At 60.4% G+C, this 68,572-nt stretch overlaps 2 protein-coding genes across 3 annotated transcripts; both read right to left on the bottom strand.

Moving 5' to 3' along the window:
- Positions 1–9,822: 9,822 nt before the first annotated feature.
- On the bottom strand, positions 9,823–28,642 carry SEMA7A (semaphorin 7A (John Milton Hagen blood group)). Its single transcript, XM_062204870.1, has 14 exons — positions 28,471–28,642; positions 17,397–17,548; positions 17,051–17,092; positions 16,797–16,889; positions 16,535–16,619; positions 16,336–16,446; positions 15,737–15,876; positions 14,438–14,622; positions 13,740–13,848; positions 13,455–13,653; positions 11,401–11,528; positions 11,106–11,260; positions 10,933–10,994; positions 9,823–10,747 (listed from the first exon to the last, which is right to left on the bottom strand). Exons 1-14 carry the CDS (start codon positions 28,640–28,642, stop codon positions 10,386–10,388), a joined length of 1,995 nt encoding a protein of 664 aa, XP_062060854.1. The 3' UTR covers positions 9,823–10,385.
- An 8,988-nt stretch (positions 28,643–37,630) lies between these two features.
- UBL7 (ubiquitin like 7) lies at positions 37,631–50,082 on the bottom strand. Of its 2 annotated transcripts, none has more exons than XM_062206475.1 (11): positions 50,036–50,082; positions 48,452–48,664; positions 46,660–46,779; positions 43,675–43,757; positions 42,293–42,377; positions 41,841–41,898; positions 41,161–41,294; positions 40,909–40,958; positions 40,540–40,707; positions 40,055–40,177; positions 37,631–38,643 (listed from the first exon to the last, which is right to left on the bottom strand). In XM_062206475.1, exons 1-11 carry the CDS (start codon positions 50,073–50,075, stop codon positions 38,506–38,508), a joined length of 1,212 nt encoding a protein of 403 aa, XP_062062459.1. In that variant the 5' UTR covers positions 50,076–50,082; the 3' UTR covers positions 37,631–38,505. The 2 variants fall into 2 exon arrangements, with proteins under 2 accessions (XP_062062459.1, XP_062062460.1); XM_062206476.1 differs by having other exon boundaries at positions 49,986–50,069.
- Between the last annotated feature and the right edge of the window lie 18,490 nt (positions 50,083–68,572).

The following is a 68,572-nucleotide window of genomic DNA, read 5'->3' as shown; positions in this document are numbered from 1 at the left end:
GAGCCACGGAGGACACAGCCCAGTGTCCTTCAGCTGATAGTGGACAGGCGGCACGTGGCACGGCCATGAGTGCTGGGCCTTGAAACACCTGCTATGGAGACAGGAAATAGGTTACTGGAGGACAGGGGAAGGGACAGCTAAGAGCTATCAGCCTTCTCTTGGGGTGATGGAATGTTCCAGAATTAGTAGTAGGGGTCACCCAGCATTGTGAATAGCCTGAAAACCATCGGGTTGCACACTTCAGAGTGGCTGGGGTGGGCGTTTGGCACAAGCAGCTAAGCCACCGCTTGGGACACCCACATCCCCTATCCAAGTGCCTGGGTTCAAGTCCTGGCTCCAGCACCCTCATGACGTGCATCCCGGGAGGCAGCCGCTGACGCCGCAAGTGCTTGGGTCCCTGTCACCCACATGGGAGGCCGGAACAGAGTTCCAGGCTCCTGGCTTCGGCCTGGACCAGCCCTGTCTGTTGTGGCCATTTGGAGAGTGAACCAATGGGAGCTCTCTGCACCTCTCTCTCTCAATAAGTTTACAATGTTTAAAATACATTTTAAAGAAAAAAAAAGTGGCAAAGTTTATGCTATGTGAATGCAGCTACTCACTAGATAAAAGAATAAAGAGAAGGTGTTGGGAAGACGAACCTGTCCGTCCGGCTGGCTGGCTGGTTGCCTTTCTTCCCCTGCTCAGGGAAGCTGCAGCCCCTTCCCTGTCCCCGTGCCCCCAGACCAGCCCGCGGGAGAGGAGGGCCGGCAGTGGGGGAGCCTCCCTCCCTGTCCCCGTGCCCCCAAACCAGCCCGCGGGAGAGGAGGGCCGGCAGTGGGGGAGCCTCCCTCCCTGTCCCCGTGCCCCCAAACCAGCCCGCGGGAGAGGAGGGCCGGCAGTGGGGGAGCCTCCCTCCCTGTCCCCGTGCCCCCAGACCAGCCTGCGGGAGAGGAGGGCCGGCAGTGGGGGAGCCTCCCTCCCTGTCCCCGTGCCCCCAGACCAGCCCGCGGGAGAGGAGGGCCGGCAGTGGGGGAGCCTCCCTCCCTGTCCCCGTGCCCCCAGACCAGCCCGCGGGAGAGGAGGGCCGGCAGTGGGGGAGCCTCCCTCCCTGTCCCCATCCCCCCAGACCAGCCCGCGGGAGAGGAGGGCCCGGCAGTGGGGGAGCCTCCCTCCCTGTCCCCGTGCCCCCAGACCAGCCCGCGGGAGAGGAGGGCCCGGCAGTGGGGGAGCCTCCCTCCCTGTCCCCGTGACAAGGGCACTCGAGCCTGGCAGCAGCTGCAGCTCTGGCACCGGCCTCGCCCTCTCCCCCAGTTTCCCCATGGCCGAGTGCAGGGAGACAGAGCTGAAGACCTGGCACCCCCAGGGCCCCTCTGGGTTTGCTCTGCAGCTGCGGGTGGAACAGCAGTGGGCAGTTCTTCCTTCAGTCTGACCACAGGATCCCAGCTGGAAAGAGCGGTGGGCACAGGCGTCCACCGAGTTGATGTGACTCAGCCTTACTCAGCTTCGAGCCCCCTCGGGGGTCCTCACCCCCGGATGCACACTTCCTCCCGTGGGGCAGGATGTGGGCTGCCCCAGCCCCCACAGCTGCTGCTCACTGAGACGCATCTGGTGGGAGCCAGTGCAAGCAGAAGGCTGAGCCCCATGCCAGCCGCCTCTGTCCCACGTGGGGCAAGTGGCAGGTGACCCCTCTCTCCCGCTGTGCTGAGCCGCCGTGAGTCCTGGGACAGGTGACCCCATCCCCTGTGGGGCCCAGGACTCAGGTTCCGGGGGGCTGTCCATGAGTAGCCCTGGTCAGCCGGGGCTGCCTCCACCCCAGACCTGGCCGAGGGACCCTCCCGTCTGCCCCGCTCTGCCATGTCCCTGCCCTGTGCGCACACAGCCCGCAAAGAGGAGGCCCTGGGTGAACACATTGGAGCAGAGGAGAAGGTGACGAAAACCCCAGAAGCTGGGTCAAAGGTCAGACACATGGCTTTTGGCTGTGGAATTTTGGTAAACCACTTCCCTTTCAGTTACAAAATGGACAGGGTCTCAGCACGCAGCTGATCACCACTTGGGACACCCACGTCCCATACAGACTGCCTGGGTCCCAGTCCCAGCTCTGCTTCCAGCCCCAGCACCCTGCTAACGCCCCCTGGGAGACAGTGGTGAGGGTTCACGTAGCTGGGTCCCCAGCGCCCACGCGGGAGACCCGGATGTCGTTCTCGGCTCCTGGCTCAGGGTCTGGCCCAGCCCCAGCCCTGGGAATTGAACCAGTGGATGGACAGTCTCTGTGTGCCTCTGCCTCTCTGCCTTTCAAACAGATAACTTTTAAAAAATGTTAACACTGTTAACCCCCTGGGGCTGGTGAGAGAACCGAGGTTATTCATGTGGAGTTTCCAGAACAGTCTCTGTGCGCTCACCACCACCTCCCTCCAGGAGCTCGTGGGAAGTGGGCTTCAAAGGTCAAAGTTCACTTTGGTGTCCATTTTTGGTGCTCATTTTCAGGGTTCACATACATGCCTTCACGGTATGCATTTTTGTGACCTGGAAGACCCCTCGTGCTGTCCTCAGAGGCGGGGTCAGTGTCCCTTTTTGACAAGGGGCATGTTTCAGGAAACCCCTGGGGTCCTGGGGTCAGCTCTGACCACCCTGGGGGGGCTGTGTCCCTGGGAGGGGGCTTTTCCTCCTGGCCCCAGCTCCGCCCACCCCCGCCCAGCCTCCTGCTTGCTCTGGGTGGTGCCGGTGGGGACTCTGAACACAACAGGGCCCTGTGCTCGGGCTGGCGGGGACACAGACGCCAGGGCAGGGCAGGTTCTGTCCTTGGTGACTCCAGCAGCTTCCTGCCCCCACCCCGAGAGCCCTTCCTGTGGGATCTTTCAACCCTGACACACCGGCAGTGCTGGACATTTCAGGAAAGCCACGACCCGCCCAGGAAAGCCCGGTACCTGCCCTCATCCGGTCCTCTGTCCCCAGGGAGGTCCAGCCCCCGCCTCTCCCTGGAGGCACACGCGCAGCCAGCCTCCTGCCCAGAGCCACGTCCCTGGGTGCCTCCCTGAGGCCCGGCCTCTCCTGTCCCCCGCCGGCTCTCAGGAGGGTCATGCAGACATGGCATGGGGGTCCCTAACCCCCACCTCCTCCTCTGCTCACCTCCAGGGAGCCCCCTCGCCCCCAGCCCTGGAGCTCCCATCGCTTCAGCGGCAAATCTTTTATGCAATAGATCTCAGTGAGTTCTTTCTTTTTTATTTGAAGAGCAGAGAGACAGAGAATCTTCCAACCACAGGTTCACTCCCCCAAATGCCTGTGACAGCTGGGGCTGGGCCAGGCCGAAGCCCAAAGCACAGAACTCCATCTGGATCTCCCACGCTGGGGGCAGGGACCCAGCCGCTGGGGTCGGCACGGCTGCTGCCGGAGTGCACGTTGGCAGGAAGTTGGAACCAGGAGCAGAGCCGGGACTCACACCCAGGCCTCCGACGGGCTGGGAGGTGTCCCCAGTGCAGTCTCAGCGGCCCCACCAAGCAGATGTCCTTGTTGGCGGTCCCCCACTGGAGACCTGGCCGTCACGGGGGATCCCAGCCCGGGGCCCGGCTGCCGCTGACGGGGAGGCAGGGAGCGTGTACATGGGTTTGCTCTGGGCCTGAGACAGCTTCGGCCCGGCCCCTTCTCAGAGCCCAGGGTCAGGCCCGAGGCAGGACGACTCAGCCACACACACACACACACACACACACACACACGAGCCTGGGGAGGGCGGGGCACGGCGGGCCCATGTTCCTGTGTGTGACATGGACACAGGCTTGTTTCACAGGAGTGAACAGGAGACCTGGAGCCAGAGAAGGAGTTAGGGGGAGCACAGAGGGACCTCCGGGGTGAGAGACTGAGGCTGAGGCCGAGTCCAAGAGGGAGGCCCCGGCCCGTCCGCCCCGGCGCTGGCTCCAGGCCAGAGGGCTCTCCTGGCATTTCCTTGGGCTCTGGCTGAGTTCGTCCCCTGGAGGGGAGCAGCCTCTCAGGACATGGGGTTCAGGCGGCATGGGGGCCAGGATGCCGACGGCTCCCACCCCTCCTCGCGCTCAGGGCCAGCCGGGGTCCCCCCCAGTTTTCTGCAAGCTGAGGAAGTGGGCCCTGCGGGTCCCTTGGGTGCCACACAGGGCGCAGGGGAGCTCCAGGTGGCTCTGGGCTCCTGCAGCTGCTCAGAGCAGGAGGGTGGGTGGCGGGAGGAAGAGGTGAGCAGTTCGGCAGGCCCCAGGGGCGGCTAACACCTCACAGGGGGCCCGGCGTGCACGGTGGGGAGGCCTCACATCTGCTGGGAACTGAGACGGGGGTGGAGACGAGCGAAACCTCAGGTCTGGAACTCCCCGGCACCTTCACCGTGGCCAAGCCAGGCCAGGCTCCGAGGGGCGAGGCAGCGCTCCTGGCCTCACCCCTGCCTCTGGCAAGGCTCCTGTTGGGGAGGGGGGAGGGGGCAAAGGGGGGCTTCGGTAGAGGATTCCCGGCACTGGCCATGGGCCCACCCAGTGAGCTCAGCCTTTCCCCGTGACGTCCCCCAAAGTCACCTCCCCAGAGAGGAAGGTGACTGACTTCCACTGCCCCCACTTCCTGCAGCTGGGACCCACTCAGCTCGGAGTGTGGAAGCGTCATGGGCTGCCACTAGCACCTGCTCGCTCACTCTTGCCGCCAGGAAAGCCCTCCGCACCCCAGGATGTGTGTGTCCAGCAGGAACTGCCCAACCCCGGCCGGCAGCGGGCTGTGCAGGGCTTTGTCCCTGCCCGGCCGCCGAGCCACCCGCTGGCCAGGAGCCCCAGGATTCCAGAGCAGGACAGGCCCTGGTCCCCAAGAGTCGCTCGTGGATGCTCCCCAAGGTGTGCGTGACAACAGCCCCTGCGGAGGCTGCCTGGTCCTCCCCTTGGGACCCACGCCTGGGCAGCAGCCAGTACCCCTGCCCCAGTGCCGGCCCTGCCACGCGGCCCCGTTCCACCAGGCCGTGGTCTCCTGCACCACTCGGCTCGACCAGGGCGGCTTCCTCCCCCACGGCTGTGTCTGGCCGTGTCCCCATGAGAGCAGCGGCTGGACAGAGCCTGGAGTTGCCAAGTCCAGGGGCTGGCTCGGCACCCAGTGTGTTAGGAAAGGCAGGGCACAGAGGCCCGACAGCCGGGAGCCGGAGTGAGGGTCCCAGGGGGAGGCTGGGTTCAAGGCCAGGGAGATGGGGTCAGTGGCTGGGGTGGATCAGGCAGCCATCTGCCCGGTGGAGGAGCTGGCTGGCGCAGGCCTGCTTGGCTGGGAGCTACTGTGGGGGAGGCTGGGAGTGCAGGCTATTTTTAGGTTCCTGTTGAATTTTTTAAAGAGATTTATTTATTTATTTATTTATTTATTTGAAAGGTAGAGTTACAGCGAGAGAGAAGGAGAGAGAGAGAGAGAGAGAGAGATCTTCCATCTGCTGGCTTACTCCCCAAGTGGCTGCAACAGCCAGGGCTGGGCCAGGCTGACACCAGGAGCCAGGAGCTTCTTCCGGGTCTCCCAGGTCAATTCAGGGGCCCAAGCACTTGGGCCATCCTCTGCTGCTTTCCCAGGCATATTAGCAGGGAGCTCGATCATAAGTGGAGCAGCCAGGACTCAAACCAGTGCCCATGTGGGTTTCTGGCACTCTAGGCCACAGCTTTAACCCCGTGAGCCACAGCACCGGCCCCTCCTGTTGGATTTGAGAGACAAGGATGCTGGGGGCTAGAAACCCTTGCTGGTTGGAGAAAGAGGAAGGCGGCCCCTGTCCCCTGCTCCAGAGCATCCTCTTAGGCCCCTAGGGACCAGAGCCCTGGGCCTAGAGTGGACTGGAGGCACCCTTGGCACCCAGATATGCAAACGCCTGTGCCACTCGGGTGCTGCTCCCATCCTGCCCAGGAGGAAGTGAGAGTCCCCTTCAGGGACCCTCAGGGACCGGCGCGCTCAAGTGAGTCCACCCGAGCTGCCCCTGCTGGATCTCAGGGGAGTCCCGAGAGAGTGACAGAGATTGTGAAGGGACTGTTAGCACGAGTTGACCATGGCACAGGCCAGGCAGCGCATCCTTGGGCTCCAGTCCCCGAGAACAGAGCTGACAGGGACTCATTCATCCAGCCCACGAGCCACATAGTGAGCACCCACAACGCTCCAGGCACGACTCCAGAGGCCAGAGAATCGGCTGTGAACCAAAAAGCCAAAATCCAGGGCCAGCTCTGGGAAGTTGCTGCGTGCGACACCGACATCCCGTATGGGCACTGGTTTGCGTCCCGGCTGCTCCACTTCCCATCCAGCTCCCTGCTAATGCGCCTGGGAAAGCAGAGAGGATGGCCCAAGTGCTTGGGCCCCTGCACCCACGTGGGAGACCCGGATGGAGTTCCTAGCCCCTGTTCCGTCTGGCCAGTGTTGGCCACTGCGACCGTTTGGGGAGTGACCTGGCAGGTGGAAGATCTCTCCCTCTCTCTCTGCCTTTCAAATAACTCTTAAAAAAAAAAAAAAAAAAAAAAAGTCCAACTCCTCAGGCCTCCCAGAGTGTGGAGCTGTCTGAGGGAAATGCAACACGTGTCACGCATGAACCTAAATGCTCCAGAAGCCACACGGAGTAAACGCTAAAGTAGGTGAAATCCATTTTTAGAATGCATTTTATTTATCCCGATATATCCCAAGCGTTATTTCAATGTGCAGTCAATATAACAACATGAGATAAAGCGCTTTATCCCCACACTACGCCTTTGAAATCCAGAGTGTCTTTTATCCCGCCTGCACGCCCCCATTCACAGGAGCAGCGCAGCGGAGCCCTGGGGAAAGTCAGTGCTAAAGGACGTTCCACATCTGAGCGGGGAGATGGAAATGCCACCATTGATTAGTGATGTCTGCTATGGGCACGGGCTGGGTCAGGTTGCAGGGCCCCCCCAACCCCGAGCACACGTTCACCTTCTGCCCGACCTGGAAAAACTGAGTTCCCCAAGGAGACCCGGGTGTGGGCTCTGTCCCCCGCGGGGAGCTGGCTCACGGCCACGGGTGGCCCTGAGAATACAGGTTTTGTTTTTGTTCCTGTCCCAAGGTCTCTTCCTCCCAGTTCCAACAGAACAGTGCTTCCTGAGCCTGTTTAGCCGTTGCAGCCCCACCCCGCCAGCCCACACAGACCTCCCGTCCGGCAGGCACCCTGGGTGGGGTCACCGGTGGGGTCACCCACCCTAGCCGAGCGCTGCCCATTGTTCTCCGGATCATTCTGAGAGTGAGCTCGGGCCGAGGTAGAAGCTGGGGTGCATGGGATGCGGCAGGGGTGCGCGGCCCCCATCGTCCTCACCTGCCCCACCCCTGCTGAGAGGCCGTCGTCGGCCCCCTCCCAAGACTCGGCTCCCTGGAGTGGTCCAGTCTCACCGCCAGCCTCTCTCACCTCATTCATGGAGAATGCATGAGCACCTACTACGTGCCACGAACACACAGCCATGCACCAAAAAAAGACAAGGACCCCTGCCTCTGTGCTGCCCGCAGGGTTCCAGCCAGGCCCCCTCCCCACCAGGGCACCCTCATCCGTTCTGTTCCCTGGTCTCTCTGAGCAGCCCCCCGGGGCTCCCACCGCCCACTTAGAGCCATCACACCACATCTCCCTGCAGCCCCGCGTCTCCCTCCCCTCCAGGCTGCCGGGTCTCAACGGCAGGGGCTGTGCCTTCCTTCCTGGGACCCCAGGACCTGCCCCCAGGCACACCTTCCAGGCGAACATCCCCTGGCTCCTGGCACCCAGGAGAGGGGACGACAGGTGCAAAGGGGCTCCAGCAAATGGAGCGGAGGCCTGACGGAAACCGGGGATGCTGGACCAGAACTGCCGGGTATGCGGTGGGCGTCCCCCAGGGGAGAGGGGACAGTCCTCGGTGTCCTTGAGATCTGTGAAGCAGGAGGGAGGCACAGAGGGCCTCAGGTCCCTGCTGGCTTCCCCAGGGAGGAGGCAGGGGCAGAGGACAGAAGGGCGGGCCTGGCTCTCGGGAGGCCAGCATAGGCGGTGCGTGTGTCAAGCTGGCTACCCCAGTGGCAGACTCCCGCGGCACCAGAGGGGCCCGGCCAAGGGGTCCTGCTCGCCTCCACCAGGCCGAGGCCGCTATGCTGCTCAGCAAACCGGCAGGAGCCTCTCCTGGCCACCCCTCCCTGGAACCTCATTTACATGGGATTTACATGGGCTCATTTCATGCCTGGATGCACACGGCTTGCCTCCCAGCCGGCCTCTGCAGGCCTCGGCCGAGACAAAGGCGTGTGTTCTGGCACTCAAGCGCCCGCCCACAGCCCCACGGAGGTCCAGGGAGGGCACAGAGCTCCCTGGAGGTCACCTCACACTGGCCCCGTCGGCACCCCCCCTTGCTTGCTGCCAGCTGGGGGTGGCTGGAGGGGGCGTGGCCTCAAAGCCCCTGGGCTGTCGCTGCTTTTGGCCTCGTGCTGGAATACGGAGACAGGACCAAGTCCAGTCGTGCACGCAATGGCCCCGCCAAAGTCCCGGCCCAGGCGAGGGTCAGTCCAGGAGCACACAAGGTGGGCAGCAGCCCAGGCCTCGGCCTCAGCCCAGGCTCTCCTGGGTCTCCCTGGCCCTGGGCACCTGCAGCCACCTTGGTCGCCTGGGAGAGCCGGGGTGGAGAGCACACAGGGCCTTGGGAAAGCCTTGGCCAGAACAGGCTGAAGTGGGGGAAGGAGTGTATGTGTGTGTGCGCGCGTGCGTGTGTGTCGGTGGGGGGGCGGGGCATGGACAATTGCAGCCCCCACGGGCCCCACTACAAGCTGGAGTCCGATGCAGGTGGGAACTGTCCCAGGGGTGCCCCACACATGTCTCCAGCAGTTCCTGCTCGGAAGTGCTCCCAGCCACCACGGGCAGGGAGAGGCCTGCAGGGACCACAGGGGTTCCCCCTGCACCCCGCCTCCATCCCCACACACAGCTCTCTCCCAGACCCCCACCCGCCGGTGGCCGGCGGGGAGTGAGCACCCAGCCTCGGCTCCCGCACACGATGTGCCCCTCTGTCATCCCACGGGACCCAGTCTGAACAGCGCTCCCTCCCAAAACAGCCCTGAAGGAAGGGGTGGCCTGGGGCTCTTTGGAGCAGGGCCAGGGAGGCAGAAAAGGCCACGCGGAAGCTCCTGGGGCTCCAGGACCAGGCTGGGCGGAGGGTGTGAACTCAGACCCCGATCCCGCCTCTCACCTCCCAGTGAGAACATCTGTAAAACAGGAGCCCCCACCCCCACCCCCACTGGGCAGCAAGCAGCAGGCACCGGTAAATAAATAGCTCGTTTATTAGTAATATGTTACATTATTATTAAAGTGCATTGAGAAGAGATGCAGGGGCCCCGGGCCCAGCCCCGAGCAGCCAGACCCGGCCGGAGAAGGGGCCCAGCTCTCGGGACAAAATCCACGGCCGGGGTTGGGGGCAGGGCCATCCCCACAGAATTTTTCACAGTTTAGCTTAAGTTATGACGAGTCCTGAGCTGAAGGTGGGAGGCTAGGAGCATGGAAGCACAGCCCCTGGGGAAGGGGGCCGAGGGGCAGGGAGGAGGCGCCCCCTGCCTCCCCGACCCCCAACGCCAAGGGGCTGAGTCCTGGAACCTCCCCCTGAGGACTTGGCTCCAACACCAACGGTGAACCCAGGGCTTCCTTCTCGCCTGTCTCCCGCACCCGACCCTGCCCACAACCACCCCCTCCCCTGGAGGGGGGGGCCTGGACAACGTCCCCTGGGACCGAGCTCCCAGGCCAGGGCCAGCTCCTGCCACCCTTCCCGAACTTACCCCGGTCTCCGGACCCTCATCCCACCCCACCCCCGCCCCCCTGGGAGCCTCGGACAGGGATCACCCTCTCCCCCCCCGTCCCCTCCCCGCCACCCCCCCACCCCGCCCCCAGCATGGGCTTTTGGTATTTTCATACGGATGCAGTCGGAAGTAGCTATACATGAAATAAGTCGAACATAAAAATAGAGCTTTTCCCGTCCTTCTGCCCGGAAAGCAAACATCCTCCATACACATGCAAGGCGGCCGTCCGGCGGGACCCAGGGCCGCGCGAGGGGGCCCGGTCTGCAGGATGCCGGCCGCCCAGGGGAAGCAGGCAGTGGAGAAAGGGAGGCCACAAGGCCCCGGACCTCAGCCCCGAGGCCCAGCTGCCCTCTCCTGACCCCTGCGGGTGGGCATCGCTGCCCTGAGTCAAGTCCAAGCAGGAGCTTCTGGAAACAGGTTCTCCCGAAGTCTAAGTCTTGGGACATCCCCGGTGCTGCGGCCTCACGGTCGGTCACTGCCCCTCCCGGGGCCCCGCAGCCGCCCGCGGCTGGGCTGGACGTCCCCCGGGGGCTCCTCCGACCCGGGGAGGCAGCAGCAGAGGAGGGGCTCCCGGGCCAGCCGGCTCTGAGGAGATTTTTGGAGAAGCCCTGGGGCGTCGGAAGCCTGGGGCATGGGCAGCCCCTGGGGGGGGTTGGGGGTCCCTAGTGGACCAGCAGGCCGAGCGCCAGCGTGGGCAGGACCCCCAGCCAGAGGGAGGCGGCCAGGGCGCAGGTGCGGCCCATCAGGTGCTCGGCCAGGGCGCGGTCCTCGGGCAGCAGCTCCCAGTGCTGGGCCTCGCGCAGGTAGGAGCCCTCCTGGGCCTCGCAGCGGTAGTGGCCGTACTGGCGGGCCGTGAGGTTCTCGATGAACAGGATGCAGCTGGGGCTCTGGTGGCCCGGCTCGCAGCTCTGCTCCACGCTCTCCTCGTGGCGCCACGAGTAGGTGGCATGGCGGGACTCCATGGGGCAGCTCAGGTAGTAGCGGGAGTTCCGGGCCAGGGACACCTTTTGCAGCGGGGCCTCATCTGGGGAGGGGGCGGAGGAGGGGCCAGGGCTCAGCGGGGAGCGTCTCCCAATGAACCCGTGGCATGTGGGGGGGGTAGCCCCCTGCTCTACTGTTCTCCCAGGTCTCCCTGCTCCCACCCCGCCGGGGGCCTCAGCACGAGGCCGTGTCCCCTCCCACCAGGGCACCTGGGGCTCCGGGCCATACCCGGCTTGGGGTTGGGACACTCCTTGTGCGGCTCAGCAGGGTTGATGGACTGCAGCACTGCCCTAGGGCGGGAAGGGGGAGACCGGCTCAGGACAGGGGGCTCAGCCCTGCGGCCCACCAACCCCTCCCCCGCTCCCCCGCTCCCCTGTCTCCTTCTCCCAGGGACAACGTACCGCTGGGAGCTGTAGATGGAGACGCAGCGGCCCTGGTCCCAGCCGCAGTAGGGGTCTCGGGACATGAGGCAGCCGTGGCAGCCCCCGCTGTAGGCCTCACACAGGTCCAGCGGCACCTGGCTCACCTCCCACTGGGAGGTCACGTACAGCTTCCGCTGCAAGAGGTGGGCAGGGGCCAGGTCAGGCCAGGGCCGCCGATTCCTAAGCCCCCGGGTGCTGGGGGGCCTGCCAGAGGCTGGACACACAGATCGCACGTGCAGGAGCCCCGGGACGGGGCTGGGCAGGGCAGGCTCACCCGGTCAGCGTCCAGCGACAGGGCCTGGATGGCGGCCGCTCGGCGGAAGGGCTGGATCTCCATGATGTTGAAGACGAGGCTGTGGGCCCCCTCCCCCGACTCCACCACCTTGTGGATGGTGCCCTTGTCTGTGGACAGGGCAGAGCGTCAGCTCAGGCTCAGACGACCCCAGGTGAGGGGTGAGAGGGGGGTGGCCTGGGCGGGGCGGGCGATGGGAAGCCCAAGGACAGCCAGGTCACGGTGGCCATCTCCAGGTTGCCCAGGGCTCCCCAGAGAGGGTCCTCCATCAAAGCCGAGCCTGGAGATCCAAGCCAGGAATCCCCCGCTCCCAGGCACCGCGTGCAGCCTGTGCGAGTATCACCCCATCACCTGGGGAGGTGGGCGCTCCCTCCCGTCTGGAGAGAGAGGTGGCGGCTCAGGAGGGCACAGTGCACCTGCTCCCAGCCAGGGGGCAGAGACCAAGGTGCGTCCAGGTCCAGCGAAGCCCGGCCCCTGGGCTCCTCCGCAGCTGCCCCACCCCCACCCCAGCCCCGCATTTCTCTAAATAGGTCTTTAACTCGGGAATAATTTCAGATTTCTAGAAAACTTGCAGAGACAGCACAGAGAGTTCCTGTCTGCCCCTCCCCCGCTTCCCCGGGGATGATCGTCTTACATAAACGGGGTGCGCTAGTCACTGGCGAGCCATCATTGGCCCCGGCCCTCCCGCCTCCCCCCCCCCCCCCCGCCCCAGCTGTCACTGCTCACCAAGCCGCAACCTCACCCTGCTCCCGCAAGGCCCTTCATTCGTTCCCCCAAATGCCCTTCACCGGTTCCCAGCCTCAGCACGCTTCTGTTCTGACACAACCCCAGATCTGAGAAGGACCCCAAGGTCACACAGGCTGGCGGGCTGCCTGGCCCCCTCTCCCTGTCCACACCGCCAGGGACTCACGGGTTCCCAACCCGCTCACGGCTGCCCCAGCTTCACCTCCCCGCTCCTCCCAACTCCCCTGGCCAGCACCTGCCTCCCAAAAGCAGGAGAGCCCCCGGCCAGCCCTGCCTTCACGCACACCCCGGCCGCCCTGCAGCCTTCTTCCAAAACGACCCCCCAACCCCGGAAAACTCAAAGGAACCAGACATGGCTTCTCCCAGGTACCAGAGCTTCCCGTGCCCAGCGGCGGCTCAGGAAGTTCTGTTTGCTCTCTGCCCCAGCAGTGCCACCGGTGACTCCCCAGCGGCCCTGGGGACAACCAAGCACCTGCCATCAGCTCTCAGTGTGCCTGCCTGGCGGGTGTGTGGGCAGGAAGTGTGTGCACAGACCCCAGCGCAGCTGTGCGGGGCCTCTCCCTGCCCCGGTCCCCACAGCCCTGCCACCCTCCTGTCGCCCTCAACTGCTCGGGCACGGTCAGAGCAAAGGCACGGCCCACGGGGGCAGCCAGGAGTGTGGAGGGGTAGAGACCCCAGCCCCGCCCCCTCTCCCAGACCACGGCCCTGGGGTTCCAGCCTCAGCACCAAGCAGGAATTCCTGCAGAAGCCACGTGTGTGTGTGCGTGTGTGCGTGTGTGTGTGTACAAGATCTGCACAGCCTTGAGGGCAGCCTGCTGCCCCGGCCACACTGGTCTCTGAGCCCACGCCCGGGACTCTGGCTACCACCCGGGACTGCAAGCTGCCACGAACCCAGCTGAGGCTGGCGGCTCCATGTCCCACTGTCCAGCCCCCCCAGCCCCCCCAGAGAGGTCCTGGTCTGGGGACAAGGAGAGGCTCGTCCAGGCTTCGCACCTCACTCACGTGTGAGTGCCCACCAGCCCCCCACACGCACAACCCCCAAGGCTGGCGGCCTCGTTCTGCCTCCCCTCCCCTCTCCACCTCTCTCCCCTCCACCTTCTTTCCTGCCCAAAACGGACCGGGTCAGCTCAGGCTGGATGCATTTCTGCAAATCCTGGCGCAGGCCTTTCTCCCCCCACCATAGGATGCCCCACCTCCTCCAGAAAGCCCTCCCTGCCTGACTCCTGCACAGCCACACGCACACTAACCGGCTCCTCCATCTGTGTGAGCCTCTCACGGCGGGCGGGGCTCACCTGTGGTCAGGTACAGCACGTGGAAGGTCTCCCCGTGGCTGGCCTGCATGCGGTGCACGACCACCTTCTGGTAGTGGTACTTGGAGTGGAAGAGCGGCGTCTTCAGAGGCCCCACGGGCTCCACCCTCTGCGCCACCTCGGGGTGACTGTCAGCCACCTGGAAGGTCTCCGTGGGGATCGGCTGCTGGCTGGGGAGGCACTGGGCACGCAGAGCGGCCGGGGTCAGTGGGCGGCTGGGAGGTGACGCTGAGGGGCAGGGCTGGGCGGGGCCGGGCGGGGGCTCACCTTGCCTGGCCGAGGGTTGGGGAGGTTCCCGTGGTAGCCCTTGAGCGACGAGGTGCGGAAGACCCTGTCGATGTCACCGAGGGAGTACACACAGACGGCCGAGTAGTTCCTGCAGGGACACAGGGCGCCTCAGTGGGGGCCCAGGACCCCCCACTCACCCAGGCCGGCCCCTCAGGGCCATGAGCCACCACGGTGGTCAGGGAGAAAGGAAGTGGGGGAGGGAGGGACGGACAGGGAGGACGGTCACGCTAATTTCTTTCCACTGCCACCCGCAACCACAGCGCGAGCTCAGAAGCCGACCACGTCACCCAACCCGAGGCAGGGGCTCCCAGCACAGACCCGGCTCTCCCACCCTCTCTGGGGGCCGCCTGGAAGCCACAGAGCGGGGTCTCGGCTACCCAGCCCTGCCTGCACACCCCATTTCTCTCTCCCACACCCGGCACTTTCCACTTTCGCCTGCCTTGTTTGCAATCAATGAGAGTGATTAAGAAGTGTGAATTATCAGGCGCCGGCAGGCGGGTGTGACAGCAGCCAGCACCCAGGGCCCAGCACCCTTCTGAGCACGCACAGGCAGCGGGACACGCAGATGCAGGGCACGCACATGCTCCCACACGTGACGGCACACACCACTCCAGGCCCCGCCCTCGCAACACCGTGACCCTGGAGCCCGCAGTTTTTGCTCGTTCAAGGTCACTCACCAGGGGTTGGAGAAAACCCCGTAGACCCTGGTGTCCCTCCACTGGCCACTGGGGTCGGGCAGCAGGAAGACGTCCTGCAGCCGGTTGAAGTTCTTGTTGGTGGCGGCGTCGCTGCACACCAGCATGGCCTTCAGGAAGGTGTTCCACTTGGAGACGGACAGCGAGCTCTCGCCGCCCTGGTCGCCCTGCAGCGCCGGGGACAGGACGCCTCAGTCCCTGCCCGCCACGCCGGCACCCACACGACCCGGGAGGAGGGCTGGCTGGGGGCAGGGTGAAGCCGAGGTGCCCCAGGACCTCAGTCAGGGTGCCGGGGAGGCTCCAGCCTACAGACCGGCTGGCCCAGGGCTCAGAGCTGAGGGCGCCGAGTTCCCACACAGCAGGCGGGCTCAGGCTCACACCTGTCCGCTCGCACACTCCCAGTACACGTCACACACTGCTCCCATATGTGCACACACGCTTCCTACACGTAAACCTGTCACACATGCGCCCATACTCCGTACATGTAAACACAGGTGCGCACGTGTACATGCATAAACACACTCCACCACTGTCCCCTGCACACTCACACACACACACTGCTCACACTCCAACACACACATACATGCACACACACTCTGGTCACACACATGTTCACACATGCAGTCACACTCTAGTCACACGCATGTTCACACACTCACTCAAGTCACACATGTTCACACATGCACAGTCACACACACTCTGGTCACACACATGTTCACACACTCTAGTCACACGCATGTTCACACACTCTAGTCACACACATGTTCACACATGCAGTCACACTCTAGTCACACGCATGTTCACACACTCTGGTCACACGCATGTTCACACACGCACACTCACACACACTCTGGTCACACACATGTTCACACACTCTAGTCACACACATGTTCACACATGCAGTCACACTCTAGTCACACGCATGTTCACACACTGGTCACACGCATGTTCACACATGCACAGTCACACACACTCTGGTCACACACATGTTCACACATGCACAGTCACACACACTCTGGTCACACACATGTTCACACACTCTAGTCACACACATGTTCACACATGCACAGTCACACACACTCTGGTCACACACATGTTCACACACTCTAGTCACACACATGTTCACACATGCACAGTCACACACACTCTGGTCACACACATGTTCACACACTCTAGTCACACACATGTTCACACATGCAGTCACACTCACACTCTAGTCACACGCATGTTCACACATGCACACTCACACACGCACTCGCGCACCATGCCCCGCCCGCTCACCCTGCACAGCTGGGCCACGCGGGACACATTGAGCGGGGCCTCGGGGTTCTTGTCGGGGTTGTCCTCCCGGAAGAAGTAGTAGATCTTGTCGTCGTAGGCCTGGTCCTGGTGCACGACGGTGGCTTTGATGAACTGCGGGTCTGCCAGGGACGCAGGCGGGCGGCTGTGAGGCTGGGGGGCCCTGCCCACGCCCACTCGGGCCGGCACAGGCCCAGGGCGTGAGACAAACCCCAAGCACCAGGCCCAACACCCCAGGGGCGCTCACTCTGCACCCCCACCCCTGCGGCGCCCTCCCTCTGCACCGCTGACGTCAGCGCCCCAGGAGCAATGACTTCATGCCTGGAGACCGGAAGGCCCCTGGGGCCCCCATGTCACTTCTGCCTAATTGGCAGAGCCATAATGAGGAGGCAGAGGAGGGCTGCCCCAACATGAGCTCACCTGGGGGGATACTCTGGCTCTCGGGGACCCCGTGCCAGGTCTGGGGCTCCCTGGGACCCAGGGAGCTGGCTCCGGCACCGGCTGTGCAGGCTGCCCCCGGAGGCCCCAGGGGCACACCAGGACCCCGGCTGCTGCCCCCGGTGGGTGTCCACCTGACTCACTCTGCATGACGGTGTCGCTGGTGTACAGCTCGCTCTCCCCCCTGATGCGGCGGAACCGCGGGATCTTCCCGTTGTACTCCTGCTTCCGGATCGTGGAGTACACCTCGTCCCCTGGGGGCGGGCGGGGGCGCGGGTGAGGCAAGGGGCGCCGCACCCCTCCCCGGGCCTCCCTCCCGGGGCCCGCGGGGGGCCCACCCACCTTCAAACAGAACCAGGGAGTTCTCATCGGGACTGAACGGGGCGTAGCCTCTCATCTCGCCCAGCGGCACCACTGAACTGTTCGCCTGCGGAGAGCGGGGGCGGGGGTCAGGGGGCTGGGCGACCCCACCCCTGCCGCCCACATCAGCGCCAGTTTCCCGCCAGGGGCCCCATCCTCTGGGGAATTCTGCAGCCTCGGGGTCCCCACGCGGAGGCTGCAGCGGGGCGGGGCCTGGGTCCGGCCGGGGGCGGGGCCTCCTCACCAGGTTCCAGCAGCTGGGGCGCCGCGCGTTGGTGCCGCACACCAGCAGCGCCTCTCCTCGCCGCTCCAGCAGCGTGACGTAGTTCTCGCAGTCCTGTGGGAGGACACAGACGCTGGGAGGGGCGGCCCTGGCAGGCCCAGCCCCCGACAGCTCAGGAGGAGTCCCCAGGGCAGCCTCCGCCCCCCCCACCCGGGGGGGGGCTTCCAGGGCCTGCTCCCCTTGCCCAGGGGCCCCGCGCCCCCTCCCCCACTCACCCTCTTGTCCAGACAGGACGTCCTTGAGGAGCTGATGTTCACCTGGGGGGGGGGGGGGAGGCATCAGACCACTCAGCTACGGGCAGGACGCCTCCAGGACAGGCCCCCGGCTGACACAGGCCGCGCAGCCCGGCTCTGGCACCTACACCTGCCAAGACTGGGTGGGCTTCCGGTTTTCTCCACACCTGTCTGAACTCACGGGGAGCCTTCCCTGGAGCCACCGTGGGGTAGGGAGGTGGGGGTCTCGTCTGGGAACTTCCTCCCTCTCTCCCCGAGGCCCTGGCCAGGGCCAGGGGGTCACAGGAGAGCCGGGAGGTGGGGAGAGAGGCCCGAGGCCAGCGCTCACCATGTGCACGGAGGCGTCCTTGCCCTCCCGGAAGTCGATGCGGTAGACTTTGCCGCGTCCGCCCACCCACACCGAGGGGCTGCCCGGCTCATGGAAGAGCACCGTGTGCGGCTCAGCCTGGCCGAAGTCCACTCTGTCCTGCCCCGTCCGGCCTGGGAAGGAGGCAAGGGGTAGAAGCACTGAGGCGGAGCCCAGGGAAGATGCATCCGGCCTCCGCCTGGCAGCTATGCTTGGTGCTCAGGGCCGCAGAGAGCCACGGGCAGGAGTAGGGGCCCTGCGGGGTCCAGGCTCAGCCCCTCCCTCCCCCATCCAGAAGGGCCTCAGTCCAAGTCCAGAGATGCAGGAAGCGGCCATGCAACCTGCACCGTTCTGCAGCCAGCAGGGCCTCCGAGCACCCACCTGGAGTCCAGGTTCCCAGAATGCACTCTGTTCAGACCCCAGTCCCCGCCCCCAGCCCACCTCCACCCCTGAGTTGGCGCTAGGTCACAGCCATGAAGGAATCTGAACACCACTCCCTCCCATTTCATGGGTGGGAAGACTGAGGCCGAGGGGACACAGCCCCGGGCACACGAAAGCAGGTCAGCGGCAGACTCCCAGCCCTGCCCGGGACCGGACATGGTGGCTGGGTTCAGCCACAGAGACACCAGCTCTCCTGGGGCTGTGAACGGCTCTGCCTCCCCCACAACACTGGGACGGGGCCGATACACAGGGCTCTCATCAGACTGGGACAACTGAGCCCTGAACACAAAGTCGCCGCCACCCCGGGGGGAGCAGATGTGTCATCTCTGGTGCCAACGCCAAGGTCGTCCAGTCGCAAGGCCAAATTACAGGGATGGGGCGGCTGTGGCCACGATCAGCCCAGCCCGGGCCTCGGCCCAGAACTCCTCTGACCAGCGAAGCCCGGGGCGGCCAGCGTGGCGGCATCACCCACGCAGGGAGGAGTGGCCGCTCCTCAGGTCAGCCCCAGGTGCCTCCCGCCACGGGGGCCGAGGGCAGCCACTGCACTGGACGGCCCGGACGGCCCCACCCCCACCCCGGTGGCAGTCACCCTGAAGGTGGGGCTGTTTCCTCTCCTCTGTCACAGCGCGACTCGCTGGGCACAGGAAGAGACTGAGACACCAGCCCGGGACGTGTCCAGCCCAAGGTCACACTGGCAGACAGGACAGATGGACCCGACCAGCCGGCGTCGGTTCTCCGACATCTGGGGAGATGTTTGCACAGTTGGCCACACAGAGGAGCGCTGGGTTCATGGCCCTGAGCTGGCCTGGCTTCCCAGGGTTGCGCTGCAAACAGGGCTGACCACAGGCAGCTCTGGGACGGTCAGCCTTCCCTGGAGCCCGAGGTGACCGCCCCGACTGCCTCAGATGAACAAGGCGCTGTGATCTGTGGGGCTGCTGGCCGGGGGCCCCTGGCAGGGCTGGCGGGGCTCAGGTGCCGCCCTGCTCCCGCCCCTGCTGCTGGGGTCAGCAGTGCAGCCCGCGGAAGGCTGACTCAGCGCCCGCGGCTCCGCTTTCACCCGCACAGCCTGTGCGGCATCCAGACCGCCTGCGGCCCCAGCTCCCCTCCCACTCCCCCCCGCAGCCCAGCAGCCAGGAGGCACCGTCTGCATCGGAAATGCTGGGCTGGGGCCCGAGACCCACGGCCCCTGGAAGCCCCTGGAGAGGAGCCCTGTGGCCGCCAGCAGCCGTCATGTCCACCCCCACACCTGCACCAAGACCTCGGTGGGGCTCAAAGGGCCAGCACACGACTGCTCAGGCAGAAGCAGGCAGGAGCCAGGGGTTCTTGTCGGGAGGCTGCAGGACCGTCAAAGGGAGGAGGAGAGCAGGCTTGCCCAGGGCAGCCGAGTCTGATGGGGGAGATGCAGCTCTGCCCTGGGGCGTCGAGACTGATGGCCGTCGAGTCTGACGAAGCAGACACGGCCTGGCCCTAGAGGGTGAGGTCTGAGGGGGAGACCTGGCCCTACCCGGCCAGCCCACAGCTGCTTCCTGCAGACCCCAGGGCCGCTCACAAAATCTGCCAAGGACACGCAGGGAAGGTGAGGGCTGCCCTGCCATGCCCCGGCCCCATGGCCAGGGTAGGGCAGGCAGGAAGTGCAGAAGGGCAGTCAGAGCCCAGGACCCTCACCTCCCTTGACCCCTGGCTCCACCCCCACCCCCCGCCGTGCCTGGTGATGTGCACGGGGTGAGGGGACGGCACCAGCTCGGCCCCAGGACAAGCCCTTGGCCCGGCCTCCATCCGAGCCCCAGCCCGGTTCCCGCTCTGCCGGGGGCCCTCAAAGGGCCCAATTGTGCCGGGAAGTGTCGGGGCCGCAGTGCCCAATGAATGCATGAAAAGACGCTTTGTGCGGGGCGGCAGGAGCGGGGGCTGGGGGCTCAGGGGCAGGAGGGCTGCCTGGAAGTGCAGGCAGCACCAAGCCGTCGTGGACCAACACGGAGCGAGCTGGGCCGGGAGAGGGCAGGGGCTGAGCCAGGGCCCTGCCCCAAGCCGAAGGGCTTGCCTCACGGCCCCGTGAATCCAGAGGCACGGGACAGGCAGATGACAGCCAGACCGGCCAGGGAGAGGACTCCTGCGCGAGGCGGGGAAGCTGCAGGCCAAAGAGGGCAGGGCAGGTGCGGAGGACGAGAGGCCGCGTGTCCTAACCAGAAAAACTGGGACGGCGGGCAGGGGCTCCCAGCACATGGGGGCGGGGGAGCGCAGCCCAAGGACACGCCGCCGACGCTTGCCCATCAGTGTCCCCTGCCGGCTGCGAGGAAGTGCCCCCTCCTCCCGGCTCCCCCTCCCATCCCGGGCATCTAAAAGGAGCACCGTCTGGCACTGCGCCCCCCCCCCCACTCCCGGGCCTGACGCATTAGTGGCTGACTAAGTGGTAGCTAAAAGCTCCCAGAATAACCAGGGGTTCGGGCAGGGGAGGGGGCTAGGGGCACACAGGGAGGACACAGCCCCAGAGGCAGGCCAGGCACAAGACAACCCCACCCCCGCCTCCACCCAACACCATGTGATTCCCAGACAGTCCTCGCTCTGCTGGACCGAGAAACAGCACCCTCAGGCTGCTCCATCCAAAGCTGACTCCACGGGTCCAGTCCCCACCTCCTTGTCCCGGCCAGTGTGAGGGTCATAGGACCGCAGGACTGTAGGGCAGCCTCGCTCTGACACAGCGCACGCCCCCAGCCCCCTGCCAGGGGGGCCCAGCGGCTCTGGTCCCCACGGGAAGAATCAGACCTGGTTCCTTTGGGAGTTCTACCCCCCAGCCCTGCTCCAGCCACCGAGTGCTGGTGGCAGGTGTGGACTTCTGCAGGGCGGGTGTCCCCACAGCAGGCCTGACCAGTGGGATGCCATTCCTCTCCTGACTCACTCAGGGAGCTGTCACCATCTGGTCCCCTCTGTCCCCATACCTGGGACGACTGAGACACAGGAGGGCAGCCTAAGAGGTGGCGCGCGTGTGTGTGTGTGTGGGGGGTGTTGTCAACAGAAGAGGAACAACAGGGGCGGGGCCCCCTGCTCGGGCCTGAACCACTGACCTCGAGGGCAGAGAGGCTGGGAACGGCTGGAATGAGGGTGGCCCAGCCTGAAACGCTTAGACAGGCAGCCCGGAGGGCCCCGGGCCAAGGTCAGCCTGGGGGCCCAGCCACATCCGGCAGGAGCCTTGGGCTCAGCCGTTCCCACCCTGCACCACCAGGCCCCCTAGCACCTCCCTAACCATGCATGCACCCACACGGGGTCCAGGAGTTCACGGCACCCATGGGACTTGGAGTCAGAGGGCAGGCGGGCTGAGCAGGCTCACAGACCACAGAGGCTGTGCCACTGGCCCAAGGGCGGACAGCAAGGGGGCTCAGGGTTTCTGACCCCACAGCTCAGCCCCATCTCCCCGGGGGACCCCATCCTGGGCTGCCCTCAGAGCCCCTGCTTGGAAAAGGCTGCTTTGTCCCCACCCCCCTGCGTCACCCCTCCTCTGCGCGCCCCGCTCTCCCAGCTGCCGAGTCACTAACCTGACACCTGGCGGGGATCACCCCCCCCCCGCCCTCCAGGTGGGGCCCGGGTCTCCCAGGGCCTCCAGCATCCAACGCCTGAGCCCGAAGTCACGATGGAACGGCAGCAGGTGCCTGGCACAGCGGGGCGGGCGGGGCCCAGGAGCAGGTGCCTCCCCCATGGGCTCCGTCTCTCCCGCTCTCCAGGGTGGCACCAAGCCGTGCAGAGGGTAGCACACGGCTGCTGCTGGGGCCCCCCTGGCAGCCACCACACAGGGCCAAATTCCAGACGGCCGCTGGGGCAGATGGCGGGGCTCACGGAGGAGTGAGTGCTCCATTTCCCCTTATCAGCTGTGGGAACGGCCAGCCAAGCTGGGAGCACCGTCCCGCCCACCAGGGTCAGCGGCCCCGGCTCCCAGACGCCCGGTGCAGCGGCTGCTGTGCCGTTCACTGGGGCTGAGCCTGCCTGGCTTCAGTTCCCTCCCCTGCAGACAAGGGGGGCGTGGGGCTGACACTCGTTAAGGCCCAGGTTTGAGGATCCACCACGATGCTTAGGACAGACCACACAATATTCAGAGTCAAGTTCATCTCAGGGAAAGAGTGAGACCGGTCTTTTGCGAACGGAGACAGCGGAAGCAGCGGCCTCCCCGACTCCGCACCTGAGGGTGTGACAAGGCCGACGCCCCCGCTGTGCACACAGGACAACAATGGCCCATCCGAGCCACCAAGGGCCAGGGCTCTGTGCTCTGTCCCATGGTGCGCCAAGCCTGGTCAGTGTCGTGGGCAGAAGGGACAGTGTGGGGAGCCAGCGTTGGGTGGGTGGGCCGGGCGGGGGGAGACTGAGCAGGACGTGGGGGCTCCGGGAGGGAAAGCTGGGCCCCACCCAGCTTCCAGCGCCTCTTCAGCCCAGGGGATTCCCAAAGTCCCAGTCAGACCAAGGCCAGCAGTTGGCAAAATTGAGGACCTGCCCCTGGCCCCGGAGCCAGGGCAGGTGTGCGGGAGGGAGAGAGCAGAGAACGGCCACACGGCCCCAGCGGAGGGGACGATGCTGCTGGGAGACAGAAGGTGGCCCGGACCAGCAGGCACACAGAGCAAGGGCGGCCGGCCAAGGGCGCGGCCTGGCAGGGAGATGGGCTGCCAGGGCCGCGTTCCATCAGAAAGCAGAGATACCGGGATGAAGACGAGGCGGGCCCCACCGCCAGCCTCCCTCCCACCACACCTTCTACATGGCCCCTGGACTCCGCCCTGAACTCTCATGAGCACGCGGGGGGAGGGGGTCTCTTCCCACCCCCATTTTCCAGATGGGAAGAGGGAGGCAGAGATCACGCAACTGGGAAGAGACGGGAGGGGGGCTGGCCCTCGGCGGCCTGGCGCCTGCGTCCCTGTCCATGCCAGGGCCCCTGGCGGCTTCTGTCAGCCCTCCCCACACAGACTCAGCCAGGATGCTTGGCCAGCGAAGTCCTGACCTCCACGCCCAACACCCTGAAGCCCAGGGCGGGCAGGAATGAGGGGGCACAGCTCATAGCCCCACCCAGCATAACTGGGAAGATAATTCTCCCGGGATATCTCTTCTGTGATTAGGAAAACAGGGTGCAGTCCGGGCTGACCGCCGTGAAGGGCGGGTGTGCCCGCCAGCCAGCCCTTGCTTGGTCCTGCCCAGCTGGGCTCCCACCCACCCAGCCCTGGGCAAAACACTTGCTCTGCTCCCTGGCTCCCTGGCTCCAGAACCCACCGTGGCTCCTAGGTGCCCACCCAGCCTTGAGGACCCAGCCTGAGCTGCTGGCCCCAGGAAGGACCTCAGTCCAGTCTGTTGCGTCCTGCCTGGCCTTGGGCATCTGCAGGTGGGGAAAGAGCCGGGCACTCCTGGCTCCACCATCACCCACTGCCAGGGCAGGCCGAGCCTGCAGGTCAGAGAAGTGGCCTGGGCCACGGTGGGGGACAGTGTTCCACGGCCAGCCAGGCCCCAAGACAGACAGACGGCAGGCTGGAGGGCTCTGAGAGCCACCTGGCCCTGCCCCAGGAAGGCATTGCCGGCTGCAGGACGCCTGCTACCCCATCCTGGACCTCAGCTACCCCTGCAGCTCCCGCCTAACCTCCCGAGGGGTCGTCCGCGTGTCACAGGCAGGGGCCCGCCCTCCGAACACCTAGGGCTGGGGCTGGCTGCCCTCCACCATGAGGGGTCCCTGGGCACTGGCACAGGACCCAAGGCCCTGTTGGGAGCAGGGGCGCAGGAGGCACGGCAGGATGAGTCTAATCCTGAGCCGCCGTGACGGTTAAACCCAGATTAGCCCCAGCCGTGACACGGATCAACCTGCCCCGGGGACCCGAGGCGCAGCAGCCCAAGCAGGGGTGGGGGCTGAAGAGAGGACGGCCAGGGCTGGTGTGGCTCCTGGCAGCAGGAAGGGTCCAGGCTCCAGCAAGCTGGCCAAGGACAGACAGACAGCCAGGAAGAGGCCGAGGGCTAGGGCCCCAGCAGGCTCGGGGCACTAGACTCCGCCCTGCTCCCGGCTCTGTCTGTCTGGCCAGGGGACCCAGGCCAGTCCCTGTCACCTCCCCCGCTCAGCATCCCCGTCTGTGCGGTGTGTGGTTGGCTCGCCTGACACTTCTGCTCTGACGTCCATCCTAAGCGTGGCACCGTCAGCCTGTGTGGGCTGGGGTCACCGCAGACGGTGGCTCGGAGGAACTGAGACGCAGGGGGGTGCGTGGGTGCGCGGGGAGTGACAGCCAGTCGGCCAGGCCAGCGGCGCCACGTGCCCAAGGCAGGGGAAAGGAGTTGGGGGGGTGGGGAGGGAGGTGGCAGGGCAGGGGCGGCCATCCAAAGCCCCTGGCACAGCCCTGCACAGGTCGGGAGGGAAGAGCCCTCGAGGCCCAGGTTGGCTAGGGAAGGGGGAAGGCCCTGCTCCCTCTGGGGCCACTGTCCACGCCCCCTGCCTGGCCCTCAGTTTTCTCTCTGGCCACACACCTGGTGGCCCCTGGCAACGCTCTTGTAAAGGCAGCGGGTCAGCGGCCTCTTCCCCTCCACCCTGGCCTGGAGGAGGCAGCCAGGCCCGGCTGAGAAAAAGGAAGCCGGGAGAAGCGGAAACCCGCCAGGCTCGGGGCCAGCAGAAGCCAGGTCAGTCTCTTGTGACACGCCAGCCGCCCCGCGCGGGTCGGATCGGGGGCGTGGGCTGGGGCAGGGAGGCAGGACGTCCCCGCGGCCCACCCCACGGCCACCCGGCCTGGCCCTCTTCAGAGAGGGGAGCCCAGCTCCCCTGCCTCCTCCAGGTGGCCAGGACCCGCCCTCTGCCCACAGAGTGACCGCCCCTCCCCCCTGCAAAAGAGATCAAGGTTGCTGGAAGGGGAAGCAGGCCGGGGAAGGGCAGTGCCCACGCCTTGTGGCCTGGCTGGTGGTGAGCAGCTCTTCCCCACAGGCAGGCATGGGTGCTCTGCAGAGGAAGCCTGGGGGGAGACAGAGCTGGGGGTCGCCTCGCCCCCACAATCAGGAATCCCTGGGGAGAGAGCTGGTCACCCCGGCAAGAGAGGCCTCCCCTGCAGCCCCCGAGAGGCAGCCCCGGGACAAGAGGTGGCCCGACTCAGACGTCCCCTTCTGCAAGAAACCCTCCCGGGGCCCCAGGCCGAGGCTGGCTGACCTAACACCTCCCTCGTGAGGCCTGCACCTGGCTCTCTCCTCTGTGGTCCCAGCTGCCAGGAGGGATGCTTTCTCCTGTCCACTCCCACAGCCCAGCTGACTCCTGTTCCTGCTGTCAGCTTGCCACTTCTTCCAGGAAGCCCTCTGAGCCAGCAGACTGGATCAGTCACCTCCCCCAGCCCCACAGCCACCTGCTACGGTACCCAGGTTTGTCTGCCCATCTCCCCACCTACACCAAAGAATCTCCTCCAAGGACATCGACCCTGACGTAGGCCCCAGCCAAGTCCATGGAGTGAATACGTCCACCCTGGAGGCCGCTCCCTTGGATGATCTCAACGATCGGCCCAGGAGAGAAAAGCAACAGGAAACTCGAGGCATCGCCCTCCCGTCCTCCCAGGCTTCACCTTCCCAAAGTCGGCAGGGGTTCAAGCAGCCTCTGCCAGCTCTCCCCACCCCAGAGCGGCAGCAATTCCAGGGCAGTGGGGCGCAGGGAAGAACGGGCCCCTCCTTCGACCCTTTTTGGGGAAACTGAGGCTCAGAGCTAGGCAAGGACTTGGCCCGAGCCACACGGCAAATTAGCCCAGAGCTGGGACTCTTCCCAACACACCAGGGCGGCGTCCACCCCACTGCCACCTGCTCCCTGGTATCCCCACGGTGCCGGACTAAGCCATCCGAGAGCGCGGGAGGAAGCTCCTGGTGACATCACTGCCGACCTAGGAAACCCCCTCCTCCCGGGAACTAACCTCCCCCCAAGATGTGCAGGGGGAGTTCACCATGCAGGCGATGACTACATCTAAGTTCCCAGGTGGGCAAGGATTTCCACTGGAACTGCCGCCCCGCGGGGAGCCCCAGCTGTGACCTCACCCCCTAGAGGTCCTAGAGGCGGTGACAGCAGCCCCTGCCCCAGCGAGCGGGCCCCATAATGGCTCCCCAGTGGCCACCAAGTCAACAATAACATCCTGTCTCTCACTGGGCCAGAGAGCAGTCCGCCAGCCGGGCAGGTGGAAGCGGCAGCCTGGGCCCTGCCCTATCTGTGCACAGGCGGGCTCACCTCTGACCTTGGGGGTCGTGACCTCCCTGGGCCTCGTGGGCTCCTCCAACCAAGCACACGGAACACGAGAGTTTCCAGTTGCCGTGGGCAATGCCAACCCCCGTGCTCACCTGCACCCCACTCCTCAGGCTGCTGCCCACAGGCAGTCCTGCTAGGACCACACCTTCACATTTGTGGCTTGTCCAGGCTCTCAGGGGACAACCCCCAGAGCCCTTCCCGCCCTGGTGAGCCCTGAGGGTCCTGGCAGGTACAGAGCTCAAGGACACCCTCCCCATCCTCGCCCCGGCCCGAGCTTTGCCAGAGACAGCCACTTCCTTGCAAGTGCAGGCTCTGGTCTCTCCGGGGCTCTGAAAAACAAGCAGCCTCCAGTGCCCCTCCCAGGCCCCACACCTGTCCAGGCTCCTGGCGGCTGCCATGCCCCGGTCACCCGCCTGTGGACAGGGTTCCAGGCTTACAGCAGGCCCCGGGGGGGCGGACCCCTCTCAGCCCACTCCAGGGTTGTCCCTACTCGAGCCCGTGCCGATCCGACTGCCATGTGTTAACCCCACAGGAGACAGGAGGCAGCTGTCAGCCGGGCGCACCGGTCACCAGCTGGTGGCCCTGGGGGGCAGGTGAATGGCAGGGCCTGTCTGGCCAGTGGGGTACCTGGCACTGGTGCAGGAGACCAGAGACTGTCCTTGGACAAGACTGGTGAGAGGCTGGTGGGCCCCAGCTAGCAGGGGTCAGCAGAGGGCAGGCCCGTGTGGTCCCAGCAGTGAAGGGTGGGGCAGGGAGTGGGGTGCGGTGCTAGGCTGGACACTCAGCAAAGTGGGTGAGAGGCCTGAGAGCAGCTTCAAAAAGCCTCAGGGTGGGACTGTGGATGTCCACTAAGTGCTAAGAGGTGCGTGTGCACTAAGTGTGTGGGGGAAGGGAGGGGGCCGGGATCAGCAAGGGGAGCTTCCAGAGCACTCGGCGGCATGGGTTCCCTACAGCGTGTCCACGAGCTGCAGTGTCCAAGTCGGCCAAGGGGATGCACACCAAGAGCGGGGTGCGGAAGAAGCCCGGGCAGGAGCTGGGGGCAGCTGAGGGCGTGCAGCTGGCCAGAGCTCCCACTGCCCAGCCCCACTCCCACCAGGACCACCTCTGGCTGCTGGCAGAGCTGGAGACCAGACACTTCACTTGCGGTGGGAGAACCGCCAGCCACGTCTCTCCTCCCTCCCCCAGGCCCGGGACTGGTCCAGTGCCAGGTCGGCGCGGCCCCTGCCCGCCCGGTGCGCTCCCGGGCTGCTCAGTGACCTTGGGCGAGTCCCGCTCCCTCCACCGCGCCGCGGCCGCTGCGGCAGTCCGGCCCCTGGTTTTGTGTGTGGGTTTTTCCCTCTGCTAAGAATACCTGCCCCAGATAACGATCCGACTCCGCAGTGGCTGCAAAGTACTGGAGGGCTCCCGGCGGGGGGCACCCGACCTATCCCCCCACGCCGGCTGCGCGAGCGCGCCCCACCTCCACCACGGGGGGCCGCAGAGACGCCAAATTTGGGGGCAGAGCCCGGTGGGCCTGGGGGTGGGGAGGGTTTGTGTGCAATGCGGGGGAAGGCTGCGAGCCTCACACCCCCGCCCAGCAGGCGCTCTGTCCCACCGCACAGGGGTCTAACCTGAGCCCCCCACCCCGGCCAGGCTCCCAAACCCACAGCGGCCGGAGCCTGCGCCCCCGCCCCAGTACCACTGCTTGGGGGTCCCGGCCGCCGCGCCCCGCCCTACGGGCACTGCCCCCACGCCGGCGCCCATCGCTGGTGACAACTGCCACGTGCGGGCACGGGGGGGTGCGGCCGGTCCTGGCACTGCGACGGCGGCGCCCGGGTGCCCCCGGCCCCCGCCGCGCCCCGCACCCGGCTCGCTGCAGGGCGCCCACCCCCTTGCCCGGCAGGCGCTCCGGGCCGGGGCGGGGGCGGGGGCAAGCGGTGGGGTCTTTGTTCCCGCAGCCGGAGCGCGGCGGCAGCGGCGGCGGCGGCGGCAAGAGGTCCGCGCCCCCCTCGCCCGCCCGCCAGCCCGAGCCCCGCGCGCGAGCAGAGCCCGCAGCCCGGGAGGTGGGCGCAGAGGTCGGGAGCCCGGCCGGGGAAGGGTCCCTCGCGGAGGCCCTCCCGCCCCGCCCCACCCCGCTCCCCCACGCCGGAGGGCCGAGAGCCGCTCGGGGCCGGGGAGAGGGGCCCGCACCCTGCCCCGCGCCGCGGCGCCGCCGGCGGACTTGGAGCGACTTAGCCGGGCCCGGCCCCGCGGCTCGCCGAGCGCCCCACGCTCCCCGGCGCGCCGGGCGCACCCCCGCGCCGGGACCCACGCCCCCCGGCGGCCGGCCCCGGGCCGCAGAGCCGCGCGCACGCACTCGCGCCGGTGCCGCACACTCCGCGCCCGCCCGCGCAGCGTCCGTCCCGCGCCCGCCGGCCGCGCGGCGCCGCCTACCTCTCCAGACGGCGGCGATGCGGGGTCCGCTCCTCGGGTGGCCTTGGGCGGAGGCGGCGGCCGCCCAGAGCAGCAGCAGCAGCCGCAGCGGGTGCCCGCCCGGGGCCGGCGGCGCCGCGGCGCGGGCTCGCGGAGCGCTGGGGGCGGCCCGTCCGGGCGGAGGAGGCGTCATCCCGCGGCCCCGGAGCGACAGCGGCGAGCAGCCGAGACTGAGCCGGCGCCCGGCCGCAGGCAGAAGCCAGCGCCAGGGGGCGGAGCCTCGCGGCTGACCCCACCCCGCCCCTCCCCCGCCCCGCGCCGCCCCCGGCTGCCCGCAGCCCAAGTGAGCCAGCGGCGGGCGGGCTGCTCCGCCGCCGCGGGGCCGGGCACCTGCGCCGGGCGGGCTCGGGGCTCCCCGCTGCCCAGGACGCTGGCCTGGACGCTGGCCTGGAAGTGGCAGGGCGGCTCCCTCGGGGCGCCCCGGGCCACCTCGCCGCGGCCGGCCCAGGGGTCTGCCGTGGTTCCCGGAGCGTGGGCTTGTCCGAGCGAGCGGACACGGGCGCGGGACGCTGTCCCTGCGCGGGAGGGGGGTGGCGAGGGGCGCGTGAGGGGCGCTCGCGCCCGCCGCAGCGCTGCCCGCGGAGCACCGGGGAGTATCGTGTTGGCCTGGCTCCCTCCCCTCCCTCTCCTTTCTCCTCCCTTCCCCAGCCAGCAGCCTTCTGGGCTGCCTCCCCCCAGCCAGCTGGTGCAGGCTCAGAAAATCCAAACTCATTTCCATGTGCGCGGAGGGGGATATAATTAGGAAGGCCCGGTCCCCAAGTGGGAAGAAGGGAGCCTCCGACGGCCTGCCCCGGACTCTGGCCTGGCCGGCGCCGCCGAGGGTCAGGTCTGCGTTAGAGAGCTCTCCAGGGCTCGGGGACCGCGGGGCCAGGCCCAGTCCGTCTCTGCACCTGCCTGCCCTTGGTCAAAGGGTCCCTTCCACCCCAGGCTAGGGAGAGCCCAGGCCCGCTCAGCAGGTGCAGTAAGCGGGTGCCCCCTGCAAATGTAGCCAGAGGTGGGGGACTGCGCTTGAAGTGGGGGGCGGGGAGTAGCAGAGGCCGGTGAGCAAGCGTTCGACCTTCAGGATTCACGGTCTAGAGTCTAGACTGGATTCACACACTGCCGACAACCAGCAAAGTCACAGGGCCGGCTGTCCTAGCCCCAGCCCCGGCTCTGGCCAGGGCATCTAGCTTTGGCTCTCTGCATTCCACTTCCTCCTTCCCCCCTGAGATTCCCACCCCACCCGGGGGGAGGCCCACAGCAGGTGCAGGAGGTGAGATCAAGATGTCCCCTCTCCCACCCCCAACCCCCTCAGTGCTGCACCCCAGCCTGTGGCCCACAAGGCCGTCAGCATGGCCTGGCCCGGGCCAGCACGAGATGGTCACTGGGTCTGGCCCGCAGCCTCACCTGCTGCACCGGGGTAGCCCCTCGCATCTGCCTCTCTGTGCCATGGAGGGCAAGTTAGGAAATCACCTCTAAACTCCAAGAAGCCAAATGCGTTCAAAGTAACGGCACTGGCCGGAGCACAGCTGCTCACGGCCCACAGCCCACGCACAGCTGTGCCGACCCCGCCTGTCAGAGTCGGATTCTGGAGTATTTCAGATACCCTATTTCTCTCTCTTTTCTTCTTGAAAGACGGGGAGACAGAAAGACAAATCTTCCACCCGCCAGGGAACCCCCCAAATGCTCACAGCAACCAGGGCAGGGTCAGGCCTGAGCCCGGCGCCCAGCTCAGTCTGGGTCTCCCTTGGGAGGTGGCAGGGGCCCAAGGACTTGAGCCATCATCTACTGCACCCCCGATTGTGCATTCGCGGGGAGCAGGGTCAGAGGCAGAGTAGCCAGGGCTCGAGCCCATACTCCAACATGGAAGTGTCCCCAGCAGGGACTTTGCCTGCGGGGCCCAAGGCACGCCCCCAGTCCTACGTTCTCAAGTGTAGGTAGCATGACCCCAGTCAGCTGCCGACACCACGCTCGCTGTGTGCTGCGCTGTGCGTGTCTCACAGCCTCGTCCTAGCTGGCTTCACCCTCACCATCCTCTAAGACAGTGCGGCTGTGCACAGAGAGGACCCGCGCTGGGCCCAGGACCACACAGCTGCTTAGAGGTAGGGCTGGGGCTCTCAGCAGGTGCCTGCGGGCCCCGCCCTCAGCCTCTCAGGGGTGAGGTGCCCTGGCGCTGCTCCCTCCTGTCTGGGTCCCGGCCAACCTCAGAAGGACCCAGACTGAGCCCGGGGTCCCCAGGTGCTGGGCAGGGCTGGCCTCAGTCTCTCAAGCAACAGGGCAACAGATGGAAACCAGGGTAGATGCCAAAGAACTATGAATCGGCCAACCTGGGCAGAGAGGGCCGGGGCCAGATGGCAGGCAGGGGATGCGAGAACTGGACCACAGAGGGGGAGGCCGTTGGACAGAGGGTCCACAGAGCGGGGCGGGCACCAGCGCCAGCACCGGGCACCGACTTTCCCGTGTGGACAGCCCAGGGAGGTCACATCGGGATGGCATCGGTGGCTGCACAGCAGGCCAAGGCTCAGTCCCCACCAACAGCCAACAAGGAGAAACAGGCCAGCGGAGGAAGCAACAGGTGCTGGATGCTGATAGAGCTGGGCGGCGGGGAGGGGACTGGGAGGAAGGATTGATCCTGGAGCCTCTGACCTTGAGGATAAAGCCTCCGAGAGGTCACCTCCTGGGCCCTGCAGGCCGCAGAGGCACAGCCAAATCCAGGAAGGGGCGCCTGGGATCCAGGGACTCTGGGACGGACGCACGTTCCGACCGCAGCCTCTCGCCGTTCGGGGCCAGTGCTGTCCAACCCTGGGCTCGCCGAGCCTCCTCCGCCCTCCTCCTCAGTCCCCAATTCATGGCCTTCCGAGGAGGGTCCAGGCCCCAGAACAACAGACTGGAGCGGGGTGTGGACACGGGGCAGAGATAATGCACGCAGACGTGCGGCCACGCTCCGCGGTCATGGACACGGTGACCCTAGAATGCCAGCTCCTGGGATCAGAAGCAGCTCCTGGAGGCCAGGCAGTTCCCCCAGCCCATCGCGCCTCCCGACAGCAGCAGCCATGGCCACTGCCCGCCACCGCTGTCCCTAGCCGAGAGAGCAGACAGGCCAGGGGAAGGGGCTGGGGGAGTGGGGCCTGGAGGACACTGCGCGGGCACCTGCCCAGTCCACGGGGCGGTCGCTGTCAGCGGCAATCCTTGGGGACCGTGGAGAAGCTGCATCTCGAGTCGCTGCTGAGATTCTGCTTGAGGATATTGGCAGATAATCCCAAAGTGAAAGAGACTGCATGTGGACAAATGCACGCAGGTGCAGGTCGCCGCCTGGGCCCTCCAGCACCCTACCCTGCGTGCCGCTTCTTGGAGACAGCCGGCGGGGAGTGCAGAGGGAATCTCCTTGGCTGAGCAGTCCCGGGCCTCACAGCTCACCTGGCCCTCCCTGCTCTGCCAGTGAGCACTTCCTGCCCCTGGGCCAGCTTGCAGTCCACGCCTCCCGGAGGACAGCCTGACCCACAGTGCCAAGGGCTTCTTGGGATTGCACTGCCCTTCCTGGCCCTGATGGCGAGGGCTTCCCAGCAGCACCACGTCCCCCGTCTCTCCTCTCTGTCCTTGTCACTCTGGCTGCATGTTCATTAGATGGCCTATAACAACCCATGAGATCTGAGTCCAGGCCGGCGCCGTGGCTTAACAGGCTAATTCTCCACCTTGCGGCGCCGGCACACCGGGTTCTAGTCCTGGTTGGGGTGCCGGATTCTATCCCGGTTGCCCCTCTTCCAGGCCAGCTCTCTGCTATGGCCTGGGAAGGCAGCGGAGGATGGCCCAAGTGCTTGGGCCCTGCACCCACAAAGGAGACCAGGAGAAGCACCTGGCTCCTGGCTTCGGATCAGCACGATGCGCCGGCCGCAGCAGCCATTGGAGGGTGAACCAACGGCAAAAAGGAAGACCTTTCTCTGTCTCTCTCACTATCCACTCTGCCTGCCAAAAAAAAAAAAAAAAAAAATGAGATCTGAGGCCAGCCAGCCAAGTTAAGTGGGGGACAAGAGTCGTAAAGATTGGGGGTGGGGTGGATTTCTCCCATTAAGGCGCTGTTTGGGACGCCTGCATTCCCATTGGAGAGCCTGGGTTCTGTGCCTGCCTCTGGCTCCTGACGCCAGCTTCCCACGCCTGCAGCCCCTCGGAGGCAGTGGTGGACACGCAAGTGATTGGGTTTCTGCCACCCAGCTGGGGCACCTGGCTCCTGGCTTCCGCCCAAATGCCAGGATGTCCCTCTGCCTCTCGAATTAAAACGAGAGGGGGAGAGGAATCCACAGAGGATTATTTCGTGCTGGGCAGGGTTGTCAGAGAAGAGGTAAGGGTGCTGGGCTCACCCCAAAAACAGGATGGGTACCTTCTAGAGACTATGGTAGCACTGGGCTTGTGGAAGCAGCGCCACCTGGTGCCCACTCTGGACCAGGCGCGTCCCAGCCGAGAGCAAAGGTTTAGGCCCCCAGACCTTCGCGAGACAAACTCCTCCCCGACGCCAAGCACGCCCAGATCCACGTCTGAGCCTCCATTCCCAGCGCCCACAGCCCGAGCCAGAGCATCTCGTGGAAGTCATGTGGAGCCCATCGAGACTCAAAATCTCTGGGCTGGACGCGGCAGGGAGGCCGGGGAGGATGCCCCTGCTTGGCCGCTTAGTTTCTGTGTTAATGAAGGGAGACAGAGGAGTTCGAGCATCACTTCCCCTCCTGACCCTGCTCCCCTCGGGGCCAGAGGTGGACACAGCTCCCGTCTTCTGCGTCTCTCCTTGCCTGCAGGTGGAGCCACGCAGCTCTGCAGGGGCCAAAGGGGGACAGGGTGGGAGGTGTCAGTCCAAGGTCACTTTTCCTTCGCAAATGAGTGATCCGGGAACAGCAGATCTTGGGAGCGCCACACCTCTGCCCTGATGCAGCGCCGCTCCTGCTTCCACACCCCCAGTGACAGTGAGCTCGCTCACTCCGGGGCTGCCTGGGTTAGCCGTGACACAGCTTCTCAGCCTGCTCCTCTTGGGGATTTCAACAGAGCTCTCAGCTTTTACACCCCAACCCAACCCCTGGGGTCAATAATCCCACTTCCAAAAAGGCCCCTCCTGGGCTGATTGCTAGTACCCGTCCAAGCCGAGCCCCACCCCCGGTTCCATGCAGTCCAGTGTGGGTCCCACCCTGTCAAAGAGGAGCTCTCAGAGGAGGACTGCCCCTCCCTGCCCCGGTAGACAGTGGCCTCACTTCTGCACCCTCATTTGGGTGGAGACGCCTGGCCGTCACCGTGGGCAGTGACGCTGCGCTGCAGACTTGAGGAAGATGGGGAGGTTGAGTCTGTGACCGGCAGAGGAAGAAGCAACCCCCCCCCCCCCAGCTGCCACGACCTCCCATCCTGTGTCTAGAACGTTCCCCAGGCCTGCGTGAGCGCCTGCCACCTGGGATGCACACGGTCCATGTCCACTGATATATATCAAGGAAGTTAAATCAAGAAGTCAGGTCGGGGCCGGCGCCGCGACTCACTAGGCTAATCCTCCGCCTTGCGGCGCCGGCACACCAGGTTCTAGTCCCAGTCGGGGCGCCGGTTCTGTCCCGGCTGCCCCTCTTCCAGGCCAGCTCTCTGCTGTGGCCCGGGAGTGCAGTGGAGGATGGCCCAAGTGCTTGGGTCCTGCACCCCATGGGAGACCAGGAGAAGCACCTGGCTCCAGACATCGGATCAGCACGGTGCGCCAGCCGCAGCGCGCCAACTGCGGCGGCCATTGGAGGGTGAACCAACGGCAAAGGAAGACCTTTCTCTCTGTCTCTCTCTCTCTGTCCACTCTGCCTGTCAAAAATAAAAAAAAAGAAGTCAGGTCGGGGCAGGTGCTTGGTTGCTGTTTGCAACGGCAGCGTCCCATATCCCAGTGCCCAGATGGGGTGCCGGCTGCTAAGGCACACACAGGTGTTTGAGTCCCCGCGACCCACGTGGCAGACCTTGGTTTTGGCCCAGCCCTGGCTGTTGTGGGCAGTCGGGGAGTGAAGCAGTGAGCGGATCTCTCCTGCCTTTCAGCCTCCCTCCCCCTGGTGGAGCCACCCTGAGCCAGTCCCACCCACGCCCGGGGAGGGCCAGCACCCCAGCACCCACGTCCTCATGAGAGGCACTCATCCGCCCGTGGGGGTGGCAGCATCTCCCGTCCAGGGCTGATGGGGGGACCGAGATGGCACAAGCGCGGGCCTCGCTCGGCACCTGGCACAGAGCGCGCGCTTGACAGATGAGCACCATGCACGGCTCTGCTGGGAGCCAGCTTTGCCACGGTAGACTGGGCCAGCGCTTGGGTCACTGCAGAACACGCTGCAGTCACTGGCGACGGCACGGCCTGCGGGACAAGGGGCTGGGCTGAGCCGAGGCCAGCGGGGCCGTGGGGCCCAGCCTCTCGGAGAGGCTGGGGAAGCAGACAGAGCGGGGCGGCAGAGGCAGCGAGAAGCCACGTCAGGGTAGGGCTCGGAGAACTTGGTCTGGGGCCCAGGCCAGATGGGGCTGAGGCAAGGCGCAGAACCGGGCCCATGTGCCCGGCAAGCTGTGCCAGCCCAGCCCGTGTCGGCCCAGCCAAATCTCGAGTTATATCAGGAGAAGGGATCTGTTCGGAAAATTCACCCATTGCTGTGAATTTGCATATTCTATTTTGGGGTCTCTTCCTTTTTTTGGTTTCCCTTAGCTTCCTAGAAAAGTTCTCGGGATGCGTCCCAGCTTCACCTCTGCTGAACTGCAAAGCCTCACCCTGAGCCCCGCGCTGCTCGCCACCACGGCCAGGGTCCTCTGCCCACCTGCTCCGTCCTCAACCCCAGAGCGGCTCCGCCAGGTCCCCTCGAGGTGACCGCGGCTCAAGGCCCCTCGGCCACACCAGGCCCTCCTTGGCCAGCTCCCTCCAGCTCAGCTCTGGTGAGCCCTGCCCCAGCCCATCCCAGCTGCAACCCATCGGTGCCTGCTGCCTGTAAGGCTGGCATTCCTCTGCCTCCACCTTTCCCCACACAGGCCCAGTCCGCACCTTAAACTTTTGCTGTCAGCCCTGGGGACATCCAGTGGCCTCCAGGACAGCCCCACCCCCTGCCCATGGCACCTGGGGGGCAGGGGGCTCCAGGCACTGAGAAGCACTGGTGCCTTCCAAAGCCCAACCCAGCTCCTGATTCCGGCTGTGCCACCTCCCCCTCAGCCTGCCTACTGCTCCCCCGCACAGAGCTGGTCTGTCCCTCGCACCTCGCATCCCCCCCACCCCGCCGCAGCTCTGGCTGAGGCAGGAGCCTCCTAGCTGGCCGCCCACCCCGTCTCACTTCCCCCAAGTCCAGCCTCCACGCAGCTGCTCGTATCTCACACGGCAGTCTGGGCCTCCCACCCCCCACATGCAGCCCTGCCGGAAGCCACTTGAGGGGCGCCCTCCCCATAAAACCCCAACCCAGCCTGACCCACGGGCCGCGGGCAGCTCTGAGTGACACAGACCTGGGTTTCTAGGCCAGCTTGTCCCTGTCCCGAACATGAGACCACAGAGAGACCATGCCACCCCCGATCCTGTGATGGCCTCCATGAGATGCTACAGAACACTCCTGTTTCCCAAAGACCTCAGTTCTAACCCCTAAAGCCCCCCTCCCAAGCCCCACCCCAATTTGTGCACAGCAGCGAGTGCACTATTAACTCTAAATCACAAATCTCTCTCCCTCCTCCAACTCTCCTCTCCCTTATGCACTGAGGGTAAGCCCGACCCCCAGCCCAGCTGTTCCCCACAGCACTCGCACCTTCCAGCCCGACTCCTCCCACCCCTCAGGCTTAGGAGCCCCAGGGAACGCCCCTTCCTGTGAGCCCCCGCAGGCCCTGGCCTGGCTGTCGCCATCGTGTTGGCCTGGCACACAGCGGAGGCTCCGTGTTTGTTGAAAGAGTGAGGGGGACAATGGTCAGGAAGGCGTCCCCGGCCGCGGAAAGCCCCAGACTCAGTGGGGCACCTGTCAGGCTCGGCACGGCTGTGCAGGAAGCAGGCCAGTCCCTGGAGGAAAGGGCTGACAAAGGAGGGAAAGGGAAGCCGTGGGGCTGCTCAGTTCTGGGAAGCAGCAGGACCGGCTCCAGGGGCAGGCGAGGAGGCAGGGAGGGAGCCGGGGCCCTGTGCTGGGGGGGGGGGGGGGATGAGCTGCTGTGGAATGGACACCAGCTCCCCACAGCTGGGATCACGGCAGGGCCCCGCTAGAACAACCCGGGCCCACAAGAACCACGCTGGTCAGTGAAAGGTGGAAGGTGGGGCTCCCTGGTCTCTGCTCCCAAGCACGAGGCAGCTGGGGCTCCAGGCAGACCACTGAGGCACACAGAGGCCTGGAGAGTTGAGTCCTTGCTGCCAGGCTAGTCCTAGGCTTCAGTGAGAACTGCAGAGGTGGGCATCTGGCCTCTCAGGACACTTGCATCCCTACTGGAATTCCTGGGTTCAAGGCAGAGTGACAGAGAGAGGGAGACGCCAAGAGATCCTCCATCCCAGATGGCAACCACTGGGCTGGGCCAGGCGAAGCCAGGAACCCAGAACTCCATCCACGTCCCCACTGGGTGGGTGGCAGGGGCCCAAGCACTTGGGCCGTCTTCCACCGCTTTCCCAGACGCACTAGCAGGGAGCTGGATCAGAAGCCGAGTACGTGGGACTCAAAACAGCACTGAGATGGGAAGCCAGCAGCGCAAGGCTCAGCTTAACCCTCTGCACCACAGTCCTAGCTTCCTGAGAACGCACGGCCTGGGAGACAGCAGTGGTGGCCCAAGTACTTGGGTCCCGGCCATTCACATGGGAGACCCGGATGGAGTGAGCTCTGGCTTTGGCCCGGCCCCACCCACACCTGACTACTGTGAGCATCTGAGGAGTAAACTAGTAGATGAGCTATCTCCTCCTCTCTGCCTTCCAAATTGTTTTGAAAACTCTTTTAATGTTAAAAAAAAAAAAAAAAGAAAGAAATGCAGAGACTTTATATTTCCTGGAGAAGATAAGGACTAGCATCCCGCCCAGGCCACGCCTGCGTCTCATACTGGAGATGTCTGGTCCCAGCTCCTCTGCCCCCGCCCAGCTTCCGGCAGGCCACGCCACCACGTGGGAGACCCGCAGTGAGTTCTGGGCTCCCGCTTTCCCAGCTGTTGCAGGCATTTGGGGAGTGAACCAGGGCATGGAAGATCCGTCTCTATTTTTCAAATACAGAGAAAATAAATTAAAACAAATAAACCCATCACTGATAAGCCGGGGGTGGTCCAGAGAAAAGAACCTGACATGCTGGGGTCCCCACCAGGCCAGGGCAGAGGGGCAAGCAGAACCCCCTCTGGAAGCAGCACCCATGGACGGGTGAGCAGGCTGTCCCCAGGAGGGGCGAACCCTCCCTCCCAGCGAGACGAGCAGAAGCTGAGCGGCCAGGACGGGTCAGGGCTCTCAGAACGTCAGCAGGCGTGAGACAGGGAGCCCTGCAACGTGTCAGCCCCCAGAGCCGCAGGGAGGGACCCGCCTCCTGCAGCAGCTCCGGGGCCAGGAGTCCGGCATCAGAGGGTGCTTGGCAGGACTAGGGGAGGCATGGGGAATCTTCTGGAAGCCTTTGAGAGGGCCGCCAACTCCCACCTGCTCCCCCTGAAAGTCTACCGGGCCCCTCTCTACACTGTGGACACTCGGGGCAGGAGCCTCTGGTCAAGCTGTGACTGGGCAGCAGCCCTGCTATGGCCTTGGCCACATTCTGAGGCTGCCACACCCAAAGCCCCAGGGAGTCCGGGCCACTCCTGGAAACCTCTCCCCAAGATGACTGTGTGTCACCCCGAATCTCACAACGGGTCTATAATCCTCCACCCGGGCCCAGAACCAGGCCCAGCCCTGCTCCCCAGTGCCACGGTACCAGGTCCCACACACACCGCTTGTCTCAATACGTGCCCCCAGCTCCGACCAGCCAAGAAGGCCACGCACTGGACGAGGCGGGAGAGCTGACCATCAGGTATATTGGGGAGGGGAGGGGCGACGGCGGCCACCCCTGCAGCTTGCTGGGGGCTCAGGAGGGGTGGCGTTCACGGGGCTCCCCCTGCGAAGATGAGCTCCAGGGCCGCCTGGATGTCGCCCCCGGTGGCCTGCAGGGCCCGCAGGCTCAGCTCGTCGTCCTGCATGCCCATGTCACGCAGCTGCTGCAGCTGGGGCTGCCACTGGCTCTGCGGAAAGACGGGGGGCAGGGCTGTTAGCGGGGCCCCGAGGGAGGGAGTCCGGTGTGACGCCACGGAGCTCGGGCAGCCACAGGCTGGGGCAGAGCTTCCCAGAGAGCTTTAACAGAAGGACCCAAAGACACAAATCACTCCATGTTCTCCTGCTCTACCTCTCTCTCTCACACATAAGAGATGGATAAAAATAACTCCTTAACAACCCTGGGTGTCCTGAAACCACCCCCGCTGAGCTGTGTGTAATCTTTCGCCTTAACGCCGCCGACTGCTCAAACGTCATCTACACGCACACCCCAGGATGGAGCCCCGCAGGGGACCGCCCGTCCCCACGCCGGCCCGTTCTCCTGCGGGCTCACCGCTCCTCCGTTCTCGGCCCCCCGTGCACAGGCGAGCTTGCCCTTGGCGCGATGCTGGCCTCCCCAGGTAGCTTCAGACTGCGTGGGGTTGTTTGCTTTGCCACGAAGAAGTCGTCCCCGTTACAAATTCACAACTCGTCCCTCTGCTATCTCACGGCCCCTAGGTTGTGAGTCCGCCCTGAAGGGCCTTCTCCCCCGTGAGGATCTGACGAAATGCACCCCCACTTCCTTCTAGTGCTCCATGGCTTCATTAATATCTCCTATCTCCTGACAGAGGCGTACACAACTTGGGGAAAATGAGGCGTTCACACGTGGGCAGAAGGCTTGGGTTAGAAATGCAAATCCCGAGCAGAAGCGGAGTGCGAGTGAGGAGAAACCACACACGTCAACTCGGAGTCACCTCACAGGCGGGCGGAGCCAGGGAGCTCCGGAAGCAGCAAGCACGCGAGCAGGCGCCCGGCAGTGCCCCCGTGTCCTGCGGTTCCCCCACTGCTCACGGGGCCACGCCAGGCAGTGACAACCACGGGGGCTGGAACCCTGCCTTCCCCACTTCATAGCTCTGTGACCCTGGACAAGGGCTAGGAGCGATGGTCAGCCCACAGGCTCGCCGTGAGGACAGAGAGCGCCGGCACCAGGACCATCAGGCCAACTGCTCCCTCGCACGCCCGGGGCCTGCTCATGGTCAGAGCCAGCGTGAGCTCCTGGGTCAGCACCCGAGGCCCTGCGCTCTCCGCCTGGTTCCACTGGCAGCTGTGCACCAGGTCTCTGCTCAAGGAGCCACCTGTGCCTGGAACCGAGCCCTCGCGGCCTCACACCTGCCCCTGGCGGCTGGGCTTCTCGCCTCGCCACTCCCGGATCCGCACCAAGGTGGCACCCTCTGGGACAGGGAGCAGGGCTGCTGGCCCCGGGCCCGGCTCCCTGAATGGACCAATAGCTGCCTAATAGGGCCCTGGTCCTCCGGGTCAGGCAGGCGGTCCAGCCGCGGGCACTGGGGGCGGGAGCAGAAGCCGCAGGGATGGGGGCCCCGCACAGGAAGTGGGCGGACTGACCTGTGGGCTGGGCTGCCCGGAGGCCTGCAGCGCGTGCTGCAGGGCCTGGCTGAAGAGGTCGCTGGTGATGGGCGTCCCGGGCTGCGCGCCGGAGGCCAGCGGGGACGTCCCTGAGGAGTGGCCCTGTGGACAGAGCAGGGGTCAGCACCGGTCTCCCCGCTGGGCCACAGCCCCCCAGAGGCACCCAAAAGCTTCCCATGTGGCCAGGAAAGTTCACGGTTTCTCTGCTCCAGAGACACAGACTCAGCCCCAGCCCAGCCCAGGACGCCAGTTCCAGCAGGGAAAGGCGGGGGCCGGAGTGGCATGGGCTCTACAGGGCGGGGAGGACGGTGCCACTCGCTCTCCCGAACGGGCAGTGAGCTGAGCTGCCCTGAGAGACCCCCAGACTCCAGCCCAGCCCCAGGGCCGACAGGGGCAGACCCACTCCACCTCTGGGGAGCTGCGCCCCTTGAGCCCTGCCGTGGCCACCCCGGCCCTCTTCATACCTGGGTGCCGGGAGTTGGCGTGTGGGAGCTGCTCTCCGGGGTGCTGGCCAGGGCCAGGGCAGTGGCCAGCTCGCTCTGGGTGATGGGCCGGGGGCCGGCCGCCCCACTGTAGCCCAGGGACGCTGGGCGGGAGCTGGACGCGCTACTGGAGGGCGTGGGCCGGGAGCTCTGGAGGTGGGAGAGACTCCGTCGGGGGGGCGGCTCCGCAAACTCCCAGGGAAGCCCCCCACCCCGCCGCACTCCAGAGTGTTCTGGGAGAGACTCCGCAAGCTCCTGGGCTCAGAAAGGGACTGCAGGACCCAACCTTGGCCCCAGGGAGGGCTCACTCTCGGGCCGTCTCCCCGGAGGGCAGGCAGCCAGGCCACTCACTGAGTGGAAGTCGTCCTCGTCGTCAGAGAGCGCGTCGAACAGGAAGCCACCTGGAGGAGGGCGAGCAGATTGCAGGAGGAACAGAACACAGGCGCCGCTCCAGACAGCGCCAGTCACTCCAAATCCATCAGCTCGCTCTCCCCTCGGAAAATTACAGCACAGATGCACTTCCTGACTCAAACCGAGAGCTCCCAAGGCACGCCCTCTGCCAGCGCTATACATAGCTGCCGAGAGCCGAGCGCTGGGGCTCACCTGGCACATCGCGGTACGAGCCGGAAGGCAGGTTCCGGGCAGAGGACTCAGCCCCGGGCATCGGGGTGCTGCCTGCCACCGAGTGCAGGACCAGGACGATGGCGTTGACCAGGGCCGGGTGAGCAGGCACCAACCTGGGACAAGGGCAGGAAAACACCAAGGGCGACTCAGGAGACAGGCTCGGCCCCACGGCGCTGCCCGCGCCTGCCCCTCGACTCCTCCGTCCTCGGCGTCTCCCGCCAGGGAGCTCTGCCCTCCTGCTCCCTGCCCCGGCCACGGCAGCAAGGCCTTCAGTTCCCAGGGGGAGGGGGCTCTGGGCTGCCCACTGCCCAAGAAGCCCTCGCTCTTCCTGGCCTCCTGACAGACAGCTGTCCCTCAGCCCCTCCCCCCACAGACAGAAAACCCCACAGATGCTCACGTCCCGGTGCTGGCACAGAACCCTCTCAGGCTCTCTGGGCACCTAACACAGCACCAGCGCTACACGTGCAGTCGTCACAGAACGACAAGGAAACCTGCGTAATGTTCCTTCTTTTTTTTTTTTTTAGCATTTTCAATGCACGGTTGGTCAAATCCACTGGTAGGGAGGACTGGCTGTGTCCAAGGTAGCCTTGGTGACAGCCTGGGGGAGGGCCCCACAAGCAGTGGGCTGACCACTGCAGGGCTGTGATGGGCGCACTTACGTGTCGAGCATGTTGGGGTCGGCGAAGACGGAGAAGAGGTCTTTGTCCTGGAGCACCCCTGAAACAGAACAGGGGTTCCCCAAAAACGGAACTCTGGCCAGATCCTGCAGGTCTCAGAGCATCCAGCAGGATGCCCGCCCGTCACCCTGCACGGAACAGCCCCTCACCCCGCACTCCAGCTGCCTTCCCCACATCCCAGGGCCTTCCCTTACCCATTTCGGCGTGCAGGATGCCGGCCCTGCCTGCTGAGATACGGATGCGTCCTCTACTCACCTCACCAGGCCGGCTGGGCCGCTGCCTCGCCGTGGGACTGAGCACACCAGAGAGCTGGGCGCACGGAGCAACCCTGATGCCGCCCTCCTCCCACAGACCAGTGCCTGCAGGGAGACTGGCTCCTCCGGGTTTCTCCTTCCCAACCACTCCCACGTCCCCCGATGCAGTCCCGCACCTACCGAGAGCAATGGGGTCACTGCTGAGGCCCGGGGTGGCCACGATGATCTGGTCCAGAGACTCCTTATTGCTGAGCATCTTGAAGACCTGCAGAGACAGGGGAGGGCTGAGCTCCCCCAGCAGCCCAGGGCCCTCCCCAGGCACCCACTCTGCTGCGGGACGGCCCTAAGTGCGTGCCATGTGCACCCCGCGGGAGCAGGGCCCCGGAGACACACACACCGCTCCAGCAAGGGAAGCAACAACAAAAATATAGAGAACGCAAGACCACGAGAAACCTTCCGTCTCCTGGGCTGCCCCCGTGTGCAGTTCTAACACTTAGGAAACACAAGCACGGCCCAGGAGCAAAACTTTCTCCAAGCGCCGGAAGTCCCTACCATCTCTGCACAATTCCTTTTCCACCTCCGCCCCGACTGGGACGTTCACGGCTGTACTCAGCAGCCCCCTCCCCGGGGAGGAATCCCACCCAGTAAGGGCGGCAGGCAGGCAGCTCAGGCAACGTCTGGGTGTGGCCTGGCAGAGGCGGGGTGTGCACCCTTCGGTTGTCATCACCCTCTCTCCATGACAGAGGTCTTAGCTCTATCATTAAAAGGAAGCCGCCAGCAGGCGCCGCGGCTCACTAGGCTAATCCTCCACCTTGCGGCGCCGGCACACTGGGTTCTAGTCCCGGTCGGGGCACCGGATTCTGTCCCAGTTGCCCCTCTTCCAGGCCAGCTCTCTGCTGTGGCCAGGGAGTGCAGTGGAGGATGGCCCAAGTGTTTGGGCCCTGCACCCCATGGGAGACCAGAAGAAGCACCTGGCTCCTGCCATCGGATCAGCGCGGTGCGCCGGCCGCAGCGCGCAGGCCGCGGCGGCCATTGGAGGGTGAACCAATGGCAAAAAGGAAGACCTTTCTCTCTGTCTCTCTCTCTCTCACTATCCACTCTGCCTGTCAAAAAAAAAAAAAAAAAAAAAGAAAGCCGCCGCCTGCGACTGACATCCCATATGGGTGCCGGTTCAAGTCCCCACTGCTCTACTTCTGATCCAGCTCCCTGCTAATGCGCTTGGGAAAGCAGCAGAGGATGGCCCATGTCCTTGGGCCCCTGCACCCACTTGGGAGACCTGGAGGATGCTCCTGGCTCCTGGCTTTGGTCTGAACCAGCCCTGCTGTTGTGGCCATTTGGGGAGTGAACCAGCAGATAAAAGATTTCTCTCTCTCTCCTCTCTCTGTAACTCTGCCTTTCAAATAAACAAATCTTTAATTAAAAAAAAAAAAAAAAGGACTCTACAGTGTGGCTGATACTGGCTCTCTGGAGGAAGACAGGGCCAAACCTCCCTAGGAGCTCCCAGCTGCTGTGCAACAGGCGTCCCACAGCCACCCCCACCGCTCGCCTGTGCTCACACTCACCGCCTCCCTGTAGGACGAGCTGCTGTGCAGGGCAGTGTGCAGCACCCGGAACTCCCTCATGGCAGCCACCTTGTCCACAGGCTCTGGGGACACGACACCGTCAGTGACCACGCCCGTGGCAGCCCCACCTCAGCCCATGCCCAGGTCAGCCTGGGCTGCAAGCTCCCTTCCCTCTCGCTCCCCAGGAAGGAGCGGCCATTCACAAAAAACGCTTTGTGCCACACATGTGAAGACGGCACTCTCTTCTGAGCACCTTCAAGTAGATAAACCAGCAGCTGGGAGAGAGCGCTCTGGCCAGCCCGCAGCAGGGACTCGAGGCTCAGCCGGGAGAGAGCGCTCTGGCCAGCCCGCGGCAGGGACTCGAGGCTCAGCCGGGAGAGCGCTCTGGCCAGCCCGCGGCAGGGACTCGAGGCTCAGCCGGGAGAGCGCTCTGGCCAGCCCGCGGCAGGGACTCGAGGCTTCTCAGATTCAAAGGGAGAATGTATGACACTACTTTGCCAGGCCAGCATGGTGACAGTCGGAGCGACCGTGTCACAGCACATCACAGACACCAAGCTCAGCACCTGCCCCCACTGGAGGGGGCAGGAGGGAAAACAGCGCTGAGGCAGGGTGTCAGGATCCGGCCACTGCTTTCTCTCAGGTGTTTTCTTTCAAGTTTCTCTAAATATTATTTTTCCCTCTTAAAGAAATATACAAGAAAACACGCTGTGCTCCCAGGCTGTTACCCAACTCTCAGCACACTCCCCACAGCGAGCGCGTCAATAGGCCCCAAATTCCTTTTCGAGCCCTGGACACGACGACCCCCACACAGGGCACTCCAGAAAGCTCATGGAAAATGGAATTAAAAGCTCAGTTTGCTTTGGTGCAGAGAACTTCTACCCGTGTGTGCGAGAAGGTCCGGCAGTTGTCTCGGGTCTGCTGGGTGCCCTCACTGTTCAGGGCATCAGCCCACTGCACAGGGGAAGACATTTGGGTGGCATGAGGGGAGCAGCGGGAAGCTCACCCTGGGCACTGCTCCAGGCCACTCCCTGTGACCTTACACATTCTGCACCACCCAGCTCCAGGGCAACACTCCCAGAGCGAGGGGAACAGCACCCCGAGGTGCAACCTGGCAGCACGCCCCTGGCTCGGTGCTGCCCACGAGGGTGCCTCCTTTGACAAATATGCACCTTAAGTGACCAAGGCACCTGCTGCACGTGAAGCTCACACCTGGCTCTGGGCAAGGCACAGGACTGCAGGTAAGAACCCGCCACCAGGGAGCCCCCGGCAGGAGAAAGGAGACCGGATGCAACAGACAAGCTCATGGTTACACACGCCAGTGGAGATCTCGTGCCAGCCGGGACACTGGGAACGTGGCGGCAGACAGCCATCACTGAGAGGCAGGGCCAGGACACACGGCTGCCTCCAGCAGAGGTGTTTCCTGGGGGAAGAAGGTGCCCCGAGCCTCAGCAGGAACACGCACAAAGCAGAATGTGGGTGCTGAAGGAGCAGCAAGCGGCTGCCTGGGACGGCAGCTCGGGGCGCGTGCACACCCGTGGGCCTAGAGCAGGCTGACGTGAGACCCTGAATTCAGGGCCCTGTCCCCCGCCCCACAGGACCGAGGACATCTGGGGCTGGCTCCCATCCACAGGAGAGCCAGAGACGTGCATCCTTGGAGCAGCGCCCACGGAGAAAGTCTGAATGGTGTCACAAATCAGTTTCTTTCGAGATCTCAAAGTCCATCTGTTTCAAACATAAATGTCCAGAAGGCCTCTTCCTATCCCGAGCTGGCAATGGGCTAAGAGGAGCAGGAAGAAGCAGGGCTCTGCAGGCCAGGAAAACCCAGGTCCCCGCCCCAGCTCTGCTTTCTGATTGGTGACCTTGAATAATACCCTTGCAGGCCTCTGCATCTAAGGAGCGCACATGCTGCCACCGCCCCTGCAGGGCCGCTGGGATGATGGAGTGTGGCATCAAAGGGAAAGCCTGGCTCATGGGAGCCACACATGTTTCTTCCCTTCTGTCGACTTCCTGCAGCCAGAGAGCACGCGGCCCGCCCGCATCCGAGCAAGCTGGGCCCACTTCTCCGGCCAGAGACACAGGCTTCGGGCTGTGGCTGGGGCTGGGAGGTCTGCAGAGGCAGGGTGTTGTGCTGGCAGAGTGGGGTGATTTCACGACTGGGCGTCTTTTAGAACTCTTATCTACAAGGAAGGAAAACGACAGGTGCATGTGGGGAAAGGCAGCGTGCCAGGAGAGGGGCTGTCTGGGCCAGGCGTTAGGCTTGGACCCTGCTTCTGGCCTGACCCACGGTGGCCGCAGGTGTCCCTGTGCGAGGCCGGCGGCCGGCGCAGGTGTCCAGGCCCACAGCACTGCAGGGCTGCCCCTCTTCCTCGCTGCCGTCAGGAGATGGTCTGTCCTTGCCATTCACAGAGGGAACGTCGGCCTAGGCTGACAGCTCGTCACAGCGATCACGAACATCACAACAGCGAGTCATCAAGTCAACCTCTCTCACACAAAGCGTCTTTACCCTGGGGGCGGGGCAGCTTGTACGCTGAACAGATTTCAACTGGGAATTCCAAGCGGCGCCTGCTGTGGGTGGATCAGGAGGCCTCGGAGCTCTGCACACGCTAAGAGCCACGTGCGCGCCGGGAAGGCAGGGGAGTCAGCTGACGGGGCCCGAAGTGGTGGACGTGTGTGAGGACTTGCAACCAGAAGGAAGAGCAGAGCCTTCCCGGGGCCCAGAACAACACTAAAGGAGGGACCCAGAGCCACTGTAACCCAGAGCCACTGTAACCCAGACCCACATTCCAACCCCCGAGAGGGCAGTGAGTGGAACTTACACACATCTCCTCGCCGCAGTGGCCAGCAAGGCCCAAACTGGACTCTGTTTACCAACGCGGTCTGATCCGTAAGTAACAAACCAAGCCCCCCTGCCGCTGCCTGGGGAGCGCGCCGGCCCCTCCCTCCCAGAAGGCCCGCCCGCCTGTGTGATGGCCGACCCCCACTCACCCGGTTTCTGATCAGGCTCAGGCCAGGACTTGCGCAGGACGTGGACGGTGGACCCGGGCTGGATGCCATAGAAGTCGAGGGTCTGGTCATCTTTCAGCTTCCGGCCACAGTAGATCAAATCTGAGAAGAACCGCCCCTTTACAGTTTGCTCCTCCAACAACGCACACAGTTTCTGGCCCCGGAGAACCTTACTTTGGTTGCAGAGAGCTGGGGAGTGATGTACACTTTAAAGGACACTCTTATTTAATAGATTTTTTTTTTTTTGACAGAGTGGACAGTGAGAGAGAGAGAAAGAGAGAAAGGTCTTCCTTTACCATTGATTCACCCTCCAATGGCCGCTGAGGCTGGCGCACTGCGGCTGCCTCACCGTGCTGATCCGAAGCCAGGAGCCGGGTGCTTCTCCCAGTCTCCCATGAGGGTGCAGGGCCCAAGCACTTGGGCCATCCTCTACTGCCCTCCCGGGCCATAGCAGAGAGCTGGACTGGAAGAGGAGCAACCGGGACAGAATCCGGCACCCCGACCGGGACTAGAACCCAGGGTGCTGGTGCCGCAGGCGGAGGATTAGCCTATTGAGCCGCAGTGCTGGCCAGTAGATTTTTTTTTAAAAGTATTTCTTTCGGGGCCGGCACCGTGGCTCACTTGGTTAATCCTCTGCCTGCGGCACCGGCATCCCATATGGGCGCCTCCCATATGGGCCCCGGGTTCTAGTCCCTGTTGCTCCTCTTCCAGTCCAGCTCTCTGCTGTGGCCCGGGAAGGCAGTGGAGGATGGTCCAAGTGTTTGGGCCTCTGCACCCGCACAGGAGACCAGGGGAGGCACCTGGCTCCTAGCTTCAAATCGGCACAGCTCTGGCCGTAGTGGCCATTTGGGGAGTGAACCAATGGAAGGAAGACCTTTCTCTCTGTCTCTCTCACTGTCTATAACTCTACCTGTCAAAAAGAAATTTTTCTTTCTTTGAAAGGCAGAGCAGGGGGAGGGAGGGAGGCAGAGACAGAGGTCTTCTCTCCACATGGCTGCAATGGCCGGGGATGGAGCAGGCTGAAGCTGGGAGCCCGGAACTCCATCTGGGTCTCCCACATGGGTGCTAAGGGCCCAAGTTCTTGAGCCATCATCTGCTGGCTTCCCAGGTGCATTAGCAAGGAGCTGGGTTGGAAGCAGCGCAACCAGGACTCAAACCGGCACCCATATGGCATGCCGGCATCATGAGCGGTGGTGTCACAACGCCGGCTTCAATAAATGGATTTTAACAATTGTTAGGACAAACTCATAAAATGGAGCTACACGGAAACCAGCCACAGAAAAGCTCTCCAGCTTAACCCTGCGGACACCACGAGATTCAAATGAACGGGACAATGCAAGAACAAAAAGGATTAAACGCAGGCCTGACTTCTGCCAGCTCTGACCCTCAGCCATCATCATGTGATAGCACGATGACACTTCCACTCCCCGCCCCCAGGCCCCCGTGACCGTCAGCACCGCCACCAACCCTTCCAATGGATCGTCCCAGATGCTACCCGCTGAGCAGCCCTCCCGGACCGACCCTCCCTCCCACGTGTCTGCCCTTTGAGGTCACAGTGAGGTCACAGGCGAGGAGCCTGGTGGTGAAGCGGTCAGTACAACATGGACTGAGATGGCAACCAGCCGCTCTGTTAGAAGATACGTGTGTCTGGTTAGCCAACATGCACGTCCCTGGCGTACTAACATCTCCAGACAACAAAGCCAAGCCCAGGACTCCAGAGGCGCCCTCCTCAAAGAGAGCCGAGCAGCGGCCCAACCACGACGCGGAGGCTCACCGATCAGCTCGGGGTCCGGGACAGACTCCTGGAGTTTGCTGGCAATCAGCTGCTTCAGGAAGGAGATACTGTAGCCCCCTAGTGAGTATTCCCCCAGTTCTGTCTCTGGCAACCGAAGAACAGACTTGGGGGCCAGGGGCTGGTCAGCCAGCTTCACTGCCAGGTGCCAGTCTGAGAGAGACATCCTCTCTCGTTCGCGCTCTCTCTTTCTCCCTGTGAAAGAGCAAAGCCTTAGTGGCCGGAGCTCAGGCCGCTCCCCACCACGCCCACCTGCCAAGGGGTTGACTAAGAGACAGGTGTCGTGAAGCCCGGGACGCAGCATCCGGGCCAGAACCAGAACCGGCGTTATCTCTGTGCTCGTCCTGTGTCGGGCAGCAGGGACCTGCAGGACCATCCAACCCCACAGGAATGTCCTGAGGCTCCAAGGAAATCACCCAGCCCCCTCTCCTACCCACTCACTTCCGGCTTCATAGCAAGTTCTCTGCCTGCTGCGTCTCCTTAGCAAACCTCCACGCCGCCACCCAACTCATCATCGTAAACTTGATTTATTTACATTTTATTTGCAAGGCACAGAAACAGACACCTTCCACGCTCCATTGCCCATCGGCCAGTGTTTGGGGGCCCAGAATTTAACCCACGTCTCCCAGGTGGACGGCCGGGGTCCAACTCCTTGAGCCATCACCACTGAAGTGCAGCAGGAAGCCGGAGGGAGCGTGGAGGAGCTGGGGTTTGAACCCAGGCACTGGAGGCGGCGCCCCGGGCGGGGACTTTAGCCGCTGCCCCCGGCCTGCCCCTCATCGCTTTGACACACAGGTGGGGTCCAGTCACTCCTCTGCTTACGCCTCCCCCAGAGGCTCCACACTCTCTGCGGCAAGTCTGACCTGCACAGCCTGGCTTGAAGGTTCCTCCCCATCAGCGCTCTGCCCGGCCCCGCCTCCCACGGCCCAGGGCACAGGTCCGCTTCCCCGTGTCCTCGTCCCCTTCTGGCCTCTTAGCAAACGTCTAGCAAGACCGACCCACATACAGTGCCCACGTCCCCCACCCCCTGGAGGCAAAGGGGGCTACAGCTTCCCAACAGCGCCCCCCACCCCCCGCCATGAAGACCCTCAGATCTGTCGCCTGTAAGGTCTCCCGCTCCTGGTGCACACGGCCGGCCAGAAAATAAATCGGGAAACTGTGAGGGTGGGAGACTCGGGTTAGGCCCTTATCACAGGCATCGCTACCGCCTCGAACGGGCCTCTGGCCGGAGAGAGGAAGGAAAAGGCCACGCGGCTGCACCCCCGAGGAACCTCCCACCCCAGGTTCAAGCCAGGAAAGACATGCGGGAGGGGCCTTCTCATATACACCAAGCGCACTGAAGCCGAGCCAGCAACACCAGCCCTGCAGCCGACGCCGGGATCGCGGCCCGTCCACGATCACGCACAGACGGGCGGGGGCAGCGGCGCTGTCCGACCGCGACGCCACCGCTCTCGCGCGGCCGGGTAACCAGTCGCCCCCCGTGCAGCCCGCGCGATCGGGGGCCCAGCGCCCTCACCCGTCCCGCGGAAGGAACCCGGCCGCAGGGCCGCCGCTGTAAACACTCACTCAGGCCCTCGCGCCGGAAACCGGAAGCGCCGCGCTGCATTGTGGGAGTTGCAGTCCTCGCCGCGGCCCCGCCCCGTAACGGATGGACCCGGCCCGGCGGGCGGGCGGGCTCGTGGCAGCGGCGCTTCCGGTTCCGGGGAGGCGCGGCTTCCGGGATGTTCGAAATGCGCGGCGGGAGCGCTTTTCCTCGCCTCTGTGTGGCCAGGGTCCCGCACCTTCCACCCCCGCGTGTCGCGGGACAGGCGTTTGTGCTTTTTCGGTTTTTTTCTTTTTTTTTCAAAGACAGTGCCCAGCCCGGCGGCTCCCGCGCGCCCCTGAGGAGCGTGTGGGGTCCGGCGGTGGAGACGCCCTCCGCTGGGCCCTCGGCGACCCCTCCTTCCCTTCGCTACGCCCGTCCCCGTGGGCTCTCCACCCTCGCGTGGAGTCGGCCTCTTTTGCGTCCGCCGCCAGCGGCTTGCCCATGGGGCGTCCCGGTGTGCGCCTGGGGTTGGTCCCGGAGGGGCGCCCGGGGCGCCCTCTGCCGCGGCCGGCTGAGGAGGGGGAGTCTCCGTGCTGAGGCTCCGGACCCGGCTCGGGGCGGCTTGGAGCCCCGAGGGGAGCCGCCGCAGAAGGGGTGTCCGGAGGTGGCGAGGGTGAGCCGCAGGGTGACCGCCCCCCTGCTGGGCTCCCCGGGGTCAGGCCTGCCCCTCATGGCTGTCCCCAGAGGCGCCCCTTGGCCCGGCCTCAGCCACGCCACGTCTACGGGAGTCGCCCCAACCATCCCGGTCTGCCCTGCTGACCGACCTGCCCGTCTGTCATTGAACGTCCATACTGTGCCCGCGACCCTGTCTCAAGGCGGAGCTGACCGCCCTGGGAGCCTGTGAATGTCTTGTTTAGATTATTCTTGGCTTCTCCATGGGGGGATGGGCTCTGTCCTGTCCTCCACTTGGCCTTCAGCAGCGGGCTAGGGCCTGGCACAGAGTGGGTGAGCAGTCAGTGTTGGATGGATTCTGCAGGCCACAGCTGTGCGCTGTAGCTGTCTTCCTCCCCAAGAGAGGAGAGGAGCAAGTGGATGAGGGAATAAACAGGTTCTTTGGGAACCCAGCTGTGGGTGGGCGCTGGGCTCCGACGTGAGGGTCGGCCGGGTCCTCGAGAAAATTCGAGCCTGGACACGAGACCGGGATGCAGCAGCGGGCGCTGGTGAGGAGAAAGCGCCCAGGCCCAGGCCTTCGGCCCGTCCACGGTGAGGGCTCAGAGCAAGCGCTGGGCCATCGGAACCGGCAAGAGAGCGTGCGGCCCACGCGGCACCTGTCACAGCGCCTGGGTGCTGACAATTTAAAAATAGCATCTTTTCTACCTTTGAAATTAGTACAAGGATTGCTGGGTCTGGCAAGGTAGCAGCGAAAGTCATCTGCACCTGCTGCTCCCCAGCCCAAGTGTGTGCAGAACAATAATAACCCTATGCAACCCAAGCGTGCACAGAGTGACACTTGTACTGAAGGCCACATGGCTGCAGTCCCAGGAGCAGTGGAAAAGCCCCCGTGCCGGAGATGGAGGAACTGAAACGAGCCGGTGAGCGTGAGCGCCGCTGGGTCCCTCCCTAGAAAGACTTGCGGTCTTGGCAGCCTGGCTGGGAGTTTTTGCTTTAACACCTGAGATGTTGAAACTGACAACTCTGCCTGAAGTTGAAAGTTGAAACCCTTAAAATACCTACACCCTAAGTGCTGGAAAAGTCACGGCCAGCCTGCGGGAGAAGGTAAGGAAAGTTCTCTGCCTGCTCCGGGGGGGGGGGGGGGCAGTGGGCGGGGAATTGCTGTGTGAGAGTCGGAAACCAAAACGTGCGCTTTGTGCAAGTGTGAGGTGGACTTTCCAAGGTTGTGCGGGAACACACAGAGCTGGTCCTGAGGCTCATGGCAGAGCGACATAAATTCTCTTTGGAGCAAGCCAAAGCTGTCTGACCGGAAATAAGAAAGCCAAACTGAGCATGTGTGTGTGTGTGAACAAACCATTAGCAAACATTCACGGAAAGTTTTATTGTGAAAGTCACGAATCGGGTGACTGTGTAGTAGTCAATTCTGTCCCGTTAGTGTGGGTTTTTTGTTTTTTTTTTTTAGGTTGATTGATTTGAAAGAGGGAGAGACAGATCTTCCATCCCCTGGTTTACTCCCCAGATGGCTGCAATGGGCGGAGCAGGGCCTAGAGCTTCTGGCTGGTCTCTTGCAGGGGTCTCAGCACTTGGGCCATCTTCTGCTGCTTCCCCAGGGGCATTAGCAGGCAGCTGGATCTGAAGTGGAGCAGCCGGGGTTTGCACTGGCACCAGTATGGGATGCTGGCAGTACAGGCCAACAGCTTAACCCTCTGTGCCACAGCGCCAGCCTCCCTAACAACCCATTAACCACTGACTCAAACACCTGCCCCACCATTAATACAGTTTCTCTGTCATTGTGCCAGTACCACACATCTTGATTCCTGTACCTAAAGATAGCTCAATCTAAAGCATACATTGACTTCTGGTAACATAGGTGCTCAAACTCTTCTGTTTCGATATAAGTATGGGTATTCTAGCACACACTGATGACAATTGTTAACTTACTTTATGCTTCTGAAAATATAGTCGAGAAGTTGGTGTGGTGTCAGCATTGTTAATCAGCTGCTTGCAATGCTAGCATCCTGTATGAGCGCCAGTTCGAGGCCCAGCTGCTCTGCTTCCAACCCATTCGCACCTGGGAAAGCAGCAGATGATGGCCATGTACTTGGGCCCTCGCCTACATGCGAGACCTGGCTAAAGCTCCTGGCTCCTGGCTTCCGCCTGGCCCAGCCCTGGCTGTCACAGCCATTGAGGAATGAACCAGCGAATGGAAGAGCTCTCTTTCTCTCTCTGTGTGTGTCTCTCTCTTTGTCTCTATCTCTCTGTCACTCTGCATTTAAAAAATAAACACGACTGATTTAAATAACACGTCTTCAACAAAACTTAGATAGTTCTACATGATTGTATAATAATGTTTCTCTTCGTTTGAATATTTTCTCATGTTCAAATTGTCTTTGAAAATATTTTTTGCTTTTTTTTAAACAATTTCAAGTTGACAACAGTGTTGCAAAAATAGTGTGAAATAGCTCCCTTCTACCCTTCACCCAAAGTCCCCAATTATTAGCATTTTACATTTACCTATCATTTTTTCTAAAAGATTTATTTATTTTATTTGAAAGTCAGAGTTACACAGAGAGAGAAGATGCAGAGAGAGGGAGAGAGAGAGAGAGAGAGGTCTTCCATCCGTTGGTTCACTCCCCAGATGGCCGCAATGGCTGGAGCTGCGCTGATCTGAAGCCAGGAGCCAGGAGCTTCTTCCGAGTCTCCCACGTAGGTGCAGGGGCCCAAGGACTTGGGCCATCTTCTACTGCCTTCCCAGGCCACAGCAGAGAGCTGGATCAGAAGAGGAGCAGCTGGGACTAGAACTGGCACTCATATGGGGTGCTGGCGCTTCAGGCCAGGGCTTAAACCCACTGCGCCACAGTGCTGGCCCCTTACCTATCATTCTTTCTCTGTCATTCTAGATACGGTTTATTCCTTTTTCCCATTTGAGGGCATTGGAGAGTCAGTTGCAGACATGATGTTCCATGAACCTGAAATATTCATGGATATTTCCTGAATGCAAGGGCACGTTCTGCTGCATAGACAACCCATCCGGATCGGGAACAGAATACCGTACCCCCAGCGAACACACTGATGCCTTAAATTGCACCAGCCGTCTCAAGTGGCGGCTGATCACCTGCCTGCTGGTTTCATAAGCTCTGTGGGAGGGCTGCACTGAAGTGCATCGTAGCCGTCATTTCTCCAAGAGCCTTGGCTCCTTTTAGAGAAGAATGGCATTTAGAATCCAAGTCTGCGGGCTCGGTGTGCTCATTGGGTGGGCGCGTCATTTCCCGCCATCTCAGTGGATAGACCTAGGAAGTAAATGATTGTTTACCCACACAGCCATTCGTCCACATCTCTATCCTATGTTACACATACCCACAAGGGTACTTACAAAAGTTCATGGAAAATGGAATTAAATGTATTTTGGTGCAAATTTGAAGCCCATTCATAGTTTTTTCATAATGCACGTTTTCTTTGGACTTTCTGAAGATCCTTCATATGTGTCTGTCTCATATCTACATTCCATATGAGTGCACACCAGTACCTCAGATTGCAACCCAGCACCACATAGCTTTTCCTAGCTTTCCGCTCTCTGTAACTTGACCTCCACATGTATTTTCCACAATATATTTATTTTGTGTATTTGCTTACTTTGAAGTTCCTGGCCCCCCGCAGCATGATTCTTGAGTCCCTTTGACATAACCCTAGCATTTTCCATGGTCTCCTTGCCATCTGGCACGGTCAGAGCTGCAGGCTCATCTTGTACATTTCCCACCTGCCCCTGCCCACGTAAGAATCCCTCTTTCCTTCATGAAGCCTCGGAGTTTTCAGTGGGAAATTGTATTTGGAGACCACAGCCTGGCCGGGGGGGTGCTGACTGCTACTGAGTTGGTCATTACTTCTAAGCCACTTCAGTGGGCAGAGCTAGGGAGAGGTCTAGATATTCAGAGCCATAGAGAGAGAAATGAAGATTGTTCTTACTGCTACTTAAACTCAAAACTGCAGGGTTTTTATTTTTTATTTAATCTTTGCTAGACTGCATCTGTATTTCTTTTCTTCTGCATTGAGAACCTCAGTTCTCAAGAACATGGGGGAGAATGGACCTTGAACAATCCCATAATTCCTCATTGACTGGATCCCAGCAGTCCCAGAATAACAACGGGAATGCGCTCATCACCAACGTCGTCCTCGAGAAGGTTCTGCATGTCCCCTCGCAGTCTGCGCTCTCCAGTGCTTGGTCCAATGTGACAGGTGTGCGACACGGGGGACTTCAGACTGTGCATGGGGAGGTGGAACGCAAAGATGCGTGAATTTTCCACAGACCTTTTGAGCTTCCTCCTGTACTCTCTGAGCCTATAACCATTGTACGCTCGACCTTCTTTTAACCCTGTTAATTCCACAAGAATTCTGCGTTATGCTCACTGCTAGGTTTTAGTACCAACCCCCCCCCCCCCCAGCGACTTTCTCAGGAAGGGCTGAGGTGTTCGCTGAGAACAACACCCCCGAACTCTTGCTTATATTAGCAGTTGTTGGCCTCTGACAAGAAAATCGGGTTGTTGTTGTTAATCCTTGGCTCACGTTTGCTTTACTGGAGGTATTTCATTTTCTTTTGATAACAATCTAATTTTCTTTTCCTTACTAGTTTTTTTAAGTCTAGTTACCCAAATAATTTTTTAAAATTTTTCTTTCCGATCCAATCATTTCACCAGAGTATGTCTTGGTTGGTCATTCTAGGTGAATAGTTTCGGTCACATGTCATGCTTTTTCCAAAGGTTCAAATTTTTTAAATTTTAGTAAAGTTTCTTAAATCATAGCTTTCTTTTCTTTTTTATTTATTTATTTGGCAGGCAGAGTTAGACAGTGAGAGAGAGATACAGAGAGAAAGTGTTGCCGTTGATTTCTCCACAATGTTACAGTGGGTTTGTTTCTGAGAAGAGCCCCGTGACTCGTTTATTACAGTTGATACAACAGCTTATATAGCCAAGACCAGCCAATCTGGTCAAGGGGCGGTCCATACCCCAACCAATCACAGCCTGTTGCCAGGCAGTTTCCAGAGCCATCCAATCACAGCCTGTTGCCAGGCGGTTTCCAGAGCCATCCAATCACAGCCTGTTGCCAGGCAGTTTCCAAAGCCAGGTGGGTTTCAAAGCCATTCCTGACTAACTGACGCTCGCTTGCCAGTGGCCACCTTCGCATGGCCTTCTCATTCCACTACATTTCCCCCTTTTCGTTTATTTTTGAGCAACGGGAGGCATGATTCTTGGCCATACCATTGTTGACCCCGTTTCCATGTGGTCTCCGTACGCAGCTGTGCCTGTCTTAGGTTGTCCCCCAGGGGATCTTACCCGTCGTTGACTAACCAGCGCTCAAATCGAGAGACCACAGGATTGCTTGCTCAGATAGGGGTAGGAATGAGGAATGACGGTTATCAGGAATGGCATGACCGCACACAGGCTGTGGGCCATTGGAGTGGCTGACCAGAGCTAGTGGGGTACACAACGGTAACAGATATGGCTTTGGGCAGTTTCTCAGGGTAGGATGATAGGGCAGGAGTGTCTGCTAACAAGGCGGAGTCTCGGTCTTGTTCAGCTGGTTCTGGTTGGCTGTCAGTTGCAGGCTTGATGTTTCTGGCTGGTACCCAAATGGGCTGTTCCGCATTCTCTGGAAAGACACAAGCATATCCTCGACCTTTGGTTAGCAGGGGGTGTGGTCCTTTCCATTCTCCTGTCAGGGGGTCTTTCCATCTAACCATAGGGGCTGGGGTCTGGGATGGAAAGGATCCCCAGTGTTTATAAGCTGGGCTGATCCCTTGGGAATCAAAAGTAAGAAAATTGATAGTGAAAAGGACCTCAGTCAAAGCAAGCTGTGGAACTGTGGGTGGGGGGGAGGCATATGATTGTTTTTTTGCCTTTGTAAGAGATCTTTAATTGTCCTATGAGTTCTTTCAATAATTGCCTGTCCGTGTGGGTTGTATGGGATACCTGTAGCAGACTGTATGTTCCAAGATTTCAGGAAGGAAGTAAATTCCTGTGATGTATATGCTGGCCCGTTATCAGTCTTTATGGTCCAGGGGACACCAAGGACCAGCATGGCTGATTTAACTGCCTTTATCACATTACTAGCCTTTTCTCCGGATTGGGCTGTTGCAAATACAGCCTTTGAATAAGTATCACCACATGAACAAACTTAAGTTTACCAAAGGAATTAATGTGGGTGATGTCCACTTGCCATAGTTTATTAGGAGCAAGGCCTCGTGGGTTCACTCCTGCTTGTTGCAGTGGGCCTAATGGGGCCAGGGGTGCACAATTCTTGCAAGAGTGCACTAGGTGTTTGCATTGGCTCATTTTAGCTCTGGGAAAAGCAATTTTATGTTGCTTGCTGACATATGAAATTTTTGGTGTAAAATACGGGCTTGTTCTAAGTGTCCAATGGAAGCCGTGTTGCAGGAGATAAGACGATCAACCTTTCTGTTGCCTTGGAAAATAAAGCCAGGTAACCCAGTATGTGATCTTATGTGTGAGATATACCATGGGTGTTTTCTGTTCTCAGTTAGCTCTTTAAGTGTTGTGAACATCTGGTCAATTGGTTTACTGGTCGGGTTAAAGATTGCAAAAGGGATCATCTTTGCTACCTGTACTGAGTATTTGCTGTCCAAAAATATATTTACTGGTCCATCTTGGCTAAGGAGTAGAACCTTGACTATTGCCCTTATTTCTCTCAACTGTACTGATCCCCCATGGGGTTCTACATGGATCTTATCTTTTTCTGTTTTTGATCATTATTTGATCATTATTCCAAACAGCGATTTGTTGGCATCTGTAAACGCACATGGTGCCATGGGTATAGGTTGATTAGCAGGGAAAGCATGTTTTGGATAGTCTATCTCTAAGGTTTGTAGTGTCTGGAGTAGCCTGTCTGCTGGCAGGTGATTGTCAATCTGTCCTGGAAAAGTTATCATTAAAGTTTGAAAGAGCGTGCTGTTCTGCATCAATGTGGACAGTTCTAATTGTGATAGGGGTAGGACCACTACGTCTGGCTCTGTGTTAAATATCTTATTGGTATAATATCTTAATTTAAGTCCCATCATAAGGATGGCATCTACTTTGTTTACTATTTTACGACAATCGCTCCAGGCTATGTGCACCCAAAAAAGTGGTCTGTGTCGTTGCCAAATAACTCCTAAGGGGGCCTTGAAGGTAGATATGGTTATGGCAAATAGAGGCACCTGTGGGTCATATCTAAAGGTTTTTAAATTTGACAACTGGGTGTTAATCTTTTCTATAGTGGATTTGGCTGCTGGTGTCAATGTGATTTTTGAGGAAGGGCTGTTTCCCTTAGTCAGTAAATCGTATAGCGGTCTAAGTTCTGCAGGTGTTAGGGGAAGGAAGGGCTTCAGCCAATTGATTTGGCCACATAGTTGCTGAAGTTCATTAAGTGAGTATTTATGCTTGACTTTTAGGTTTGGGCCCATTGGAGATATATGGGAGGAGATTTGATAACCCAAGAATTGAAAGGGAGGAAAATGTTGTACTTTTTCTGTGGCAATAGACAAACCCAGGAATTGTACATTTCTTACTGTCTCACTTAGACAGGCATTCAGAATTGCTGCATTCTTGTGAGCAAGTAAGATATTATCCACATAACGTATGACCAAGCACTGATCTTTAAGTGTACTGGTCGCATGAGAAACGTATCTTTGGCAAATGGCAGGGCTATTTTTCATGCCTTGTGGGAGTATTGTCCACTGGAATCTTTTTGCAGGGAGCTGGAAATTGGGCTCCCATACTGTAAAGGCAAAGTAAGCCTTATCCTGCTCTGCAATGGGGATGGAAAAGAAGCAATCTTTGATATCAATGGTAACTATGTGATATCCATTAGGAATGGCCCCTGGATGGGGAATGCCGGCCTGGAATGTTCCCATCTTTTTTATATTTTTGTTAATAGCTCTCAAATCCTGTAGAAGCCTATATTTTCCCTGTTTCTTTGGTATCACAAAAATGGGCGTGTTATGAGGGCTAGTGGAGGGTTCTATGTGTCCCTTTTCCAATTGTTCCTGTACCAATTCTTTAAGGATGCTAAGTTTGGGTTGTAATATTGGCCACTGCTCTACCCAGATGTTTCCTGTTTTTTCCCATTCAATGGGGATTGGGCTTGGCTTTTGTATGAAGTGAGCAGTGGCCCCTAGAATTGGGGGTGAATCTTACTTGTAGGCTCTCCATTAAAGCTGCTGGCTTGTGGAGATTTGTGATCCGTAGTAAGGACTGCTTGCATTTGTGAGAGCACATCTCTCCCCCATAAGGTCATGGAAACCTCAGCAATTAGTGGAAAGATGGTTCCTGTATCTCCATTGTCATCTCGCCAAGTTACGGGCGTGATGACTTGATCAGCCAGTTTTAATCCTCCAACACCTTGGAGGTCAGGTCCGGGTGCTGTCTTCCAATGTCGTATTTTTCTTGCATCCCTAGCTTTTAAACAGTAACATCTGCTCCCGTATCAATTAAACCCACAAAGGCAATGTCATCTAAATATAGGGTCAATTATGGTCTCAGATTGAAGATGGGCATCGACCAGTTAATGGTAGTGGGACTCCTTCTTACTACTATCCCATACAACCCACAGGGACAGGCAATTATTGAAAGAACTCATAGGACAATTAAAGATCTCTTACAAAGGCAAAAAAACAATCATATACCCTCAGACCCACAGCTTGCTTTGACTGAGGTCCTTTTCACTATCAATTTTCTTACTTTTGATTCCCAAGGGATCAGCCCAGCTTATAAACACTGGGGATCCTTTCCATCCCAGACCCCAGCCCCTATGGTTAGATGGAAAGACCCCCTGACAGGAGAATGGAAAGGACCACACCCCCTGCTAACCAAAGGTCGAGGATATGCTTGTGTCTTTCCAGAGAATGCGGAACAGCCCATTTGGGTACCAGCCAGAAACATCAAGCCTGCAACTGACAGCCAACCAGAACCAGCTGAACAAGACCGAGACTCCGCCTTGTTAGCAGACACTCCTGCCCTATCATCCTACCCTGAGAAACTGCCCAAAGCCATATCTGTTACCGTTGTGTACCCCACTAGCTCTGGTCAGCCACTCCAATGGCCCACAGCCTGTGTGTGGTCATGCCATTCCTGATAACCATTATTCCTCATTCCTACCCCTATCTGAGCAAGCACTCCTGTGGTCTCTCGATTTGAGCGCTGGTTAGTCAACGACGGGTAAGATCCCCTGGGGGACAACCTAAGACAGGCACAGCCACGTACGGAAACCACATGGAAACGGGGTCAACAATGGTATGGCCAAGAATCATGCCTCCCGTTGCTCAAAAATAAACGAAAAGGGGGAAATGTAGGGGAATGAGAAGGCCATGCGAAGATGGCCACTGGCAAGCGAGCGTCAGTTAGTCAGGAATGGCTTTGAAACCCACCTGGCAACGGAGCCTGCCTGGCAGCAGGCTGTGATTGGATGGCTTTGAAACTGCCTGGCGACAGGCTGTGATTGGATGGATTTGAAACTGCCTGGCGACAGGCTGTGATTGGATGGCTCTGGAAACTGCCTGGCAACAGGCTGTGATTGGTTGGGGTATAGACCGCCCCTTGACCAGATTGGCTGGTCTTGGCTATATAAGCTGTTGTATCAACTGTAATAAACGAGTCTGCCGGCTGCTCGCCTCGAGCCTGCTTTCACCCAACTCCCGGGGTCTGTGTGTTGACTCTGCGCCTCTTGCCCCCACCACGCTGCTCTTCTCAGAAACGAACCCACTGCAACATTGTGGAGAAATCAACGGCAACAAGAAAGGTCTTCCTTTTTCTGTTGGTTCACCCCCCAAATGGCTGCTATGGCCGGCGTGTTGCGGCCAGCACGCTGCCTCGATCCAAAGCCAGGAGCCAGTTGCTTCCTCCTGGTCTCCCATGCAGGTGCAGGGCCCAAGGACCTGGGCCATCCTCCACTGCCTTCCCGGGCCACAGTAGAGAGCTGGACTGGAAGAGGAGCAACTGGGACTAGAACCCAGTGTGTCGGCGTCGCAGGCGGAGGATTAGCCTATTGAGCCGCGGCGTGGCCTCTTTAAAAAAAAAAAAAAGATATATTTATTTGAAAGGTGGAGTTACAGAGAGGCAAAGAGAGCGAGAGGTCTTCCATCCGCTGGTTCATTCCCCAAATGGCCACAACAGCCAGAGCTGCGCTGATCCGAAGCCAGGAGCTTCTTCCAGGTCTCCTGCATGGGTGCAAGGGCCCAAGGATTTGGGCCATCTTCCACTATTTTCCCAGGCCATAGCAGAGAGCTGGATCGCAAGTGGAACAGCTGGGAATCGAACTGGAACCCATATGGGATGTCGACACTGCAGGCCGTGGCTTTACCCACCAAGCCACAGCGCCGGTCCCTAAATCCTAGAGTTCTAAGTAGCCCTGTTCTGTTTGGTTTGCTTCTTAGGAAAGCTCCTGTTGTCCATGTGTGAGATCTCTGTTGTCTCTTTTCAACATTTGCCACTTTTCTTAAATCTTTTTCTTAAGGTTTATTTGTTTATTTGAAAGCCAAAGCTACAGAGAGAGAGAAAGAGAGAGATCTTCCATCCACTGGTTTAATCCCTAAATAGTTGCAATGGCTGGGGCTGGGCCAGGCTGAAGCCAGGAGCCAAGAGCTTCATCCAGGTCTCCCTTGTCAGTGCAGGGGCCCAAGCACTTGGGCCATCTTCCACTGGGTTCCCAGGTTCATTAATAGGGAGCTGGATCAGAAGTGGAGCAGCTAGGACATGAACTGGCACCCATTTGGGATGCTGGTGTTACAGGCAGTGGCTTTACCTGTGACACCATACCACCAGCCCCTCTCAAATCTTTTCTTCTTTCATCTCCTTTTTAAGATGCTCTTCCTTTTAACTTTCCATTTATATTAAGGCATCATCTATGGATTTATTTTTTCATTTCATATCTGTTTTTTCATAGGTTATTGTTACTTATTTCCAATGCAGAGAGACTCTGTGTGTGTGTGTGTGTGTGTGTGTGTGAGAGAGAGAGAGAGAGAGAGAGAAATTTCCTGTCTGCTGGTTTACTCCCCACATATCTACAACAGAAAACACCGGGCCAGGCCAAAGCTGGAGAATTCAATGCACATCTCTCGCATGAGTGACAGGGACCCAGCCACTGGAGCCATTACCTGCCACCTCCCAGGGTGTGCGTTAGCAAGAAGCTGGAATCGGGCATGGAGCCAGGGCTGAAACAGGGCTGAACCCAGACACCCCACTATGGGATGCTTCTCATTTTTTTCTTTTATTTATGTTTCTTTCCTGAGTTCTTTCACCTCATTTCTGGGTTTTCCTAGTTCTGCTTGATGTTGTGCGTTTTTTTCCCCTTAACATCTTTTCGTTTATTCTGAAATCGGCGATCGTGGTTGCTAGCTGTTGCCGGGCCGTATCTTGCTGGTGTGACCGTACTGTCTGCAGGGATGGCTTCTGCTCTTACGCTGCTTCCTCTGGTCACTTGGTATGAAGCTGACTCGCTTTCTTTTCTGTTGTTTTCTGAGGTTGCTTTTCCTGAGCTTGTACGAGGAGGTGTGGTTCCAGACAGCATGTTTCACACACACACCCGCTCTGTTGTCTGCACGGCAGCTGGCCCTGCCACCCTTCCCAGCCTTTGCATCTTCCCCCACCCTCATGGCCGTCTGTCCTTGTCTGCTCCGTACTGGATGCGTTACTAGCAGTTTTTCCTAGGCTCTGTCCTGGAAGGACGTCCCGGCAAGCAGGCTTTAGGGTTCACACAGGTGGATCGCTCCAGCAGTCAGCTGTTGACACGAACGCCTTGCACTTACCCACTGTTGGGGCAGGCAGAACACGCCCAGCTCCAGGGGCCATTCTCGCGCTGCTCAGGCTTCCCAGGGAACAGCTGCCGACCACCTGCAGGACTCCTGTTCTCTGATCAGTTCCGTTTTTATCGTGACTGCCCTCAGCATCTTCCCATCCAAGTGTGATGCCAGTGAGACTATGGCTGCCATATTGTGTCCTCACAACTTGTACTCTAGCATTCATGGGGACAGTTTGTCATCTAGTGGACTGGTCTGTGCAGACTACTGTAAAAAACGGAAAACAGTGTGACTTAAACAAGAGATAAGTTGGGCCGGCGCTGTGGCATAGTAGGCTAAGCCTCTGTCTGTGGTGCTGGAATCCCATATGGGCGCCAGTTCTAGTACCAGCTGCTCCTCTTCTGATCCAGCTCTCTGCTATGGCCTGGGAAAGCAGTTGAGGATGGCCCAAGGGCTTGGCCTCTACTCACGGGGAGACCCAGAAGGACCTCCTGGTTTTGGATCAGCCCAGCTCCGACTGTTGCGGCCATTTGGGGGGTGAACCAGCAGTTGGAAGACCTATAAGGCCACAAGTCCTATTGGATTAGGGTTCTGTCCTTATGTTTTCATTGAAACTTTTTAGAAGATTTATTATATTTGAGAGGCAGAGTAGAGTTACAGAGGGAGAGGGAGAGGGAGACACACACACACACACACACAGAAAGCGAGAGAACAATCTTCCATCTGCTAGTCCACTCCTCAAATGGCTGCAGCTGCTGGGCTGGTATAGGCCAAAGCCAGTATCCAGTTCTCCCACATGGTCAGCAAAGGCTCAGGTGCCTTGGGCCATTTTCCACTGCCTTCTTGGGGCATTAGCAGTGAGCTAGATCAGAGGCAGAGCAGCTGGAACTTGAACTCACACTCTAATATGAGCTGCTAGTATTGCAGATGGCAGCTTAACCTGCTGTGCCACAACACCCCCACCCCTGAAGCCTTTTTTTTTTAAAGATTTATTTATTTTAAAGGCAGAATTACAGAGAGGCAGAGAGAGAGAGAGAGAGAGGTCTTCTACCCACTGGTTCACTCCCCAAATGGCCACAACAGCCAGAGTTGGGCTGATCCAAAAGCCAGGAGCCAGGAGCTTCTTCCAGGTCTCCCATGTGGGTGCAGGGCCCAAAGACTTAGGCCATCTTCTACTGCTCTCCTAGGTCATAGCAGAAGGCTGGATCGGAAGTGGAGCAGCTGGGACTCAGCCATACCCATATGGGATGCTGGCACTGCAGGTGGCGGTTTTACCTGATATTCCTCAGCACCTGTCCCTCTCCCCCCACCCCCATTGAATCTTAATTCTCTCCCAGAAGCCCTCCTCCAAATCACATTTGAGGTTGTACTCTGGTTAAAGCTTCAACAGATAAAGGGAGGGACACAGTTCAATTCAAATACCAGTTTGTCCATGGATTTTTGGTTTTGTCACCCAGTTGTTCTGTTTTGAAGTGGGGATCCAGAGAGATTAAAAAGTTATAGTCAGGGCCAGCACTGTGGTATAATGGGTTAAGCCTCTGCCTGCAGTGCCAGCATCCCATATGGGCACTGGTTCGTGTTCCAGATGCTCCTCTTCCAATCCAGCTCTCTACTAATGGCCTGAGAAGGCAGTTAAGGATGGCCCAAGTGCTTGAGCCCTTGAACCCCTGTGAGAAGCCTGGAGGAAGCTTTTGGCTCCTGCCTTTGGATCGGCCCAGCTCCAGCCATTGCGGCCATTTGGGGAGTGAACAAGCAGGTGGAAGACCTCTCTTTCTGTCTCTCCTCCTCTTTTGCTCTGTAACTCTGTTAAATAAATGAATTAAAAAAAAAAAAGTTATGGTCACTTGGGGCCAACGCTGTGGTACAGTGGGTTAAGCTACCACCTGCAGCACTAACATCCCATGTGGATACCAGTTGGAGCCCCAGCTCCTCCACTTCTAATCCAGCTCCCTGCTAACGCACCTGGGAAAGCAGCAGCAAATGTCCCAAGGGCTTGGACCTCTGTACCCACCTGAGAGACCTGGATAAGGTTCTTGGCTGCTCCTGGCTCTGCCTCTTGCCTCTGGAGTTTGGCTTGGCCTAACCCTGGCTGTTGTGGCCATTTGGGGAACGAACCAGCAGGTGGAAGGTCTCTCTATGCCTCTCTCTCTCTCTAACGCTGCCTTTCAAATAAATAAATCTTTAAAAAAACTTAATGGACACTCAATACTAAACAAAATAAGCCAGTTACGAAAAGACAAACTATTGTGTGATTCCCCTTTTGTGAGGTAGCTGGAGTAGTCAAAGTCATAAAGACAGAAAGTAAAATGATCATTGCCCGGGCTGAGAGTAGGGGAGAATAGAAAGTTGTTGTTTAGTGGTGCAGAGCTTTAGTTTGGAGAGATGAAAAAGACTCTGAAGCTAGATGGTGGTGACGGGGCCACAACGATGTGAATATCCTTAATGTCACCAAATTGTGCTCTTAAAGATGATGAAAATGGGGCTGGCGCTGTGATGTAGTGGGCTAAAGCCTCTGCCTGCAGCACTGGCATCGCAGTGGGCACTAGTTCAAGTCCCAGCTGCTCCTCTTCCAATCCAGCTCTCTGCTATGGCCTGGGAAAGCAGTAGAAGATTACCCAAGTATTTGGGCCCCTGCACCTGTGTGGGAGACCTGGAAGAAGCTCCTGGCTCCTGGCTTCAGATCGGCCCAGCTCTGGCCATTGCAGCCATCTGGGAAGTGAACCAGCAGATGGAAGACCCCCCCCCCCTCTCAATCTCTCTCTCAATCTCTCTCTCAATCTCTCTCTCTCTCTCTGTAACTCTACCTCTCAAATAAATAAAATCTTTTAAAAAAAGTGATGATGAAAATGTCTAGTTTTACTTTCTATTTTGCCACAGTTTAAAATAGAAACACATAGAATATACCCCAAAACAAAAGCCCATATAAAAATGTGCATGATTCTGCCAGTTCATCATCGTGCTGGAACGCCACCAGCTCTTCGGTTAAGCAGGACAGCTCTAGGAGTGGAGACTGGGAGCTCACTCAGGTGATTGTGAAGTATAGCGATGTGTCTTGCTGCCTTTGTGAGTCTCATCCTGGAGCCTGAAATAAAAATGGACAAGGAATAAGTGGCTGTGTCATTTTGGATGAAATTTTATTTCACAGACGTTCCAGTGTCTGTTCTATGCATCACGACTCCAGAAGCTGTGAAACCCATGAGAAAAAACACACATGAGAAGTTCATAGTCCCAATGGGGTTGAGTCCTTTCATCAGCGTGTCTAAGACATAATTTTTATTTATTTATCTTACTTGTTAGAAAGGCAGAGAGAGATCTCTCATCCACTGCTCAATTCCCAAAGGCCTGCAATAAAGGTTGGGCCAGATTGAAGCCAGGAGCCCAAAGCTCCATCTGGGTCTCCCACATGGCGAGCAGAGACCCAAGTACTTACACCATCACCAGTGCCTCCCACCGGAACACAGAGCAGGATTTAGACTGGAACCCAGACCCTCTGATGTAAGATGTTAGTATCCTCAGCAGAGGCTTAACTGCTGTGTCATATGACTGCCCCACCATGAATAATTTTAATATGAAGTAAAAAAATGAAATTGTCCCGTCTGTGCCTCTCTCAGCCACTGCCTATGTTTCACCGCACTGTCACTCATCAGTCACTTTTCTTTCCCCATGTTGTACTCAGTTACCCTCTCATTACCCAGGCTTTTTACCATGCAATTTATGGTGGTCCGCACCCACCAGCAGAGGAATGCCTGCCCCCAACTTTGATCTAGCTTCCACCTTGTGACTTGCTTGGTCAATGAAATGTTCACAGATGTGATGGAATGTTCACAGATTCAGTGGAGTGTTAATGGATATGATGGGATGTTTGCAAATATTAGGAATGTTCAAAGAGAGGTTGGACTGTTAATGGACGCACTGGAATGTTCGCAGACATGACGGAATGTTTACAGCTCTGATGGAATGTTCACAGATGTGATGCAATGTTTGTAGATCCAGCAGAATCTCCGGCCCTGATGGAATGTTCAGATCTGACGGTACATTCACAGACAGGACAGAAGGTTCAGATACAAAAGACTGTTTGCAGATAAGGAATGTTGAGATGAGACAGAATGTTCACAGATATGATGGAATGTTCGGATACACTGGGATATTCTCAGAAGTGATGGAATGTTCACAGATATGGTAATATGTTCACAGCTACGATAGAATGTTCACAGATACGATGGAATGTTCACAGATACAATGGGGTGTTCACAGATACAATGGGGTGTTCACAGATACGGAGTGTTCACAGATACGATGGGGTGTTCACAGATACGACGGAATGTTCACAGATATGATAATATGTTCACAGCTACGATAGAATGTTCACAGATACGACGGAATGTTCACAGATACAATGGGGTGTTCACAGATACGATGGCATGTTCACAGATACGACGGAATGTTCACAGATACGGAGTGTTCACAGATACAATGGGGTGTTCACAGATACTATGGCATGTTCACAGGTGTGATGGAGTGTTCACAGATATGGAATGTCCACAGATAGGGAGTGTTCACAGATATGAAGTGTTCATAGATACAATGGAATGTTCACAGATACAATGGGGTGTTCACAGATACTATGGCATGTTCACAGGTGTGATGGAGTGTTCACAGATATGGAATGTCCACAGATAGGGAGTGTTCACAGATATGAAGTGTTCATAGATACAATGGAATGTTCATAGATGCAATGGAGTGTTCACAGATATGATGGCATTTTTTTTTTTTAATTTTTGACAGGCAGAGTGGACAGTGAGAGAGAGAGACAGAGAGAAAGGTCTTCCTTTTGCCGTTGGTTCACCCTCCAATGGCCGCTGCGGCCGGCGCACCGCGCTGATCTGATGGCAGGAGCCAGGTGCTTCTCCTGGTCTCCCATGGGGTGCAGGACCCAAGCACTTGGGCCATCCTCCTCTGCACTCCCTGGCCACAGCAGAGAGCTGGCCTGGAAGAGGGGCAACCGGGACAGGATCGGTGCCCCGACCGGGACTAGAACCCAGTGTGCCGGCGCCGCAAGGCGGAGGATTAGCCTAGTGAGCCACGGCGCCAGCCTAAAAATATTTTTAATTATGAACTCAATCCATTTGGTGTATTTCAAAAGGTGCAATACTTTTTCTCATTTATCCGTGAAAGAAGATAAAAATTAACTTCCTCCAAAATCAGCAAATGGCAGACAAATGTCCTTGAAAGTCACAGTCACATGTGTAGTGCATCCTAGAAAGGAGGAGGGGCCCGGCCAGGCTCCACCCACTTCCAGGAGTTTCCTCAAAGACTGGATCTACTCGAGGGTGGAGAGAAAAGGCAACTTTCAAAAAGGAGTATGTTATTAAATGAGCCATTGACTGTACTCCTTCCTGAGAGCACCAGGTCGGGGACATGTCTTCTAACGCTAGGTCCAGGAAGTGGAATGTGGAATCCGTCCTCCTCCCTGAAGGGCTGTCCACTGGCTAATGAATTAAAAAAGCAAGACTAAAAACCCCACACACTCCCCCCCCCCAAAAAAAAAGAAGAAAAAAAACTAAACAAACAAAAACACTAAGATGTCCCAGATTACTCTCCAGAGTGGAACCAGGGAGCAGCTCCAACAATTTAAATTAGTCTGTTACCGAGTCATCACAAAGCATGTCTTGCTTTAAAACAATGACAACAAAAATTTTGGGGGGGAACAATAAAACAAACTAGTACTGATCACTTTTCCGACAATACACAATTACTCAAAATTAACTAGTATTGGAGGGGGAAGGGGGGCCATACCTATGGGCCTTGTCTCACACAAGTGCATGTGGGTAGGTGCAGGGCATTTGTCATGATTGCAGAAACGAATTTTAATTTCTAATCTTTAGTTTGATTTAAACATTGCTTTTAGTACCATGCCGACACCAGCTGTGCAGAAAGGGCTCCGGAGCGTGTTCCTAGCAGCACACACCTGCGGCTCCTCTTCGGTTCTGGAGGCTCCAGGGCAGCCAATAGGGCTTCATCAAATACATTCTTTAGGCCTTTCTGTGTGAGCGCGCAACACTCACACACTTGACAGCCTTCAGATCAGGGGCCAGTGTTTCCGCCGTCTCTGGAGTGATAGGCT

This window comes from Lepus europaeus, chromosome 11, assembly GCF_033115175.1.
Source record: "Lepus europaeus isolate LE1 chromosome 11, mLepTim1.pri, whole genome shotgun sequence".
NCBI classification, from domain to species: Eukaryota; Metazoa; Chordata; class Mammalia; order Lagomorpha; family Leporidae; genus Lepus; species Lepus europaeus.
The sequence above is the reverse complement of the archived record's forward strand: the minus strand, read 5'-3'. Positions and strand labels throughout refer to the sequence as shown.

Excerpts from the sequence above, each read along its gene's own strand:
- UBL7 (XM_062206475.1), bottom strand. The coding sequence starts at position 50,075 with ATGCAGCGCGGCGCTTCCGGTTTCCGGCGCGAGGGCCTGA. Across the intron at positions 40,959-41,160 it reads CTCGTACCGCGATGTGCCAG|GTGGCTTCCTGTTCGACGCG; the intron begins GTGAGCCCCAGC and ends GCCCTCCTCCAG. Across the intron at positions 40,708-40,908 it reads ACGAGGACGACTTCCACTCA|AGCTCCCGGCCCACGCCCTC; the intron begins GTGAGTGGCCTG and ends TCCCACCTCCAG.
- SEMA7A (XM_062204870.1), bottom strand. The coding sequence starts at position 28,642 with ATGACGCCTCCTCCGCCCGGACGGGCCGCCCCCAGCGCTCCGCGAGCC. Across the intron at positions 16,890-17,050 it reads CGTCCTGTCTGGACAAGAGG|GACTGCGAGAACTACGTCAC; the intron begins GTGAGTGGGGGA and ends GTCCTCCCACAG. Across the intron at positions 13,654-13,739 it reads CCAACCCTCGGCCAGGCAAG|TGCCTCCCCAGCCAGCAGCC; the intron begins GTGAGCCCCCGC and ends CTGCGTGCCCAG.